This window comes from Prunus persica, chromosome G4 (genome assembly GCF_000346465.2).
Source record: "Prunus persica cultivar Lovell chromosome G4, Prunus_persica_NCBIv2, whole genome shotgun sequence".
Classification (NCBI taxonomy): Eukaryota; Viridiplantae; Streptophyta; class Magnoliopsida; order Rosales; family Rosaceae; genus Prunus; species Prunus persica.
In genome coordinates, this window is record NC_034012.1 from 11,133,371 (window position 1) to 11,196,713 (window position 63,343).

General features: G+C 35.7%; 8 protein-coding genes and 1 non-coding gene across 10 annotated transcripts; 4 read left to right on the forward strand and 5 right to left on the reverse strand.

The window, feature by feature from the left end:
* Positions 5,139 to 7,213, forward strand: LOC18779686 (NAC transcription factor 56). Its single transcript, XM_007211413.2, has 3 exons — positions 5,139 to 5,453; positions 5,586 to 5,893; positions 6,031 to 7,213. Exons 1-3 carry the CDS (start codon positions 5,237 to 5,239, stop codon positions 6,595 to 6,597), a joined length of 1,092 nt encoding a protein of 363 aa, XP_007211475.1. The 5' UTR covers positions 5,139 to 5,236; the 3' UTR covers positions 6,598 to 7,213.
* Positions 12,342 to 13,159, forward strand: LOC18778277. Its single transcript, XM_020562723.1, has one exon. The coding sequence runs from the start codon at positions 12,656 to 12,658 to the stop codon at positions 13,004 to 13,006; it is 351 nt and encodes a 116-aa protein (XP_020418312.1). The 5' UTR covers positions 12,342 to 12,655; the 3' UTR covers positions 13,007 to 13,159.
* LOC18780973 lies at positions 14,535 to 18,594 on the reverse strand. The gene is made up of 7 exons (XM_007211380.2): positions 17,995 to 18,594; positions 16,885 to 17,025; positions 16,677 to 16,790; positions 16,413 to 16,586; positions 15,624 to 15,739; positions 15,020 to 15,104; positions 14,535 to 14,921 (listed from the first exon to the last, which is right to left on the reverse strand). The coding sequence occupies exons 1-7, from the start codon at positions 18,493 to 18,495 to the stop codon at positions 14,916 to 14,918; spliced, it is 1,137 nt and encodes a 378-aa protein (XP_007211442.1). The 5' UTR covers positions 18,496 to 18,594; the 3' UTR covers positions 14,535 to 14,915.
* LOC18778244 (peptidyl-prolyl cis-trans isomerase CYP37, chloroplastic) lies at positions 19,948 to 24,975 on the reverse strand. 2 transcript variants are annotated; one of them, XM_007211529.2, is made up of 12 exons: positions 24,669 to 24,975; positions 24,278 to 24,538; positions 24,108 to 24,197; positions 23,580 to 23,675; positions 23,038 to 23,145; positions 22,740 to 22,789; positions 21,752 to 21,854; positions 21,337 to 21,390; positions 20,899 to 21,057; positions 20,649 to 20,771; positions 20,428 to 20,477; positions 19,948 to 20,309 (listed from the first exon to the last, which is right to left on the reverse strand). In XM_007211529.2, the coding sequence occupies exons 1-12, from the start codon at positions 24,849 to 24,851 to the stop codon at positions 20,198 to 20,200; spliced, it is 1,389 nt and encodes a 462-aa protein (XP_007211591.1). In that variant the 5' UTR covers positions 24,852 to 24,975; the 3' UTR covers positions 19,948 to 20,197. The 2 variants fall into 2 exon arrangements, with proteins under 2 accessions (XP_007211591.1, XP_020416780.1); XM_020561191.1 differs by having other exon boundaries at positions 24,278 to 24,546; positions 24,669 to 24,754.
* Positions 27,673 to 41,580, forward strand: LOC18778388 (trafficking protein particle complex II-specific subunit 130 homolog). The gene is made up of 21 exons (XM_007213665.2): positions 27,673 to 27,874; positions 28,599 to 28,828; positions 29,108 to 29,289; positions 30,416 to 30,599; positions 30,900 to 30,990; positions 31,722 to 31,882; positions 32,881 to 32,970; positions 33,116 to 33,277; positions 33,585 to 33,646; positions 33,801 to 33,891; positions 35,438 to 35,601; positions 35,736 to 35,949; positions 36,419 to 36,964; positions 37,069 to 37,281; positions 37,476 to 37,869; positions 37,976 to 38,066; positions 38,202 to 38,286; positions 39,015 to 39,204; positions 39,867 to 40,165; positions 40,763 to 40,853; positions 40,991 to 41,580. The coding sequence occupies exons 1-21, from the start codon at positions 27,811 to 27,813 to the stop codon at positions 41,164 to 41,166; spliced, it is 3,780 nt and encodes a 1,259-aa protein (XP_007213727.1). The 5' UTR covers positions 27,673 to 27,810; the 3' UTR covers positions 41,167 to 41,580.
* TRNAQ-CUG lies at positions 42,161 to 42,232 on the reverse strand. The gene has a single exon. It is a non-coding gene; the product is annotated as a tRNA-Gln (tRNA).
* LOC18780468 lies at positions 44,632 to 46,811 on the reverse strand. Its single transcript, XM_007211632.2, has one exon. The coding sequence runs from the start codon at positions 45,977 to 45,979 to the stop codon at positions 45,077 to 45,079; it is 903 nt and encodes a 300-aa protein (XP_007211694.1). The 5' UTR covers positions 45,980 to 46,811; the 3' UTR covers positions 44,632 to 45,076.
* On the reverse strand, positions 51,975 to 56,834 carry LOC18778480 (PAP-specific phosphatase HAL2-like). The gene is made up of 4 exons (XM_007211366.2): positions 56,181 to 56,834; positions 54,000 to 54,687; positions 52,904 to 53,265; positions 51,975 to 52,239 (listed from the first exon to the last, which is right to left on the reverse strand). Exons 1-3 carry the CDS (start codon positions 56,332 to 56,334, stop codon positions 52,962 to 52,964), a joined length of 1,146 nt encoding a protein of 381 aa, XP_007211428.1. The 5' UTR covers positions 56,335 to 56,834; the 3' UTR covers positions 51,975 to 52,239; positions 52,904 to 52,961.
* On the forward strand, positions 59,580 to 60,319 carry LOC18778231. The gene has a single exon (XM_020562616.1). The coding sequence runs from the start codon at positions 59,755 to 59,757 to the stop codon at positions 59,959 to 59,961; it is 207 nt and encodes a 68-aa protein (XP_020418205.1). The 5' UTR covers positions 59,580 to 59,754; the 3' UTR covers positions 59,962 to 60,319.

A 63,343-nucleotide genomic window follows, 5' to 3' on the forward strand; every position in this document is an offset into this window, starting at 1 on the left:
CATATATATGTCAAGGTGATTGATTTTAGATTTTATTATTATTAATATATTATTATTTGTTGTACGTGTGTGGCTAGAAAGGATTGATTTTGGTTGTTGGTAGTGATGGTTTACTATGTATTAATTTGTTAAACAAGTAATCATTTCTTGTCACTCATGGTATTAAGCAAGGGGAATCTTTTCTTGTCACTGATTTGTGACACCAAGCGAGCAGCAATATTTTCATATTTCACTCTCTTCTATAGTTATATATATAGAGCTTCTATTATTTGAGGAATACCCTTCGAGGGTCCACTCCGTATTGTATTTTATTAATCCAAACTATCTATTTTTTATATAATCATTCAAATATTATCTCTACAAAAAATTACTTGAATCCGATATCATTTGACCACTCAATTGAGTTATTGAAATTTTAGTACTTTTTAAAGTATCGTGTTCATTGATTTTGTAGGACACAGTTGGATATCAAAACTGTTTCCGATTTGTCTAATTTTTTACAAAGATGATTTATGAATTTAGACTTAAAAAATAGATGGTTTGGATCGTTGAAAAAAAATTCGTAAAAGACCCTAAGGGGTGTCCCTCAATGAAAAAGGACTATATATATATACACACATAGAAATCTAGGTGCGTTTAATTCGACATATAAAACAGAGGAGATCAACATCAATCAAGAAGAAATCTCGGTGCGTACATAGAAATCTAGCTTAAACTACGTACACCACATGAGTAAAACAAGGTTATTATAATGTTGAGTTTAAAGAGTGAATGATAAACATAAATCTAATTAACCAAAATGTGGGTTTATACATGACAAGCTTATAGCATGTTCAATTCAATTATGTGGGTTAGGAGTTCGGATATATATTGGATCGATTTTATCAAAAATCGCAACATAATCAATTATAATATTATAATTTGGTTTGGTTTGGTTCGATTTTAATAAAATTTATTAGAGAAATCAAATCAAATTAAATCAAACCAAACCAATGTTTGACGGGTCAGTTCATGCAGTTTGAGCCTAAGCTAAGCCTAATATGTTTATCTTTGCATTTTTTTTCAACTATATTAGCCTAATTGCAATATAATTTTTTATATATAACCACCTAGGTATTTTTCATTTTTCAACACATCAAAACATCATAAAGTTCAACATCATAACTAATATAGTTACAACCCAAAGATCATCAAATTAAACATTCTTATATAATTACTAGTTATAAATATCTCAAAGTAGCTGATCCGTTCGGTTTAAGTTAGTTCGTTCTCTCTTTCTCAATTTCTAAACACCCTCCCAAAAATAAAAAAACAAGAATACAAAAGCAAAACAAAAAAGAAGGAGCACATTGTATGTTCCTCAAGGACCCACTTAAATTTAGTTATTTCACATCAACAGAGAATCTAGTTGGTGTGTGATTAATTAAGACTGATTAAGATGATCAAAATGAAGAGGGTGTAGCTGAGGCACAGTACATGCCACTAGTGTGATTCACTAGTACTTCTCTTTCAAAGTGTGAGACTTTTTCGACCCAAAGAAAAAACAAAAAGGAAAAGAAAAAGTGGGGACCTTGTGTCTACATTTTATACGTTGTGTGAGTGTGAACGAGTGAGTGGAGGTGTGAGAATTAATTTTAAGATGCAAGATGTGATTGTGTGATGTTAAGATTTGCTCCACCTGACCTGAGATGATATAAGTAAATGGATGGCCCAAGAAGTGACATGCACTGGGACCCTTGGGTTGTTCATGGAACCAGCATTGCGACCCCACCCAGCACACTCACCCTTCATGATTTTGGCCCACACCACAACCAATGGAGTTCTTGAGCCAGATATCACTGCTTGTTTTGGTTGGCAGTCAAAGACTACTTTAAGCTCGAGCTATGGCTCACGCAGCAGGTCAAGAACCCAAAACATACTGGAAATTATATATATAAGTACTGCTCGAAGCATTTGTTGAGAGCGTGAATTCCACGAGAATTAACGTTTTGCATGACAGTTGAAATTATCTTCGATTTTTCTATTTATTGTCAATTGATTTTGAATTAGATGTTCATATTTTAATATAATATCGGCGTCACACATACTTTTATGTTACTTGATAAGTGTTGTACACGTGAGGGTTATTGAGAGTGTAAATCCAGCATCAAAGAATTACATGGAGAATCCCAAATTAATCACTGCTTTCAAATATTAATCTAACTCATCAAAAGGCTTATAACATACCACAAAGCCAAGGATGTGCAAAATAATTGGTAATAATTAAGGGCTTAATTGGTAGTACCAAATTCATAATATTCCAATTAATACTCTGAAAGGTTATAATTTACTGAACTTTTTCTTCCAGAAAACACATCAATTGCAAAAGAGACTCGTGGGGTGTGATTTATGATATCTTAACACGATCTGAGCCCATGATACATACTATTATTATTGCAGATTTTGGATTGACATGCCCTCATGTGCACATCACAAGACTACAATTGTTTACATGACACCAATTTGGTACAATTTTTCATTCCGCATTCATGTCATTAGCACGTGGGTCACATTCTTGGAATTTATTGATTAAAATTTGGAAAATACTTCCTTCTTTATCAGGTAAGTAGGAGCTCCTACATTCCTGTCAATAGCAGTATGATATGTGTGCATGAGTTTTTCTTTTTGTGTTTTTTAGGATTTATTTTTGTATATACGTCAAACTGTATTCTGGATATTATCGATATCGATAAAAATTGAATAAAAACCATGGAAATTGTAAGAAAAACTTGAAAATTTTTATTGAAACTTTGGAGGATGTTTATTTCGTCAATTATCTATTAATTTATTACAAAAAATTGGAAGGAAATGCATTGCATGATGGGTTTAATTGATTTAAGTTGATTATATAACAAGTTGACAAACACTGTGAGTGTAGAAAATATGTACTAATTAATGAAAGAAGATTAAACACACCATAATAATTTATATATAATGATTTACTACAATATTTTATACTTTATACATTGCATGGTAAGATATTACATGAGTGACTTAGTACCACATAGAGTTCCTCTTTGCGTATTATCTCAAAAACATAAGCAACATGGTGGTTAAGGCGTTGGATGAGTGAAATGGCAGGGGTTCGAATTCCCTTTGCGTCTGTGCTTTGTGTTTTTTTTTCTTTCATTTTTTCCATTACATCGATATGTTCAATATTTTTAATATTATAGCGATATTTTGACAAAATATTGCTGAAGTGTGAGCGAAATTATCAACATCGATATTTTCCGATATTATTGACATCGATATTTATACAATATGTGTATGGATACGTTTCAAAATATTTGTGACCCGAAAAAACGATAATATCCTCAATATTTCGTCAATATTATCGATATTTTAGACTATGCATTCAATGCATTCTTTTTTTATTTGATTTAATATGGGTATTATTGAAAAATTATACAAACTTTGTTTTCCATTCCTACTCAAAATAAACATGGGAAATGAAATAAAGTGATATTTCCTTGTTAGCATTACCAAACATGGGAAAGGAAATAAAGTGATATCTCCTGGTTAGCATTACCAAACATGGGAAAAGAACCTTCCATTTCCCAAATAATTTCCCCTCAAATCCGTTCCCTAAACCAAACAGAGCCTTATTGGTTATATACATTAACTCTCGTCATGCTATAAGCACATATCTTGGGTTATGGAAGAAATATTTTTATGTGGTGATGACATACTAATTCACATGAGTTATATATAATATGGGTGGACGACAAGATTGCTATTTCATAAACGTGTTATATAATATAAATCAATTGATAACACTACGTAATGATGTGATTGTTAGAGATGGGAACGGGTCGGGTAGGAGCTGGGTATGACAATACCATCCCCGTCCAGCTCTCCATCCCTGCCTCTGTCCCCGAACCCATCTCCGTTTAATAGGTTTCCCCGTCCCCATCCTCGTTGGGGGGACTATCCCCCATATCCGCCCCAAATCCTCGATTTTTTATGCATAAAAAAATATTTATCATACATTTTAACATTAAGTTTCATATTAAATTATCATCCAACATATCCAAATTAACTATAAAGTTTAACTCAACTATTCAAAATCACATCAATATGAAATTCCAGAGAAGATTAGAAAAGGAAGGTTAATTTAAGGTTAAACATAAATATTATAATTATATATTTATTTGTTTAAATATAAACATATATATATTCGGGTCGGTTTCGGGGATGGGGACATCAATACCATCCCCTACTCATACCCGCCAAGGATTTTTTAAGTTTGGGGATTCCCGTACCTTATACCCGTTCGGCCTCAAAATCTCCCTTCGTTAAAGTTAAGGACCCGCTCCCGCGGGGATTTTTGCCATCCATAGTGATCGTGACAATGAAAAATTATACGACTTATAAATCAAGAGAACAAGACTTGCTAAATAAAAATCAACCCTAAATGATGAAAAGATTGAATTGAAGAGCAGGGGCAGGATCCCCCTATTAAATATGGAAAATGCTAGGGAGACCAACTTTAGATACCAACTTGTGTACCAACTCTCTAATAGAGTGTGGGACCCATTGTATTGGTGGGCTCCACCTCTATTAGAGAGTTGGTACACAAGTTGGTATCTAAAGTTGGTCTCCCTAGCATGACCCTATTAATATTTAGTCTCCAATGGTTTCTTGGTGAAGTGGGGTCCTTCGCAAACCTGGTGGTTTCTGCGCAACAAAAGCATGACATCTGAAGCGTAAAGCTTATTCCCACCCCTAGACTTATCCGCCTATATATTTTTTGTTGCTTTGTGTGGTCTGTGGGCCCCACCACATTCTCGCAATACGTGTCGCCCTCTCCCACATTGGGAATTCCACATGTCAATCCATCAACGGCCCACAATCCAGTTAACGTCGTCATGAGGTACCCATCACCCCCATCCCTAACCACCACAAGGTCGCTCTCATCCCATGCACAAAATTAGGCCCTCTCGAAAAACCATGGTTAATCCAGTAATTAAACAGTATCAAAATGACTAATCTGCCCCTGAATACCATTTGGCCGCTCCCTGCCATTTGTCGTGTAGTTTAAACCTTCATGGAGGCACTTGTAGCCGAACGTTGCCCTTCACATACATAAAAGTAGGCCCCTGCCACCTCCATAACAATTTTGAGCTCTATATGTTTGTGGTGTGATTTGTAATATGTGCTTGGCTGCCAAAAACCCTCAACTCTCAATAACCAAAAAATGGAGAGCACCGACTCCTCCACAGCCTCACAGCAGCAGCAGCAGCAGCAACCCCAGCCCCCGCCACAGCCAAACCTACCACCGGGGTTTCGCTTCCACCCGACCGACGAGGAGCTAGTGGTCCACTATCTCAAGAAAAAGGTCACCTCTGCACCCCTTCCCGTTGCCATCATCGCAGAGATCGAACTTTATAAGTTCGACCCTTGGGAGCTCCCAGGTACTTGAAATCAAAATTCTTATATATAACAGGTGTATATTATATTATTACAGTTTGTGACAAAAGACTAATACTAATAATATTAAATTATGCTTGGTTTTTTTATTCTTTGTTCTTTTTTGTTGGGTGCAGCTAAGGCTACGTTTGGAGAGCAAGAATGGTATTTCTTCAGCCCGAGAGACCGGAAGTACCCGAACGGAGCGAGACCCAATAGAGCAGCGACGTCAGGGTATTGGAAGGCAACAGGGACTGATAAGCCGGTGTTGACTTCTGGAGGTACACAGAAAGTTGGTGTGAAAAAAGCACTTGTGTTCTACGGAGGGAAGCCCCCAAAAGGAATTAAAACCAATTGGATTATGCACGAGTATAGGCTGGCTGATAGCAAGACCAGCAACAAGCCACCGGGGTGTGACTTGGGCAACAAGAAGAACTCATTGAGGGTAAGTTAGTGTGTAATTAAGCAATTGAGTGAAATTAATAAATCTGGTTTTTGGGCTTTTGGTTTGGTTTATGGATGTTGGTTTAAATTATTCTGATCTGATTTGGAAATGAATTGATATGGTGGATCTGTGTGTAGCTTGATGATTGGGTGCTGTGTAGAATTTACAAGAAGAACAATTCGCATAGGCCAATGGATCTTGAAAGAGAAGACTCTATGGAGGACATGATGGGGCCATTAATGCCACCATCCATAAGTCATGTGGGCCATCACCAGAATATGAACCTGCACCTTCCAAAATCTAACACAAATTATGGACCGCCATTCATAGAAAATGACCAAATTATTTTTGATGGGATAATGAGCAGCACCGATGGATCGGCCTCTTTGTCCAACGGGACTAGTCAGCTGCCTCTAAAGCGGTCTATAGTGCCATCCTTGTACTGGAATGATCAGGAGGATGATCAAACGGCTGGGGCTTCATCAAGCAAGAGGGTGGTACAACTGCACCAATTGGACAGTGGTACTAATAATTCTGTTGCTGCTAATAACAATTCTACTTCTATTGCCAACTTGCTCTCTCAGCTTCCACAGACACCTCCATTGCATCAGCATGCAATGCTAGGATCCCTTGGTGATGGCCTATTTCGAACACCGTATCAGCTTCCTGGGATGAATTGGTTTTCTGAGTCCAATTTGGGATAGATGGTTTGGTTGGTGTATGGTGATGATTTATAGCACCTATTATTTATGGCTAAGTAAAGCTTTCTTGCTAGCTAGCACCGGAGATTTATCGACCGATCGACGGATGCGTTATGTGATCGGAATTTGAAGGTATCAATTGGCTCATGAGGCTAATGATGTTATATTTAAGGATATACTCTTGTTATTAATTAGTTTGTATAGATTTTGGAATATTGGGGGATTGAGATTTTGTTTGTTAGGAAATTGATTAAACAGTCTAGAATCTAGATGATGAAGATGAGAGTGGCCGCAAGTTTCCTTTGAGCATAAATGGGTAGCTGTGCTATAAGTTCAGGTGAGGCCATGATAGCAAATATATAACTCTATACATATATTTTGCTCTCTCTCTCTTTTTTTTTTCTTTTTTTTTTTAATATATGTAGGAGAAGAACAGGGAAAAAAGGTGATGAGGTGCTTTTGTTGTAGAAAAAATAAAAGAGTTTGATTATATTTATATTTTTCTGTAGGATTTATTCCGATCTTGTATATTATTAGAACATCTTGTAGAACAACATGAATTATTCACAATTATATTATATAAAGTAAAGAATACAAATAATTGTAATCTTCTTTTAAATTTTTGTTATCATGTATTTGAATTACTCCATGATCAATTTATTGTGATCAGATAAACTATATGCTAGCCAGGAACTAGTTTGCTATTACTTGGTTTTTGGCTTTCTCTCACATTGAACACCATGAACCCCTAGAAGGTAAGGATTTCTTTTCTTTTTCCTCCCAAATATACGTCATTATCTGCCTTTCCTCATCTCTCTGAGTAAATTGTCAAAAGAAAAACATGTAATCAGAAAGGCAACTCCAAATTATCTATATTTTATCATTTCAATTTTACATATTTTCAAATGTTTTTCTATACATATATTATATATATATATATACACTCACAGTTATTTTCTTATTCGGATGTCCTCGCGTTATTATTGTGCTGATGCTATTGTAAACGGGCAGGAAATTAGAGAGGGGTAGCACAAAATACATGGTGTCTGCGTGATAATAATGTTTGAATATCCATATAGGAGCATTTCTGTATATCAGTTATTCTCTTATTCAGATGTCCTCACATTATTATCATGTGGATGCTATTATAAATATGCAGGAAATCAAAGAGGGATAGTACAAAATACATGGTGTCCACACGATAATAACTTCGGATGTCCGTATAAGAGCATTTATATATATATGTGTGTGTAGAATCATTTCTATATATATGTATGTAATTAAATATATTTCTATATATTTAATTATTTTCCCATGTTTCAAGTAGGAAGCAATCCGAGATTTGTAGAACTTGAATATATATATATATATGCATATATTTTCAAATTTTCCGAGTTAAATTTTAAAGTGATATATACACAAAATAATCAAAAGGAAATTAGTATTACAAGAAATGATTCTTAGTTAATAATTAGTTGGAAGAGAATATAAACATGTCATTAATTTGAAGTACGAACAAACTGGGGTCCCGTCACTTTTTGATCACACATTATTGTTTTTATACTTATCTTTATCCATCAGATAAGTTTTATCAATCGTCACTGTTGATAATAAGACTAGGAAAATACTTCTCTCCTTACCATGTAACTAAGAGTTTATGTATACCTGTCAATAATAGTGTGATATGTGTGCATAATTTTTTTTATTTTTTATTTATATTTTTAATGAACTATTTTTGTAATTCGCATGAAGGAGAAGTATCTCCTTATCGTGAATGAGACAAGCAGTATCTATAAGATTATTAGTGTTAATTTCTTTGTGAGCCAGCGAGTCACTTCACGATTAATCTTCCATGTACTTTTTATTCCAAGAAAGTATTTTAGGAGTGATGATTAGACTAGGTGATCTGTCATTCCACTATTGGTCCTGAGAGAAAAATCAAATACTAATTAAGTATCACTATTAACCTTTGAATCATCGATTTCTCTCATTATCCAGGCTCCAAAGATGCTTCATCTCCAATCAAATTGAAGTTGTCATTTTTACTCAATCCCTTGTAACATATGAAACTTACCGACATGATATCACTCATTTGAAAATAATAATATATAAAATTAAAAAAGAACCCCATCAGAAAAAAAAGATAATATAATTAAAGAAGCAAAAGTTTGGTCGTAGAAAGTTGAAGTTCTTTTCGTGGGATGAGAAGTTGATGGAATTTTGCATGAACTTAGCTTTTGATAAAAGCATGACTTTCTCAGAAATTAACTGAACCTTTGAATTAATCTACAAGCATGACAAAACCTTGAATTAATCTACAAGTTGATTATTTTTATCCCCAAAAAGATTTTGCAGATATTTGAGATAGTGTGAGTGTCATTTTCTTTCATTAGACTGATAAGACGTTGCAAGTATATTCCATGACCTTGAGGTCACAGAAATTGACAAGAAGAGGCTACCTCATCTCACCCTCACAAATGGCTTTTCTTTTTTGCTGACTATACATACATGGGACCATTCTTGCAATCATCTAAAGGAATCATTATCTTAAAACCACACAAATTAAATACCCTTTAATTACATTCCTCACTGAGGAAAGAGTACAAAATGACTTTATTAAATTTCGCATCATTGCTGCTTAATTTTGGTATAGATATTGCGATCATGAAAATGCGCTATTATCTTCTTCTTTGATCCCTTTTGTGGAAGATGCTTTTCCAAAGCCTAGAAACCCACCATAAATAAATCTAGCCACATACATTACATTACATTTTTCTTTTTTATACAAATTGTTTACCTAAAAATAGGCCCAAACACAAATATAAGCGATAGTGAAAGGAAGGAGAATCGAACACAGGACATCAGTTGTAAGGATAAACTGTTTTTGACTACTTCATAAACTACAAGTCTATTGCTACGTTTTAGAATTGCAAATACTTATATCGTTGCTATAAAGATTAGGTGTATGATTAAAATTAATTATTGCCTTCATTTTCATGACTTTTTTCGTGATACAAGACAAAAAAACAAATTGAAGTTGAATAAATCAATCAGAGAGATAAAGAGAGAAAACCAGTTTTGGTTGAATTTAATGTGTGGGACAGTTCTTGATTGATCTCAAATTGCCCTAGGCCCTCTCTGTCTACCAAAAAGAAGATCCTGTTGATGCTAAAAGGTAGGTTTGCAATCTGAATTTATTTGGTTCGGTTTGTAGAGCTTGTTGATGTGGTAACCGAAATGACCTAATTCAGATTTTCATTTTCAGTTGCAACTTAGCATGCTACTGTAGTTTATCTGCATGAAACCAACTTAAACTTGGTTAAAAATATATACTATTCTCTTATGTTACAATATAATATGTTATATCATCTGTCTGTCAATTCAGATCACATATTTAATTATAAACATAATCAATCTGTTGTTTATAGAGAAAATGTATCATATCCTTATCTAATAACTTTATGAAAATAGCATAATGTTATAGTTTACTTAATCTCTGTTTTTCATATAAGATGTTTGTTATTTAACTGTTGGATTTCATCGACCTAATGACTTAGAATATGATATGTACCTTGTTTTGTTTACATGTTTTAGCATTCGGATTGGGTTTAGTGGAGTAACTCGAACCCTAAAACGCCAAAACCAAAATTTAAGAACGCCATAACCAAATTAAGACCTCAGAAACTCATACCAAACCAACCCAAAATGATCCTTTGGTCCGAATCTTGAGCATTCGATAAATGAAGCTACATCCCTACTAAAAAGGTCACTAGATTAGGGCCTTCCCTCTCCCAACCAACGAATGTCGCTTCAAATTAATGAAGTTGGTGCTCGATCGGCCAACTATAATTAATTCTATACCATATTTAGAGCATGATTGAATAGTAAAAGGTTATGTCATAATAAAAAGAGTGACGTTATTTTCACTCATGTTCTATTTTTCCACTCACCATATAAATTTGAATAAATACAAACTTTTCTTTTCACCTACCATTATTCCTAAAATATCCTTTAATTGTATTTCCATATTTGCTATTACAATAATAAAAAAAAATCTATAAGGAATTTATTCAATTAGCCTATCCCCACCCCAATCGCCCTCTCCCCTTCTCCCCGGAGTTTGTAAGTTTAGGTTTTCTTCTAAGTCCTAATTTATGAAGAACACATAGAGAGAAAGATGTTGATTTCATTTTGTTTGGTGGGTTGGGTATGAAGATGGGTGTGGATTTTGAACCAAAATATATATATATGGGTGTGCGTGCGTGTAGTCATTTTATAAAGGGGTAAATTTGTCTTTAAAATTTTAAAGATAAAATGAATGATAAAATAAGACAGATAGATAAAAATAACAGCACTTAAGCCACACAATAAAACCATTTTCTTTATGCATTATTCTCTTTATACATAAAGTGGCCTAAAAGTCTAACTTGGCAATCGCCCAAAATTTGACAACGATTCTGAAGTAATAATTCAATCCCATGTTACCCAATCCCCTATATTTAATGCATGGTACAGAAATTGTTGGCAAGTATGAAGTTATGTCATGCATACATTTTTTTATGAGATTTTTTTTAAAGAAATATCACTTGAATTTATACGTCAATTTTAATTTGTCATCTTAAAGCAAAATTTAAGAGAAATATTACCTTAATTTTTCAAAATCTATGATTTGTCATCTGACTTTAACACTAATCAATTTTCCATCTATTTTAAGGATATTTTAGTTTTTTCATTTTTAATGGTATTTTAAAAATGAAAAATTCATTATATAAAAATTGTATATCTTTTAAACATTTAAAATTGAAAAATAAAATTCTCACATTCTGTCATCCCTTGCGCACCACCGGCGGCTCCAACCAACCCCGTCCACCTTGAAATCCATTCCCCCTTCCCTCTCTCCATTCCTCTTTCTCTCTTTACCATGGAACACCTACCATCCATAGACAAATTCCCTCAGCCCACCAAACATGGGTGGAACCAGGAATTTATATAGGGCTGGGCTAAACCAAACAAGCTCATTCTTGGCTTTGTTGAATAAATATATATATATATATATATATATATAGAGAGAGAGAGAGAGAGAGAGAGAGAGAGAGAGAGAGAGGAGAGGGCGGGATCTTATGCGATGTGTTTTAGGGGTGGGTGGGTTTGGGGTAGGGGATAAAGGGAGAGAGGTCTTTTTTTTTTTCTCTCGCTTTTTTCCTTGATAATATGGAAAGACTAAAATATCCTTAAAATAGATGTAAAATTGAATGGTGTTAAAGTTAGAAGATAAATCATGGATTCTGAAAAATTAAGATGATATTTCTCTTAAATTTTTCTTTAAAGTGACAAATTGAAACTGATGTATAAGTTCACGTGACATTTATACAAAATTCTCTTTTTATAATAGCAGTAATTAATGTATTGTGAGACTCACTTGCATCAATAGCTAACAATCGCTCATGAGCGCGTGAACGTAATAGTACTGTTGATTATAATGGCAATGGAAAGAGTAATGATGCCCAAAAAGGGAAGAAAAAGATTGGAGCTCCATATTGTTTTCTTTTGTGGAAAGATTGGAGCTAATATTATTTTAGTGAAAAGAGTTTGGAGAAATAAGAACCACATAACCTTACAGTACTAAGCTGGCAGTATAGGTTGGTCATACCAGGCAGGCCCAACTTACAGGACCAAATATGTCATAAATCAAACATGTAAAGGTGTTTGACATGTCTCAGTGAACATTCATCAAGCTTGACAAGATTTCTTATTCAAATGTCACGGCTCCTATGCATACAAATATAAAATTTTAAAAAATAAATAAAAGTCTCAACTTCTAGACCAAGTCTTCAAATTGGTCACCAAGCCGAAGAGAAATATAATATCTCAATTGGTCAAAGACACGGAGAGCCCAACCATTTTGAACTGAGAAAAAAGTCTTCCTTTAACTATAGGCTCTCATTTGCAAGCATATAAACTTGCATCGAACACTCCAAAGCTAAGCATCTTGGTCATTTGGTATCATCACAATACATTCAATTCAAAGCACAATACTTGTTTCTCTTCCTGGCTTTACAAAATGCAAAGGAGCTCTCACCACTACAAACATAACATTGGAGAAAGGCTACAGACTCTCAGTGTACATTGCAAGACAGAGGGAACAAATCGTGGTCTTAGGCACAGTTGTATGGCCTCCTCATCATCCCCTAGGCCTCGAGTGCAGGCATGCACCTGCACGAATCGTCCCGGGTTGAATCGCTGTAGCCGGCACGGGTATGCAGTGCCGGGGGCTGAGAAGTGGAGGAGGAACTATGCAAACAAGGAGGTTTTAAGGAGGGCGTTGAGATCTACACCAAACCGAAGCTTAAGTCTTCGGTGGTGGAATTTCCAACCAACGCCTAGTCGGCTCTCTAACATGTCTATGGCTTAATTAAAGGAGCTAGCTGCAATTTTTTATATAATGTTTTTGTACGTACTCAAACAGATTGGGCTTGTAATTTCTTTCTGTTGTTATTCTTTAGAGGATATTACTCACCAATCAGTGTTCTTAATTTTGACCGTGAAAAATTCTTGTTTATCCATCTCTCTCTGCACATATCATAATTTGCTTTGTTTTGCCTAGTACGACTTGACAGTTTGACTATTTATACTATTTCAACTCATCATTTAGTGTACCGTCCCTAGATAAAGATGTTCTATAATCAACATCTTGATATATTGAGGATTAGTTGAGATTCCATTTCAACATTAACTTGCTTGTATCGCTCTTAATTGCTTGAGCTACAAATTTTTTATAAACGTGTAGAAATTCATGTTTCAACCGGGCCGCATTTACCTTGTTGACTACGGCCTTGAAAATGCTTGGGTCCTGGGCTTGGCTTGATTCTTCAACGCCTCATGCTACCAGTACCGTTCAATATGCTTTACGCTTTTATGGGTCGAGGTAAGAAAACCAACTTTTACCAAAGATGGAGTCCAGAGCCAGTCAAGAAATCGAACGGTCTTCATCAGGAGACTTTCTACTGTCTTGGTAGGTAACATCGTTGGGAAAATTTGCGGAACAGAGGCAAAGGACAAGACCAGTTTGCTCAATGTTGAATATGATTGAGCAAAAGTTTGACATGGTTGGTAGTTTCACTAGTGATTTCTCACTAAGGGCGTAAGCAGCACTTCTGTTCATAATCCCTTTTATTAGAACCGCAATTAATTTTTTATTAAAAATTGAACTGCTTGACTGAAAAAATACTTAGTGCCCGTTTGACATTGCTTATTTGGGGTGATAAGTGATTTTTTAAAAATTTTGGGAAGCCCAACCCGTTTGGTAAACTGTGAGAAAATCACTTATTGTTAAAAATTGCTGTGAGAGAAAGCTATAAAGGAAAGCAGCTAATGAGGTGCTTTCATTTTCTGATTATGCAGGAATCAGTTTCAAAAAGGAGCTGGGTTTAATGATTAATCGGCAATCATTTTTTGATTATGAGTAAAATCAATACCAATAACACTTTTAACAAAAATTTTACCAAACGCCAAACTACTTTCTCTCACAGCTGATTTTTCTCACAGCAAATTTGACAGCGATTATTTTCACAGCACAGCAATGCCAAACTGGCCCTTAGAATGTGCTTTTTAAGAAAGCTCTTTTATGACCTATAAGCGTTTATTCTAAAAACAGTCACAAATCTTGCCTATGAGGTGAGTTAATCTTGAATATGATTGATGACAAGATCAGATCACCATATGATTGAAAATGCCTTCTAAGGAGATAATTAACTTGGGAATGCATTGTTGCATTTCTTTTCCAACAGTTTCTTAATTTGTTAGAATTTGTTAATAGAACAGAGGAACTAAAATGATTTTGTTTAAACAATCCCCTGTTGTATTATTAAGTGCCAGTTGATACTCTAGTGACAGAAAACAAATGCCACTAAGCCAGAAGACGCCTCTAAAACGTGACAGCATATCCGAATCAGGAATATTTGTATCCAACTTTTGCCAAACTATACAAATCTTGTTACCTTTACATTAATTAGTTTTTCTTTTTTCTGTTTAAGGTCGTTGAATTACTTAGTTAAATGATCTAAAATTATATACCAGGGACTTAATGCATATATATGGGGCGAAACGGTGTCACTTTTAACGTGCACAAGCATGTTCCTGAGATTGGTGCAGTATGTATATATATATATACCATAATCAGACAGCCCAGGGATATATCCACATCGCCAGGCATTTCATCTTTTATGTCACGGTACGTCGCGAAGTGGATCTTTTAAACCTTAACTTGCCCATTTCTTTCATGTAAGAATTCCTCTTTGATCTTTTGGTTGTTCTTGATTTGTTTACTCCTGATGAAGGGGAAGAAGACAAATTGTAGCACATCAGAAATTGTAATCTGCAGCTCTTATATACTCAATAAAATCAGTGTACAAGGGTTTGTATATACCTCAAGAGGACTTGTGTTTGAAGAACTGGAATTTGCTTCAACTGGTGCCTCAGAAATCCTTGCTTCTGATTTTTCATTTGAATAGCTGGCAAACAGAAATTTTGAGCCATGTTAGACACGAAACCTACACAAGAAATGATAAAAAAAAATGCTACAGCCTGACAAATACCTAAGTTTAAGCTTTCCCAAAATATTTCATGGTGGAATCTTTTCCTATAGAAATTGAGAGCAAAACAAAATGTGGCCAAAAAGAGTGACCAGACCCTTCCAAACCAGATTCACTCTATAGAAAAAGCAGCAATATATATAGTAGACGCTTTTATCTGCCACATATTTGGACATCATATATACCTCACATTTGTTAGATTTTTTAAACTAAACTTCTTAAACCAACTTTTATATGAAGAAAACATCAACTACAGTGCACAATTTAGTTCTGCCAGACAAAACCCTTTTTTATACGCACCAAATAAGAAAGAAAAACATGAATAATTTTTGTGAGGGTAATTATTTAGCTCTGGCTTTTAGGAGGAAAGAAAGTCATGATCTTCAATCTTTTCTGCTCATTAGTGAAAAATACAAATAATCAATATTAAATACTTACGTTGACAGTATAGTCACCCAGATCAACTCTACACAGTCCACCCATAAGAGCCTTTGTTCGACAGGGATCACACCATAGGTAACAAGATGCGCAAATGGCCAAAGTTTCCACCCAGCCTGCATAAGAAATTACATTCCAGAAAGATGTCAATGGTCAAATAATTACATGTTCTTTTAACCCAAACTTTAAACAAGGAATATATAACCGCTAAAGCTAGCAGCACTTTTGACACATGACCTGGACCATAAAAAATAAGCACTTTTTATTTCTCTAAATAGCCCTGCTTTTCCTTACAGTGTCTTTTAGACTTTAGGAAGGTGATGTTCGGGAGTTCAGGAAGGAAAAGACATTTCAGAGTTAGTGTTGACAAAGTTTTTCTCAGCTGGACCATGTATGCACTAATTGCTGAGCCAAGACCAGTTGCAAAGCAAACATTATTGTCTAAAACTGGTTGCCAAGGTTAATACTACATTGCAGCAAGAAAAAACAAAGTTCAAAACTACATGGACAGGAAACAGCTGACACAAAATATAAATGCCAATACTTAGTCGAATGCGCAAACATTATTTGATTGAAAAGTGACAGAACCATGCTCCAAAAATCGAATAAAACTAGCAATTCAAGTTCTAATTGATAAAAGACACCGGACGATCCTGGCTTTTCAATTGCCCACAAGCTAGAGGGCATGAAATGAGAATGAATTAGATTGCCAGTAATTTTACTCTAAACAGTCAACAGAGCATGAAAAGGTGGTACTTTTTCTTATAAAAAGGCAGAGGGTTCTCTTACAGTTAGCATGGGCCAGAATGTCGCTTTCAGTTCACTAAAAATGTCGATGGGTGATTCGAAACGCAAAAATCCCAAAACGGTAAAGTAAATGCTGTTCCAAATTGCTGCCCATACTGTTTGGTCGAAGGCTACTTTGGCAGGAACCACCCACCAGTCTTGGAATGGAATAAGCTCCTGAAACCAGTTTAAGTTGGTTAAGGAACCCCAGGAATATTTTTTTTTAATGTTAAATTCTAAAAATAAACAACTGCACAAGAAATTTACCTCGCAAAACTGGTAATAGTAGTGAGAGAGGGAACCATGGAGAGTAAATCCAACAAGACCTGACCTGAGCATTCGTGTACGATCGAACTCAAATAGAGGTTTTCCTTCAAAGCACTACAAAAATTATAAGACAAGCATTATGCACTGTCAAGGACAAACTTCACCAACTGGAAGACTCAAATAGTTTTAATTCACAACACCAACACACCTGTGCAATCCAATCCCCTACAGAATACACCACACCACTAATCACCATTTTGGCTAAAACTGGGTTAGTCTTGAGAGCTTCCTCATAAGCACTCCAGTTGTGTTGAGGTGCATATCTTAGGATCTCATACAGAGTCCAACCCTGAAAAGAGTACCAACACATAAATCCCCGCAGACAAATTGATACAAGGGCAGTGCACATAGACATAGAAAATCATAAAATCAAGACATTCAAATCACAAATTGCAACCTATAATGAAATTTTCTAAATATAACTACGAACTAATTGGACCGGACGAAACATATTGCTTCATACCACTCTAACCATAAGTGACAAGTTCTATTCACTATCAACTTAAGAAAATGCAGCAATCTCCTAGTCCCCCACCAAATTCTCTTATTGTCTTTTTGTTTTTGTTTTTTTCTTTCAGCCTCACAAACAACTAACTAATCTCATCTTCCATCCCTTGTCATTATATGTTCTTGTTGCTCCCCGTGATTGTTATTCTACAGTGCAAAACCATCCCTGATTTGACATAACATTTCCAGATCATGTTTCCTATCGGATTTAACAAAGTTTGAATAATCACAATCCTTCAAAAGCAACATCCACTTCATTATTTCCATGTAAGTTATAAAATTTCTCTTCACTCTTGCTTCCTCATGAATGATCATATAAAGACAGCAACAGCATCACTTCAAAATTTGACTATACAGCATCAATCCATGACAAAGGATTCCCCTATAATTAGAACATTTTCACACATTTATCATAAGACAGGCGACCTGCCCAACTTCCACCAAATAAATTGAAAATGCTTGACCTTCGCACTCCAAGAGCACAAACTCAAAGAAAAAAGCAATGCAGGCAATTGATAAAAGCTCACTATCAAAGCGGCTAATGTTAATTAACCAGAGAATGATAAGCAACCTAAAAGAACCAGAATGAATAAGAAAAAAGAAGGAACAGAACTAATCTAAGAACCAACTTCACCTCAAATTCTCACACAGCAAGCCACAGAAGACAGAACACTAGAATCACACACTGAACAAAACCAAATCACATGGAAATAAATAAAAATTCAATTAAATACTAAAGAGCTTGACTCACATGCCAGTAATCCTGATCAATAGTGAGCAACTTAGTGATAGCAAAAGTACCAGCTGCGAGCACAATAGTGGCATTGATAGTCCTATCTACGAGCCTCTCAAATTCCTCACTCTCCCTCTCATTTCCAACCCCAGAAGATCCAAACCCACCAGCTCCTTCAAAGGAAAGCCTTCCCTCACTTGCTCCAAACCCACCTACCTGACTCGCCAACTCGCCCTCCACACCTTCACACTCCACCCTGCACACAGCCATCCCTTCCTGCTGGTCCGTACAGTCAGTGCTCTGAACTGGGATCACATCACACTCTTCTTGATCAACCAGAGACTTCAAAATCCACCTGTCTTTCCGTTTGTTTCTCAGGAAAGTTTGGTTCTTTGAGAGTTTGGAGTTACAAAGATTGGAGCTTAAGATGGGTTTTGGGTGAGCATTAGTGGGTTTTCTGGGTTTGGAGTTTGGGAGAGGGAGGAAGCTCTGGGGAGCTATGGAGTGGATGGAAGCCATGGCCGTTGCTGCGACTGAGTTGGGAGAGACCGAGTTGAGTCTAAAACTTTGTATCTGCCTATTTGTTTCTCCGCGTTGGAACGGTGAAGACGATTGGTTTTAACATGTTAGTTGCCTATTTGTGGTGGGGGTTATGATCATGTGTTTTGGAGTGTATGATTTTACTTTCATATCACCGTCCGATTTGAACCGTGCTTTGAGATGAACAGTTATTAGGGGTTTTGAGTCTGATCATTGGTAGAAGTAATGGGGTGTAGAATGTTATTGTGATGTGTGACGTTGACGATCTTTATTTTGTGGGTGAATCGTGATGAAATGCAGTCCACATAAGAAAGGTGATTGTTTGATAATAAAAAAATTCAATAAATTAATAAATTAACAAATACGAACACGCGGAAGTTGACCTTCGCATTTCCGGTTGACCAAAAAAAAAAAAAACCTTCGCATTTCCAAGGGAAACGGTGTCGTAGGATGTTATGCAAGCAAGTTATACAACGTCGGCCTGGTTGCCAAAATAAAAATAAAGTTATACAGTTGGTTGGTCCATAATGCAAGTAAAGTTATACAAAGTCGGCATTGCAATCTAGTGAAGGAATGGAAGAATTATACATTCAAATTTACGTAGATTAGTTTTTGCTAATATTGAAAAATGTCGTAAGTTCAAATTCATTATGAAGAAAAATGCGGTAGATATTTTATCATTTTCTACGAGATTCTTCAACAATAATACGTTACACGAGTCACCCAGATACCAAGCCCAAGAATCACTGTGTGGGTCCCCTCTGATCAAACAACCGTTTCAATCCATTAGTTATTAACATGGGCCCACGAAACACTCTGGAAATGAAAGCTACACATCTGAAAAAATCTCATGCCAATGATTCCAGATAAATCTTTGGTTCTAGATAAATTTGCAACACATTATTTTGGCTGCAATTTTGTATGCCAATCGAGTTTTCATGGTCATGCTTAAGACAAATACATGTTCTTGTTTGTTTCCTTTTGAATTATTTGCTATATAATTCATGGTACATGACTTTTCCACTTTTGTGTGGTTGATCTGAAAAAGAAGCTCACTTTCAATTAGTTCGAAATATTTGTCTTCTTTTTTTTTTTTGGTCGAATTCAGAATATTTCTCATTTGTTGTATGTAGATGTGGTCGACAGAAGAGCAAAAATTAGAACCTAAATTAGGTCGGCAAGTCAAGCCACACGCCATGTCGAGAAGGCAAGGGAAGCCACGCCATGCGGCAAGGCAAGGCAAAGCAGGCCACACAATGTCAAGGAAAATCTAAGATACAACGTTGAAATACCTAGTGTTGCGTCGCTAGCATGGACTTCCAAAACTCAGTTTTTCTGGAAGAATAGGATAAAAAGTTTGAGACGAAATTAGAGCATTGTCCAGCCAACAATGGTAAAAACAAAGAACCAAAAGTAATGCTCTGCCATATCTTTGAAGACGGATGAAAATGGAAACTTACTAGATAGAAGGACAACAATAACAGTTTTCAATTTTCACACGAGAAACTCGAACTTCAAATGGAAACAGCATAATTTAAGTGACACATGAAACCAGAAAGAAGAAGAAAAAAAGATGCACAAACTTGATAGCACAACCTGCACCAAGAAAATCAGGCTGCTACCTCCTAAAATACAACAAATACAAAGAATGAAAGGGAGTCCTGATTGACAAGAGAGCAAATCACTTCTCATCTGGCAATACAAGACGATCTTGACCGTCGATCAGCTTTGCAGATTGAATCACATCTCCTGTTTTTATCTGTGAGAGAATATCTCTCCCAGCAGTTGCATATCTGCATATTTATACATGTATAATCACTAATTAGCAAAAAGGAAAAACCCTGCATATTTTTATCCAAACCCTGAGTTTGGTTAACTACAAGAACAGTTTAGGAATAAAAAAGCACGTACCCAAAAACTGAGAATTCTCCTTCATCAAAAGATAACCCTCCCAAGCCAGCCTATAAGATAAAGGTACATGTACATCAGATGACACAAAAAGGAAGAAGAAAACAACAATGTCACTGTAAGATGGAAGAATCATGAAACATCTGATAGATTTGAACTTCTAAAACTTAATGGTTACTCTAAAGCTTTTCAGAATCCCAGTTCTTTGATTAACTTAAACTTACATTTCTTTTATCATAAAGATAGAAGAAAAACTGATACGGTGATGAGTACTCCTCATTGACTTCACTATGCGCCATAGCAACAGCTCCATAAACAGATAGTGGAAGAGTTGGCAATTCCCCATCCTTCCAGGAGGGGAAGAACAAAAAAAAAATGTAAATGTGAATCAACTATTCAAAATAATTACGTACGGGAAAATCATTTTGTTGATCACAATTGATGGAGTTGTAATAGTATGAAGCATAAAGTTACCTGCACATCTAATTTTGTTCTGTATAAGGGCTCAAATTGCCCAGATGGCTTTATCTCTAGAGGAACACTATAACCATTGTTCTTGTCAAGACCGTTGTCTGAAAGAACAGCTTGGTCGGTAGAGCGGAGCTTTGCCCCATTGTATGCCTCATCAATTATCTGAAGATATGCAAATTTAGATTGTTTAAGCACACTTCACCGAGGTAAATTCATATGAAATTCACAAGCACTATTAGAACCAAAGACTCAAATTTAGATAGCATCTTTATGAGAAAATTGGAAGATAAAGTCACATTGCTCAGCCTCTTTTTCTGGCCACTTCTAGTTGATGTTTGGATTAACCACAGCGGCGATGTAGCCAAAATACAAGAATAAGCAACATTCACGCACAGAATATATAAAATTTCATGAGGCCAATGTGAGGTTCAACTACCTTACCAGTTTTGCGAAATTCCCTGCTGTTAATGGTGCTGAATATCCATCTATAACAACCTGAGCAAAAGTTAACGATCAGTTTACATCAAATTAATAATACTGGCGATCAACATTCATTTTTTCCTATAATGATCATCATTAAGTATGTATTTTCACACAATTGAATGTTGCTTCCAATAGTCGCCTGTGGGTGCCCAGCCCAGGCATCCATTTTGGATACTAGATACTGGTCTATTCATTCCCATGCTCCGCACCCAGAAATCAAATACTGTAGCAGGTATCTTAGGTCTCTCGAGTCTTGATTGGGTGAAAATATTTTTCAAATAACACTATTAACAAAAATACTGATTCATTAAGAATCTGAACACGACGGAACTTAAGATCATCATTCTTCTATAAAATATGAGATATGTTATACCTGAATTTTGGCAGTCTTTCTTGGTTCACCACCGGCTTCAGGAGAAAATGTTGAACCATCACCTTTCTCTATGGTCAATTCAACAATTCCTCTCCCTGTAAGCCTACAAGTATTAAAAGAAAATATTGATATTCTACTTACAGCACAGATGATGTCATTGCAAAGCCTATTTATCGCACATGTAGAGGTCATTCAAACATAGGTTTGGTAAGTCAGTTGTATGTCAAAGAGAGAGCGGAACATGGAGGCCAAACTTCAATCTCAAACATATACCCAAGTCTAAACAAATTATAACAGACCAATACAGCTTCCCTTGGACATCCAGAAAACTCATATATATTTCAAGTTTGTCCCTTTGCATCATTATACTCCATAGTCTAGGGATCCATGCTGCATATAAAACAACCAGCTCCAAAGAACCCACTTCAAAAGTTTTAGACAACCACTGGGACCTTAGGGATGGATGGGCCAACAATATATATCAGGCTAACACCCTCCTTTACACACAACCCATCCCGGACGTGGAGAGAGAGAGAAATACAGACAGAAACATAGGTGCATCCCCATCCTGCACCTTGCAAATCAGCAAAGAAGTGGGGAATGGAGATTACAGGTTTCAAACCTAGGATCTTCTGCAATCAGAGATCTGATATCGTGCTAGTCTTAGACAACCACTGGACCCCAACTTAAACTATTAGGGATCGGACCGAGAATGTATATCTAGCTAACAAAAAGATCATAATCAGCTACATTAACAAAATTCAAAATGATTTTTATGATGGCTAATGTATCAAAAATTTGAATTATACATCTACATATGTTTGTTAGAGAACTGTTTGAATTGACCAGGACTAAAAAAGTTAATTTTTGTATTTCAGTGGAATGAAATATTTTTGTATTTCAATGGAATGAAATATCGTCCCCCAGAAAGAGAGAGAGATATCATTTAGTAAAAAAAAAAAAAAAAACCAATTGAGACAGAACTGACCTTGGGTATCTCTGGTATTGCTCGGGTAACAAAAATGACAAGCCTGGAGCCTGTTGAGAAGAATCAAATATCAAGTTGTGATTTTAGACATGTCACATTGTCCTAATAATATAATTAACTCCCACAGGAAAAAGATATTAAAAATGCAGGTTTCTATATAGTGACTGCAGCAGTAATTTTCTAGGAATTATATATAGAATCATGCTATGCTTTTGATGAGGCTTCCATATGTTGATTCCTTTATATAATAGTTATTTGTATAAAAGAGTAATCCAATGGTATAGATTGGTTGTATTACCTGTAACAACTCCAGCTCAGCAATGGTATCCAGTGAAGATGCGAGGCCTACTGATACTTTATCTGGGTCCTTATCCTTTATACATGCAAGAAGAGCTTGCAATCCATTCTGAAAACTAAGAGAAATTAAACAACATTCTTACAGTTGCTGCAGTGTACCATAATAACCTATTTGTCATAACTATGTCAAGTAACATGCAGAGCCATACATCTATTCTCCTGTTTCTTTTCTTCTCCATAGTTTCTTATGGGCATCTAGGATATAGAAAGTGTATAAATTTATAGTATATTTTGAGCAATGTAAACAAGGGTTTTTTCAGAAAACAGAACTTCTACTCCTATTATAGAATTTGACATCTAGCCAATTCCCAAAAAATGTCCCCAAAAAATTTGTCAACTGAAATTTTTCCTGAAAAAATAAACAGAAAATGTGTAAAATTTTAGTTGGATATCATACATGTGCCATGAGACATAAAAGAAGAGGATAGTATGATAATATCCTTGTCATGATCTTTGTCGTTCTTCTAGGGGAGCTTCACATACCTTTCCATCGATTAGAGATGCATATAATGTGGAGCCCTTCTCCCTCAAGTCTGTTGGTATGCTTGCCAGAATTGAATCCTTTTCATCTGTTGCTATCTAAGGTAAGGAAATAGAACTAAGAAAGTGTAAAATCTACTGCTAGCATCAATGTAATATATAAATGTAAGAATGTGATTGACGTATAAATGAAAAGAGAATATGGTTTCTAGATTTTAATGGTACCACAATTACAATCAATATAAAGCAAAAGTTGTGTAATTAGTACATAATTTTCTGCCAGGTACTACCATGTCTGAGGCCCTTGGGGGACCTGACATCTCAAGATATAAAAGAGAGAGAAATCCCATGACAGCTAAAAATCCAGGGAAACTCTCTTAAATTAATAACTTTAAATTGACGTCTCACAAAATCCTAATAGTGTCTATCTATGTAACCAACCTTTGATTCAAAGTTGCTTCCTTTCGAAAAGCGTTATATGAATGCCATACAAATTTCTTCTTAACCAACAAAAAAAAAAGCAACAGATACCTTTAAAGCTTTCTTCACATTTCCCTCCATGGTTCCATAAGGCTTTCTCTGTGGAATTCTTAGCAAATACAAAATCTCCTCCAGAGAATCCTAGAATGGAAGTAATATGGTTTCAAAACTGATTAATGTGAAAGTTAAGAGAGCATGTATTAAAATCAATAATCAATAACCTGTATGGTCTTCATGTTTGTGTTTGCAGGGATTGCCCTCCTTAAAGCTAGTTCTCCTGATCTGGGAACCTTGGTGTCTGGAGAATAAAGAACTGCATTTGCAGGTGATATAGGCAAAACGTCCCAACCAACCAAAGGAAGTGGAGAAGATATTTGGACAAACACAAGGATCACAGCAATTAGACTTTGAAGTTTGTTTGTATGTCCACGAGTTGATATGTAGGAATTGGTAAGAGTACCATGCTGCTGGTCTTTGAGTTCCTGAATGACTGAAAACCCATGTCAAAAGAAAAAAGGAAAGACCCAGCTAAGGGCAATAATTTCATACATTCCTACAACCCAAAAACCATAACTTCCAGAGATCAAGTATATGAATAAGATCAAAACCAACCTTTAGATGATTATTTTTGGGCAGGCAATGAACTCTGGAGCGGCCTGATCTTTCTGGGTCTTTCCCATTGAAGCAAAATATGAAATGGATTGGTTTGAGATTTGACCTTGGGGTAGAGGGAGCAATGGAGACATTGAAGGAGAGCCTGTGAGAGATGATGGCGGAGGATAAAGGGAATGCCATGACTGGTCACTAACTCACTGGAGATGGAAGTTGGTGGTAGTTGCAGAGAGGTTTTGGCGCGCCTCATCCGCTAAAGCCTATCTGGAATTTTTTTGACGGGTTTTGTATGGTTGTGGATGTGGAGTTTCTACAATGCCCCGAAGATAAGGTAAAGGCGTATGGGGTGTGGTGTGAAATATTGGGCAAATTTGTAAATTAAACAATAGTATAGATTACTACATAACTTAAAGAAAACAAAAATATAATAGTCAAACTCTTTTACTAAATCTAGATCAATAGCTAATATATTTAAAAAATACTACTCTTTTCGCACACGATTCCGCGTCACGAGAGGCTTTTATTTTTAAAATTTTAAATTTATTTTTGAATTAGAAAATATAATAGGTAGTTGTGTTCCATAAAAATAGGATCATTGTCTTATTTTTCTTTTAATTTTAATGTTTTAAATATGAAAAAGTGTGAATTTACCATATTATCCTAATTTAATTAATAATTTCAATTATTAATGTTTGCTATACCAATTGCATTTTTTGGTATTTTGAATGTTTCACTATTCTCTGCCTTTTGCATTATATATACTAGCCCCTTGGCACATGTGTGAGCATGTGCAAATTGGTTTTTTATTATTTATTTATTTATTTATAATTTTATTTTTAGAATTAAGAAAAGATAACATGGGTAGTTATGTTCCATAAAAGTAGGATCTATCATCTGATTTTATTTTTAATTTTAATTTTTTAATATAAAAATGTGAATTTACCGTATTATCCTCATTTAATTAATAATTTCAATTCTTAATGTTTGAATTAACCAATGACATTTTTTGGTATTTTGAATGTTTCACCATTCTCTGTCTTTTGCTTTATATATATAGATAATTTCAATTCTTAATATTTGCATTAACCAAGGGCATTTTTTGGTATTTTGAATGTTTCATCATTCTCTGCCTTTTGCATTATATATACTAGCCTCTCCGCACGCAAGAGGCTTTTTTAAATAAATAAATAAATTTATTTTAGAATTAAAAAAGATAATGAGTAGTTGTGTTCCATAAAAATAGGATCCATTATCTACTTTTTCTTTTTCTTTTAATTTTTTTAAATATGAAAAAGTGTGAATTTACAATATTATCCTCATTTAATTAATAATTTGAATTCTTAATGTTTGCATTAACCAAGGGCATTTTCTGGTATTTTGAATGTTTCACCATTCTCTGTCTTTTGCTTTATATATATAGATAGATATAGATTATACCTAAAAATGAATCTTATGAAAATATGTTATTTCTATCTCAAACTAGTATTGACATCATGAAAATTAAAGCAACGTGTGCCATTATAATTAATGAAAACAAAATAAGCTTTCAAATTCTTTATTGAAACATAAAATTTGAACTTGACAAAAAATGGGCACTAAAAGATATAGTGTATATATTGCTTGTTTGTTACAAAATTTTAGACAATATTAAAAAAATAAACTTAATTTATAACATGTGCAAACAAAATAAGAAGTTTATTATTTTATTATACATACAGTCCCGATCTCTTGGACCACAAGAGTCCAAGAAATTTGTGGTCACTCACCGTTGGATGTAAATTCAACGGTTCACTCAATCTTGAACTCCTTTTAAGAAACTTTTTTGAACCATTAGATTAATATCCAACGGTGAGTGACCACAAATTTCTTGGACTCCTGTGGTCCAAGAGATCAGGACTGATTATACATATTACATTATTTTGATTAAGTATTAAATGAGGTTACATAGTGCATCAATTAAATCTTAAAAAAGGAAGGGCATAGACAGGCAAGCCTAGTTGAGTTGAGGGTTTCAAATCCTAAGTCTAAGCCCTACCCAACCTTAGAGCGGACTTAACAATAGGGCCAGGTAAGACTTTGACCCATCAAGTCTTGTGTTACCAACTTTGACCCTCGGGCCACAGGTCAAATGATGATCCATAACCACCACCATCACCAACATCACCACCAGTAGCCTCATTTTTTGTCTCATTTGGCTAATCTCCTCGTCTCATATTCTTATCACCAATAAAAATGCATATCATCTAAAAAATTATTAATGCACAAATGTCACATAACAGTCCTGATCTTTTGGACCACAGGAGTCCAAGAGATTGTGGCCACTCACCGTTGGATATTAATCTAATGGTTCAAAAAAGTTTCTTAAAAGGAGTTCAAGATTGAGTGAACCGTTGAATTTACATCCAACGGTGAGTGACCACAAATCTCTTGGACTCCTGTAGTCCAAGAGATCGGGACTGTGTCACATAAATATAATTATTGATTATGTGTGAACACAAATGTCAAGTCCATTAGGTATTTATTTCTTTTAATTCAAAGTTGCTTCCTTTTAGAGTAAATTTAGGTTTTAGCCACAAAAAAACTTTCACTTTTGAAAAAAGCCAAAATTTTTCCATTGCACAATAATCACGGATGTCACACAAATATATACGATAAATAATTTTCCAATAATAAACCACAAAACAACTACTCAAATCTCACAAGAAGATTTGAACTTAGAACATACTCAATAAAGTGAAGACTAATGTTACTAATACAAGCTTGAAACACTTGTATAAAGACCATCAAGACATTGTTTGAGTAAACTTTAATAGATTTCAAATATAAATTTTACAATAATTAGACTCAGCCATCATCTTTTAGTCAATTATAAAGAGGATAAGGGTAGGATCATTTAACGGTTCAGATTCAATGTGCGAATCATGCAGTATGGTGCATCGCGAAGCACTAGATCTCTGGACCGCACCAAAACAAATCGTAACCTTCAAACTCCAAAATCAACGAAATTTACACGACATTACTCGATCCCATAAGACAGTGAGAGCAATCACACTTACAACCACCACCTCACTCAAGCTCTCTCTTTCTCTCTCTATATTGGTGATGAATAATTGCACATGTTTGGTATAGATCGAGGTCGAACATGGCGAACTATCTTGCTCAGTTCCAGACGATCAAGAATTCCCTTGATCATCTCGTGATTGCAGGTCAATTTCACAATTTTGCAATCTCATTCAATTTTCTGGGTTGTTTTTTTTCTTCTTCTTTTTGTAATTTCAAATTTGAGCTTAAATTTATTGTTGAGCTTTTTTTTTTGTTAAGCATTTTCCGCATTTGCAGCTACTGATCTTTGTGATCGTTAGTGACCTCCCTCACTTTTAGGTTTGAATTGAGATTTGGTGCTCTATGAGTGATAAAAGGTGTTAATTCTATCTGAGAGTAGAAGTAAAAATGCGTATTTGTCTGAGTATGGGGACAGCAATTAAAGTGGTGCAGCAAATGCACATTTGGTTGAGTGTTGTTAGAGTGATGCCTGTAATGGGTCAGATTTGGAGAGTTTTCAGGAACAATTTTTCTGTAATTTTGTTTCCGAAAGCAGTGAAAAAGGCATCCATTCCTACCCCAAATGGGAACATAAAAAGTGTTTTAAATTTTTGTATTTGTTTGAAGAGCTGCATTAGTCATTTGTTTAGTGACAAGCTATATAGTTATGGTTATAATGTTCGGAATGCATGACATGGAAACCTATAGACAACCTAAGGGATGTTGATCCCTTAACAATTTCTTCTAATATTGTGATCATGCCCTTAGTTCGTATTGAATTTGCAAGAAGTGAAACAGATAGCTACTCGCGTTTATGCAGTAATGGTATGTGTTATTAGCCTTGCTTCATTTTCTCACCTAACAGTTTGACAATGAGCACTTTTTCAGTTGAAGATGTGAGCGACTTGTGGCCTACTGTCAAGAATGGATTTGAGGAGCACTTGCCATTTAAAAGAGCTTGCTTAAATAACAAGACCCGTAATCCTGTGTTTGTGGAGAATTTTCCTGCTGAGTTCATATTAACCACAGATTCGAGACTTCGTAGCCGGTTCCCTCAAGAGCAATCATTATTTTGGTTTCGGGAGCCATATGCAACTGCAGTCCTTGTCACTTGTGAGGTAAGATTCGATCTCGTTCACCTCATTTATCTTAATGTAGTTATTTCATAACCAATAGATAATGTTTATATCTATAAACACTAGAGGTTAGTCCAGTGTTAGGATTTGGGGCTGAGATAAGCACCTTTGGAAGTGTAGGTCTCTTGTTCAATTCCTCATGGATCTATTTCATGGCGACAGTCTTCTGCAAATTTGATGTACTGGTATTTCATTTGTGGATGGAAATTTTCCAAAATATTCTCTTCAGTAACACTTATTTTTTTTCTTTTAATTCATTAGGATCTTGATGAGTTCAAGACCATCCTTAAACCGCGCCTGAAGTTAATTGTGCAAAATGATGAACGGGAATGGTTTATTGTTTTTGTATCCAAGGCTCACCCGAATAATGATCTGGCCACCAAAATGGCAAATAAAGTATATGCCAAGCTTGAAGTTGATTTCAGTTCCAAGAAGAGAGAAAGGTAAGCTTACTGCTTTTGTAATCAAATATGTTTCCTTGTTTAAATGGTTGGATTGAGTAGCATTGAGAAATAGGTGTTGTGATTGTTTCATATACATATGATCACTTTTATAAATGATTTTTTTTAATAGAAACTTTATAAATTCAAAAGAAAAAGAAACATTAGTGCGAAAATATTAGGACACATTAGGCTTTTCCTAGTATTCTTTACCCTCTATTCAAAGGTGTTCCAGAGTGCGTGTTTTCAAAATGGCTCTAAAATTTCCAACAAGAGGCTGGCTCAACTTATTTATTATAATGATATTGTGTGAGAAGCCTGCAGAAGTTAGCTTGATGCTGGGTTCATATTAAATGTAATGCCTCATTCTGTTCCAGAATTCCCATGCTACATTGTTAGCTAGCCTGTACAGGAGCTACTCAAAGTGTATCAATTGTTTTGTTGAATAAATTAGTACAATTTAAATCCCCTGTAGATCATTATTTTTTACAATACTCAACCGTTACACAACTTCTTTGTAGTTAACTAAGTCAACATGTGATCTGGAGGAATTTTGTTTGTAACTATAAATTTGACAAGAACATTGTTATTATACTGATAGGAACAGATCTTAAGATACTTTATCTTAGCCAAAAGGCGGAGAAAGGTATAGACTGTTGATATTAGTTTCATGTCTTGATTATTGTTGATATTAGTTTCATGTCTTGATTACTGTATGTGTGGAAATTTTCTTTTCAATTCATTTCTGTAACTTGCATATTGTATAATGTGAGTAGATTAGTCATGAAAGCCTTTCCTCCTAGTGATTTTCTAATTTTCCACTCAGATTTTTTAATTGTATTAGTTATAGTAATCTTTGATTTTTGTCTAAAAGTAGATATCTCTACACTATCTTCATTATATACCATAAAATATGATGCCGACTATCACAAAAGGATAAATATAATTTTAAAGAAGTTAGTCTCAGGTTCGAACCCCCATGGCACCTTGGTAGTGTGTGTATGTGAGAAATCCCCCTCCCCTAGTTTAGACTATCGCTTGTATTGAAAAAAAAAACAAGAAGTTAGTTTGAATTTGAATTTATTTTACCTAATATCATTTTATTTTTACAAACGTATGCTCTGCTCAGGTGTTGCAAGTTCGATCTATATTCCCCTGAAGCAAACTTTTGGGAAGACTTGGAATTGAAGATCATGGAGTGCATCAGAAATACGTTGGATAGGCGTGTACAGTTTTACGAGGATGAGATACGCAAACTCAGTGAACAACGCTTCATGCCAGTTTGGAACTTCTGCAATTTTTTCATTTTGAAGGTTTTCCATTTTTCTCAATTTTTGGACTAGAAGAATTTGATTAAGGCTGCTTTGGGAAAATAGGATTTAACTGATTGTTTGATCGGTTGTGGATTTCATGCATAAATCACTTGTATTGAAAATCTTATGGAAGAACTTTTCTTGCATTTGACTTATGTTATAAAAGTACATTTTGAATCCTACTTCAGGCAATTATTAGGCGCAAGTGCCACAAACCTTTGTGTCTTCAAATCCATATAACTTAAGTTATTAATCAGATTCTGCTTTGTGGATTCTTACTATAATTGCTTCTCTTCTCAGGAAAGCTTGGCTTTTATGTTTGAGATGGCTCATCTTCATGAAGATTCATTACGTGAATATGATGAACTAGAAATTTGTTATTTGGAAACAGGTGCGTAATGCATATATCTTATTTAGCACTTTTGGTGTTGTAATACATTGTAATACATGTCATGATTTCTATATATGTTTCCTAATGAAAATAGTATCTTCACATGGAACTGCAAATGCCACCTTCAAGTGCATGTATTTGGGATCTTTTCAGCTTTAATATATCTACATTTTATAAGTTCTTAATAATTGACCATGCAACTGTAGTCAGTGTTACATTACTTTACGAAGGTGTAGCGGTCTTCATGAGTTGGGTGCCCTTGTTTTGTAAAAATGAGCAACCATTGACTGCTGTAATTATCATTTTACTCGTGATATTGAGATTCATTCATAATTTTCATTCTATCAATTCATGATTTTCATAAAACACAATTTTGATCCCTATTTCTGGGGAGTCATGCTCATAATTGTGTTTTCTCAAAATCCATCAGCTAATGTTCAAATCTTAATAAAGTACTCTTTTGTATTTTATAAATGTGAAAAGTTTGATTTTGATCCAGTGATTGGTGAGCATGAATGTGTGTGCTCATCAGTGACTATGAGATCATGAGAGTGTGTGTGTGTGTGTACATGTGCACGCTACTCCAAAAGAAATTAAAACTTGGAAATTCATCATTCTAACATAAGATTAATTCTTTTAAATGGTGAGATTCTGGACAACAATGGATTCTTCTCTTTCTTTCTTTTTCCTCTGGATAAGAAACCAATAGTGATTCTGTTTCATCTGATCAGTTGAAATGACTGGAAAGAGGAAAGACTTTGGGGGAGTTGACCATGGCGATGATCAGGCAGCATTGATTAATTCTGGAAACAAACCATTGACACAAATCGTTCAAGATGACTCATTTAGGGAATTTGAATTTAGACAGTATCTGTTTGCCTGTCAATCAAAGGTATGTGAAATTGAGTTGGTGAACTAAGTGATGTCACTTAAAATGATTCTATCTGTTTGCTTTGTTTACAGCCTAATGTTATGTGGCATGGAATACTGTGGCTTACTTTTGAATGTTCTGCTTATTGGTTGCTGGAATCCATTAGTTTAAATTTCATTTAGCATGCTGTAGTAAACTGTTGCTCCATTCCGTCTAATTCCAACTGTATTTCTATAATTAACACTTTGTAAATGTGTTGATAGATGCTTAATAAGGTCATTCAACATGTTCATCATTCTCTCTCTCTCTCTCTCTCTCTCAAGTATGTTATGTAAACTAAATGGTGCAAGTGATGAATAAAAGTTTTACCAAGGGCATAAAAGAAACATCAGTGATTATTTGCTCAATATAAGAAAAATAATCTGACCATTCAGAAAAAAAACAATCTTTCAGGTGGCCAGCCTTCTGGCTGTGCTGCTTCATGGATGCATTTCAAAGACTTGACATAAATTGCACTGCATGGCTCAGGCTGTTGCCAAAGCAGGGTGGCTTGCCTTCTGGCTGTGCCACTTCCCAAATGCATTTCAAGGGTCTGGAATGACTTGCAATGAATGGCCTAGGAACAACTGAAGCAGTTCATGATAGCCCTGACCCTAGATTTAACTTTGCACTCTTGGGGAGCAGATATGAATTGATTGGATTGATGGTTCACATGTTACTATGACCAAAATTTTGGCAAATGTTCTGCACTATTGCTATAGGAGCATATTTAAATCAAAAGTTAGGTGGGGGAGAGAGAGAGAGGGTTGCTTTTCTAAAGAAAAAAAAAGTCTTGACGCTTTTGGGGATGTTTTGTACTGGGTTTCCTTTTTCAAATTTCAAATTTCAATTATGTCATTGCAGTCATTTTATTAGTTGAAAATTTGAGCTTTCAAAATCTAGTTTACGCATACAGTGGCTTTCTATTTTGCTGAAACAATAAATTTGAACTGCACCTTCTGATACATGGTTAAATGTAGCTTTTATTCAAGCTCAATCGCCCATTTGAAGTTGCAGCCCGGGGATACTCATTCATTATAAGCTTCTCAAAGTCTCTGGCAGTACATGAGGTATCTGGCATTCATTTTCTTGAAGCGTTTTTCACCATAATATCATACATATCTTGAGCTTTAGCATGATGATCACTTCTGACTTTTCTTTTTTCTTTTCTTTTTTCCCACCTTTCCTGTTTTCTCCTTTTGGAGTTGTTTTCAGAATATTCTACCTTTTTGCATGCGTGAAGTTTGGGTCATAACAGCTTGCATATCTGTAGTCAATGCAACTGCTTCACATTATAAGGAAGGACTTGCAGCACCTGATATAGAAAAGGAGTTCTACCGCCTTCAAGGCGACCTTTATTCACTATGCAGGGTTAAGGTAAAAGTTCTTTGTATTTTTTAAGCAGGATGACCTTAAAATATCGTTTGGTTTTATATATTTAATCCCTTGATACACCGTTTTGGAGTGTATTGATACAAGTGAAATGAAATCCATTGTTCAGCTGACAATCAAGATTAATTAGAGACTTTGTTTTGGAGATGCTCGCACTTTACTGAGTGCATTGGCACCAGTGTTCTATATCATTCTAAGTGGCTGCGCAGGACAGTCATAATATTTTATTTCTATTTATTTCTTAATTTCAAGTTATTTGTCATAAAATGCTCAATGATGTATGTTTATGCAGTTCATGAGGCTTGCATATTTAATTGGATATGGAACAAATATAGAAAGGAGTCCTGGCAACAGGTACAGATTGAATCTTTGAAGATGAAAACCACTTTTAGCATTCTAGAAACAAGCTTTGACATGTAATCATAACAATTAGCCTTAATGCACCAGAAAGTTGCAGATGTTTTTCTCAATTTATTTTTGTGCTTTACCTTTCAAATCAATTGGACAGTGCTTCACTCAGCATGCTGCCTTGGCCCAAGCCAGTGGTTTGGCCCTCAGTACCACCTGATGCTTCCTCTGAGGTGCTGGCAAAAGAAAAGGTAAATTCTTAGTATGGCACATGCACATTGGACTATCAAAGTTAGGTTAATATTTTCACTAAATCCCAGGGGATGCATGTAGATGTAATTTTTCTCTGATAGAGATTACATCAATTTATGTCCGTCTAGCATGCCATTAGTATGAAACCAGAAAATTCTAGTATTAGAAGGTTTATTGTTTATTGTTCTTGCATTTTCTCTGGCTTTTGGGACTGTCAATAATGTAGTATGAAGTTGTGGGCATGTTACAAGGCATTTACAAGCACTCCTTGTTACTCATATCCCTTAGCTTTTCCATTAGGTTGAGGTGCTAATTAACCAAAAACCATCCTTGCTTTTCAAATTATGATTATCTCACATTTTAAAAAGCAGAAGATTTGACCCATTCCTACGAAAATTTCAGAATAGATCTTCTAACCCTCAAATTTCTCAAATTTGGAATGATTTAGACAATGATGAGGACATCTTTGTCAAACCCATTAGGGTTTACTAACGAAAGAGATGGAAGAGGGAATTATTAATTAGTTTCCTAATTTATTTGTTAGTTCCTAGGTTCTCTAAGTTTTTCCAGATTTCAGTAGGATTTCTAAATTTCCTATTTTATTTGGATTAGGATTTCTTTCCTAGAATAAGTTTAATTTTCCTTTTCACTCTAGGGGTAGATTATTAGAAATACCCCTTCTTTGTAATTCATTATTGGAGTTAAGATTTGAGATATTGAGTAAAGTTTATTTTCCAGAGATTGGAGACTTCTTGATGCGAAGCCAAACCCCTGGAGTGATTCCACACCTATCCTTGTTCATTCTATTTTCTGTTTTCCATTGTTTTCGCTTCCGCTAAAGTACCTAAACACTCAATTCACCCATATCCTACATCAGACAAATTAATCATATGAGTTTATAATTGTGAATTTAATTCAATAGTTAAGCGGATTTCATGATTTAGCACCTTTATCAAATCACCACATGGTTATTAGTGTCCTCTAAAGTTGATTGAGGGAAGACTTGATAAAGGTGCTAAATCATGGGGAAGTCTGATGCAGGCAGTGATCTGGAACCTTTGGCTGGAACGCAACAGGAGAATATTCGAGGATTATAATGGAGTGGGAGTGGTAGAGTTGTGGGACAGAGTGAAGTTCTGGGCTGCCCTTTGGGCATCAACTTCACCTGCTTTTAAGGATATTCCCTATCCTATAATTATGCGCAATTTGCAGGCTGTAGTGTCTTTGGGGTTGTCTTGTTGTTTGGCTGTTTGTTTTCTGTTTGGGTGGGCGTGTGTTTTGCTTCACTGGCTTTTGTTTCTTTGTTTCTGTAGGTTTTATTTGTTCTCTCTTTTGCTTCCTTTCTTTTTTGAGTACAATTTGTTTCTATTATAAAAAAAAATTTATTTGAATAGTTAAACCTTTTGGTTTTTTTATAATGCCAAATTTACAACTTTTTATCTTCTAAAGTTGCTGTTATTGTTGTTAGTATTGTTCACTTGATTTTTTTAGAGTTTCTTGAAAAAGCATTTTTCTCCCCTTAAATTATTCTTCTATTTACCGCAGATTATTCTCCAGGCAACTCCATCAATCAAGCACTTCGGTATTCAGAGAAAACCATTGCCTCTTGAACCTTCTCTACTACTACGTGAGGCTAATCGGAGGAGGGCTTCCCTTTCTGCTGGAAATATGGTTGAAATGTTTGATGGTCGCCAAAATTTTAGTGATGGGTAATAGAAATTCAAGAATTGAAGTAAATGCAGTTCTCTTTCAGTTTTACTAAATATTTTCACCTCAAGTAGTATTTTTATGTTTCTGAACTTGCTTTTTTGAGTTGTAATGTAGTCACGATGTATGATGGCAGTTCAGGTTCGGATGCATCATTAAAGATGCCCTCATTTCAAAAAGTACAAGCAAGTGTTATGTCACGTACCAACTCTTCACCAGGAATTTCCGAGAGCTCAATTGATAAGCCCATGAGACTTGCTGAAATTTATGTTGCTGCGGAAAATGCTCTGCACAACACAGTTTCTAATCCTGATCTATGGAAGTCTTTGTCATCTACAGAGGAGTTTGAGGTACAAGCACAAATGAAGCATGCACTTGCTTATTTTTGGTTTACTGTTCATGCAGGATCTTCAAATGATTAATTCCTCTATACATGCTGTATAATTTTTAGTTAATCTGTTTTTCTTGTTGACATCTCTCTTGTCAATGATAAATCCATCCTGGTTAAAAATATTTTAGCTGTATTTAAACACTTCTAAGATGATATTCCTTCTACTTTCAGAAAACAAAAATATGACGTACCTTTTTATGAATGTTAGATTTTGTTTTTCTTACCAAATAAAAAGTTAGATTTCTTTCCTTTTTTAGCAGTATTACATAGAGAACCTGGATTTGTGATTAAGATTCAGTGTTTTAGTTGTGGAATTTATAGTTCTCTCTCTCTCTCTCTCTCTCTCTCTCTCTCTCTCTCTGCATATCAGTCAAATTGTCCACATGCATTCACTCAGTTTTCTAAATTACAAATTCTGGCGTTGACAGCAAAAATATCTGGAGCTAACTAAAGGTGCTGCTGACAATTATCATCGATCCTGGTGGAAAAGGCATGGAGTTGTTCTTGATGGGGAAATAGCATCCGTCTGTTTTAAGCATGGAAACTTTGATCTGGCTGCAAAGTCATATGAAAAGGTTTGCGCACTTTACGCAGGTGAAGGATGGCAGGATTTATTGGCAGAAGTTCTACCCAATTTAGCAGAGTGTCAGAAAATACTCAATGATCAAGCTGGCTATCTATCATCTTGTGTGAGACTGCTTTCTTTAGATAAAGGCTTGTTTTTTACCAAGGAACGCCAGGCTTTTCAGTCAGAGGTTGTTCGTCTTGCACATGGTGAAATGAAGCAACCTGTGCCACTAGATGTGTCATCATTAATTACATTTTCTGGTAATCCTGGGCCTCCATTAGAATTATGCGATGGGGATCCTGGTACTCTATCTGTAACATTCTGGAGTGGCTTTCCTGATGATATAACTCTTGATTCACTAAGTCTCACATTGAATGCATTATTTAATACTGATGAGGTTGCTAAGGTAAGCTTTCTTGGACTTGCAATGCTTTTTATCACACCATTTGAGGTTATAGGTTGTATGAGCATTATATATGATTCTACGAAATTATTCATCTGATATTTCAGGCATTAGTGAGCTCTACTGCAATTGTATTAAAGCCTGGTCGGAATACCATTACCCTGGATTTACCCCCCCAAAAACCAGGTTCATATGTTTTGGGGGTTCTTACTGGGCAAATTGGGCAGTTAAGATTCAGATCTCATAGCTTTTCCAAGGGTGGCCCTGAAGACAGTGAGGATTTTATGAGTTATGAAAAGCCTCCTAGACCTATCTTGAAGGTGCTGTTTCTGAACTGTAGCTGTGTTGCTACCCATTATATCCCGAAATACTGGTTTACCGTTGTTCTTTTATCTATACTTGTAAATAAAATTGTATCCAGAAGCAGTACATAACATTGGGATTAGGCTTGGTTTCATTTCATTTAAGATGTCCATGTGGTATTGTACCATCTAATTGACCTTCTCTTTCTTAGGTTTTCAAACCAAGACCTCTGGTTGATCTTGTTGCAGCTGTTTCATCTGCTTTGCTTATAAATGAACCTCAGTGGGTTGGGATTATTGCAAGGCCCATTAACTACTCCCTCAAAGGTGCTGTCTTGTATGTTGATACTGGACCTGGTCTTAAAATTGAAGACTTAAATTTCATTGAGATGGAAAGTTATGATGATACATCAAAGAGTTCAGTGGGCGTGGCAGACTGTAATGGTACTCCAAAAGATGGTTCTTTGGCTGTTGATAAAATATTTGAGAAGTTGACTTTCTGTGATGATAGAGTTTCGTTTCCACATTGGGCAAGCAACTTGACATCTATTTTATGGATTCCACTTCGTGCTATCAGCGAAAACCTTGCAAGAGGATCATCTTTAGGTTGTGAACATGATGCAAATCTTTTGTTTGTGTGTTTATATGTTGTAAATGCTCTTTGTTGCATCCGACTGCTTACCTGTATATGGTGCATCATGTCTTATTGCAGTGGCTCCCCAGAGACACAGCATTGTGGATGGAATGAGGACGATAGCACTCAAACTTGAATTTGGTGCATCTCACAATCAGATATTCGAGAGGCATTTCTCATTTTACATCATCCTCGCATATCTTTATTTGGATTATGTTCTATTTGTTGTTTTTAGCTTTTCAAAGTTGCCTTTTATTGATTATAAGTTGTCTGAATATGTGCATATATATGGCCTGATTTGCAGGACCCTTGCTGTGCATTTTACTGATCCTTTTCATGTGAGCACACGAGTTGCAGATAAATGCAATGATGGTACTTTGCTTCTGCAGGTATTTGTGATTTAGTGGTCAAAAGCAATATTCTATATGTAATATTAATAATGTAGAACCAATACCACATTTTAACGATTCAGTTTTCTGTACTGTAAAGATTGTGGGATATCCCTCAAAAATCACAACCAGATATGTAAGATTTATTTTCTTTTTCATATCATCATTGCAGATTTCACTCCATATTCTGTTATCTCATCTTTCTTTTATTGTTTTAATAGTTGTTTATTTGTCTGAATACTGGCATGATGTGCTGGACATCATATAATAGTTATTATTTTCATTGGTACTTTACCATTTTGAATATAGTTAACTACCAAAAGTTGAAACAGAACATATTTTTGTGTCCTAGCTTGGTGGTGAGATAATTAAAACGTGACATGTGTGGCGTCCTACGTATGTGTTGAAACATGGGAATTGTGTCCATCTCCATAAGATGTCATTGTAGCCAATTACCTTAGCATGAATGATGCTTTTGTACATAGCCTGGATATTATTGAAGGTTGCACTCTACCATGTTAGACTAAGACTTCTCTTGCAATTACCAAGATAAGTGCTTATAAATCCATGAAACAGGAGAGGTTATTTGAATACGGTATTTGTGGAGTCCTTGGAGATTGGCAGTTCATATGTTTTTTGTGCTCATGAGTCATGAGTCATGATAATTATCAATATCTTTAATAGTATCTAGTTCCTCTCTGATTTCCATATTGGTTGACTACTTCCAGGTAATACTACACTCTGAAGTGAAAGCCACACTGACCATCTATGATGCTTGGCTCGATCTTCAAGATGGATTTGTTAATACTGGACAAGGTGATGGGAGACCAACTTCAGGCTACTTTCCACTTGTCGTTTCTCCAAATTCTAGAGCAGGAATGTTATTCAGTATAAGCTTAGGGAAGACATATGTTGAAGGTACTGTTCACTTATGTTATAAATGTTTGCATGTTTCTAAGCTTCCATTTTTTAAACACAAACAAATTGATGCTTGTTCAAGAGTGTATTTACAATTAGTTTGCAGTGATATCATGTATATGATATCTGGGGTTAAGGAGAGCCAATAAGCTCAATCATTTTAGGTTGTAACACTTACTCTGAACTTGTGAGGACTAAGGGGGTGAAAGAAGTAATGGCTAATGGGTTAGTATGAAAAACTGCATATGAGATGCAGTATCCACAAGACCTTAGGATACTATGAAGTCTTAAACTTCATCATTCAGCCTCATCAACCTGTTATTGTAGATGAGCTGATTAGTTAATTGTTTTTTTTATCTTGTTTCCTTATAAATTTGTGGGAGCTTATTTTGATCTGATTATGGTGAAGGCTCGCTTCTTTGTGAATTTAGGATTACAGTCATCTAAGCAATTCACTTGTTTATCTCCAGTAATCTGTTAAGGTTGGGACTTTTGCTGATGGAATCCTTTAAATTGTTATGCCTATATCAAGCACCAAAAAAAAGCCACTGCCATGTCTTCATTGTCATTTCTGTCAATATGGATTTAGTTGTGAATCTTTTCTATATTTAACATTTTCGTGCAATTGAACCAATGCGTCTTTTGTTGTATTTTTCCTGCAGATGAAGCTAAGGCTCTGCAATCAGATAGTATACTGAATATTAGATATGGAATTTCTGGTGATAGAACCATTGGAGCGCATCCACCTGTGGCTGCAGAATCTTCTGGGTCTGAGGATGATATACAGGACTTAATTTTCAGGTGTGCTCTTGCTTTGCAAAGGCCTGTGCTTGATCCGGTCCTGGCTGTTGGTTTTCTTCCTCTCCCTTCTAGTGGGCTTAGGGTTGGCCAGTTAGTTACCATGAAATGGAGGGTTGAAAGATTAAAGGATTTTGAGGAGAATGAAGTATCCCCTAACAATGTAAGTCTCGGTCTGATTCCATTGAACAATTTCTTAGTGATGGTCAAATCTTAGGCTAATGATAATTTACCCTCTGATTTTCACTTTCATTTCTGAATGAGCATTAACATCGGTGTTTAACCATTTTTAAGTCAGCTGGAAATTCATGTACTTGCAATGTACTTCATTGAGTTGTTTCACCTAAAACATGAGGTGGTATGGTATAGTGTGTGTCTTTTTCTGTTTTCAATACCCCCTTGATGATGAAGCTTATTCTTATGCTTCGTATTTGTTGCTTTAAAGTAAAGGAAATAGTAAAAAGTTGTTCAGACCTTAAAATACGACCAAAATTCCATCCAACTGAGTCTGAACTATTTTGGCTAGGTTGAATTCTGCTTTTCAGTTTAGGAAGGTAAAATTGCATAATTAGAACGAGGCCTTGTACTTTGTCTTACTCATTTTTGACTGCGTGAACTGGAGTAGAATGAGGGTTGTGGTACAACTGTCTTTTGTTAAAATCTGAGTACTTTAGGTGATTATGGCTCAAGCATAATGGACTGAAATTCTCAAAAATAAAATCAAAAAACACAAATCATATTCTCTTTTGTGCTTGTATAGGATGAGGTGTTATATGAAGTCAGTGCAAATACTGAGAATTGGATGATTGCCGGGAGGAAAAGAGGGCATGTTTCTCTCTCTGCAAAGCAAGGTTTCTTGAACTACTTAACCTCACATATCTGTTTTCTTCAAGAAAAATATATTGTGGTTCATAGCTCTGAAAAATGGTTTTACTTGTCTCCTTGTTATGGCAGCTTCATTAAAATTTTCAAATTCTTACCATGGCAGGTTCAAGGATAGAAATTTCAATATTATGTGTGCCTCTAGTGGCGGGTTACGTTCGTCCCCCTCAACTTGGTCTGCCAGATGTTGATGAATCGAATATAAGTTGCAATCCGGCTGGGCCTCATCTGGTTTGTGTCTTGCCTCCGATTCTGAGCTCCTCTTTTTGCATTCCAGCATGATTGCTCTGAGCCCAGTTTCCTCGCCTGGATGCAAGTTGTCACAGGTCATTAGACTTTCCACTCTATATGCTTCTGATACAGTTATAGAGATAACATTTAGGTTTCCCTTTTTGATATCCTGGGAATTTGTAAATCTGTATTTTTCTTTTATCAGATAGTTAAAAAAATCAGCTTAGTTGAGATTAGTTTGCGTTGGTGGGTTTTCTGAGTATTCACCGTGTCGTATGTTATTTGACATCCTGCCTTGTGTACAGCGGAATTTGTATTTTTCTTGTACAATTCAGCCTAGAGATCCACAAAGGACATCCATTTTTTTGTTCCTTGTAAAATTCATTGTTTTTAACTTTTGATAGAATATTGAATTCAGAAGTGTACTGGTTATATTGGTAAAGTTATCTGGTTTCTTCGAGTGCATAAAGTTCGTATGGTTGAAGCCTGTGCTGTCATTTCACTTCATTTCTGGGTAAAACAGGATGGACATGTTTGCTTTTGCGAGTCTTGAATGTTAATAAAAATTATTACAATAGAGGGAATCAAACCCTTGACCAATCCGAGCAGCGAACTCATTTGGAACACTTCTTGATTGATTGTAAGTCAATTTTGGGGATGGACCTTGAGTTTTGAGAAATAATACATAACCAAAATGGTCTTGGGCGGTTTTCCTCTTGGAGGTATGCTTAAAAACATGTGTATAAGATATTGAAACGCTTGCACAGCCAAAACTATGAAATTTCTTCTTTTACCTCTTGCTTGTATGGGGTCAACATATTCAAATGCAAAAACAAAAACTCTATTTAAAGAAAAAAGAATTGTTGAGTGTAACCAATTTTCAAGCTACATGTAGGAGTTCCAATTTCCAAAATATTATTTATCAATTTATCCTCGAGTTGTCTCGACCAGAAAGAAGCAAATAAAAGGTTTCTGGTTCCGAAAGCAGCAAAGCAACAATATAAGTGGAATGACAAAAAATAAGGCAGTAAAAAGAAGTACAAAAAGGTCCCACCGAGATTTGAACTCGGGTTACTGGATTCAGAGTCCAATGTCCTAACCACTAGACCATGGGACCGATGCGTTCAATGTTTACATCATTCGATATTTGTTTAACTACTGCGATGAAGGTCCCACAGTTTGCAATAAGATACTCGTCTATAGTCTATAGACTCTATACCAACTTATTGCCCCAAAGGAAAATTCTTCGGCCAGTCCGTACAATAACCCCGACAAATAAGCAAAAAAATTTTTGGAACTGTGGAACTTAATAATTTACAGCTATGCAACTCAATAATTTACTTACTTGACTTGAGATGTGCAACAATTTACCTTTACTAAATGAAAAGGAAAAAATAAGGTAGACATGAACTATAAAATGATGTGTGAGAGAGAGCTATGCAAAATCACAGACCCCCAGAAAGTTACATTACATGTAATCTTATCCAAGAATGTTCCCAACTAACTCGTTTCCCATTTTGTTTCCCTGTCATTTGCTCTGCGATGGTGACCAGACAACGGATGTCAGTAATCTACTTTTAATCAACTTTGGCCAATCACAAATATTCTATATCATACTTATTAACTAAAAGGAATCTAGAAAATATAAAGAAGATGCCAATCGCAGATCTGTTTTAAAATTTTCTAATTTCTTTTGTTTGTAATTACGTCCATAGTTATCAAAACTTCTCCAAATAGGACGAATTTTTTTGTAATTTGTTCAGGGTCCAAGTGGTATGTCTAGCCACCCCACTTTCAACTAACATATTATTATCTTCAACTTATAATCATTGTTGAAAATTCATATACGGAGTGTTAATAACAGTTTTCTTACTTTAATACTCTTACTGTATGTCGACTTAATTTTTTTAAATTCAAAATTCATAATTTAATCAATTAAATCAAGATAGTTAATTGCACCGTCAACAATTCCTCATCAAGCATGCACTTCAGCAGAAAAATTTGTATGAAATTGGGATATCACTGTTTTGTTATCCCCAACTAATCACAAATGATCACGTGAAAAAATTATCACACGTAACATGTCGTAATTGGTTAAAAATAGCAAAATAGTGTTATCCCCGTTTCAGACAAGAGGAGCTCATGCACCAAATCTCTCACTTTTTTATTTTTTATTTGTTTATTTTTTCATTTTGCCATGAAACAAATAATTCCCCATGAAATGGAACAGTCCAAAAGGGTGAGCGTATGCAATTGCAAACGGAGGATGGATAGGGGAGCATTAAAGTTATGGTCCCAAAACCAACTACCAAAAAAAAAAGGCAAAAAGATGGTGGCGTTGGCATTGAAGTTTAATGAAGGAAAGAGGTTGCCTAAAAATAATTGGGCAACACACATGGCATTATTTATGCTTTGTAGAGAGGACAAGAACCCACGATGGACACATGCTGCAATTACGATGTTTGAGAAATTGACAATAAAATTCACAACCTGCTGAACTATATGGAGTCGGGTATATTAATTATGTACCTCATCTACATATCTAATGTAATGTGTACTTCTCAAATCAAATCAAATTAGCATATCATGTTAAAATGTGAGACATCGAACCCAAGAGTGAATGATAGTGCTTCCGTTCTCTGGTGTGAGATTCTCGACAAATTTAATTCATTCTGTGAAGTAAAATGTGATGTAAATTTGTATTGCATGGTATTAACACCAGAGTTGAAGGAGAAGGAGGTGTCCTTGCTATTTTTATGGACTTCACGAGATTGTTGAATGAAATTTGACATATTCGTGCACGGATGTGTAGTTTTGAGAAGAAGATGCTGGATGAAATTGGATTTAATTCCCATACCAAACTCATTCCCTCCCAACAACATTGCATTACATTGCATGCTTGAATGCTTCACCTTCACCATCAAAGAGATCCATGATTGAGACTTCACAACAGCCCCCCCAACCCTACATCACCATTCACAACCTCCACAACACATTTGCATTGCATCCCACCAAAAATATCACCATCTTTTTCATTTCCATCACCTCTCAAGAGCTGATTGGTCTTACTTAGGAAATGTAGGAAAGAAAAAAAAAAAAATATAGGTACAGTCCCGATCAAACTAATTTCCAAATTCAAGCTAAACACCACCACTCAAACTTTTTGAAACCCACAAAAGTCCACCTCTCATTATTAATTTATTATTAAATCTAATCTAAACAGATGTTTATTTGCCACAATAAAAGCAAAACCCTATCTTAAACTCATTGGCTATAACAAAACAAAACAAAGAAAACCCCTTTTTTCATCATGCTCGCATGGCGACTACAACATCATTAGCCTCACCTAAATTATGAAGAATCCACTTGTTGGCTTCGCTAGTCTCCAATTACTTTATATTTATTTATTTTTGCAAATAGTCATTCCAAATATATGTCAGAACTTTAGAATCCGGTTGAAATGAACTTGAATTTAAATAAAAAAAATTGGCATCAACAGAATCTAACCAGTAAAAAAGAACTTAACTTGCAAACCAAGTCTTATATTTGAATTCCAGCTGCATCATAATTGTGCATGTGTGAGAAATTTACTCATTTGATATTAAAATTTATACAAATCATCCACCAAACTCAGTACAATCTAATTCAAAAACACTTAAATCCCATTGTCACCCATAGATCAACAAAATATCATGATATAAAACTAGGTTATTACATGTATATTTGAAACTTCCACCAAACCATCTCTCCATCTGGGTCAGCTTTGCCTCTCCAGATACATATTTATACATCTATAGATTACTTCAAACACAATAAAACTACTTAGAAATAGAACCCATTAATATATTTTTTTGTTTAATTAATATAATTACTCATAAGTCTTAAAAGTTGTTATGTATTCATATCATGCTATTTGACTGACTATTTTTTATGTGTATATGGACCGGGTCCGGCCTCCACATCAGCATCTCCAGTCAAGCCGGACCTCGCCCGGTCCGACTAAGTGCTGACTGGGCTTACGAAACGACACGATGTGGCTGCTCACCATAAACGCCGTGACCCGCTCCGAGACCCGAATGTCCTCCATCTTCAGCTCCTGGAGCCTCCTCACGTACTCCGGCACGTGCAGTAGGTCCCACACCACCCCGACCCCACCGGGCTTCAAAACCCTCACCATCTCACCGACCACCCTCATCCGCTCCGCCGACGCCTCCACCGTCCGATGGCCGTACTCCTTCCCAACGGTGTGCACGAACACAGCCGATACCACCACGTCGAAGTACCCGTCCCCAAACGGCAATCTCCTGGGGTCGCCCTCACGGCAAGTCACGTACTCCCCGACCCCTTCGATCTTGGCCGTCCGTAAGGTCGACGAAAGACTCGTCATCTTGGACCGGTCCAGGCCCACGACACGACCCGAACTACCTTCTTTTTTCATCTGAGTCGCCACTGCGTTTAACAGTATGCCGCGGCCGCAGCCGAGGTCGAGGGCGTGCTTGACCGTTGACCAGTCATTGACCGAGTTGACCATGCGCTGGACGACGTCGTAGTGGAGGGGGAGGGAGGAGTGCAGGAAGTGAGCGGAGGCGAAGAAGAGGCAGAGGGCGGAGAGGGCCGTGACGGAGCCGGTGAAGCCGGCGGCGAACCGAGCCGAGCCGATGGGAAGGAGGCGGTGGAAGAAGAGAGTGATGAAGTCGAAGTAAGTGAGGTAGAGGAGGGACAAAATGGTAAATAGCACAGCGTGGAAGAGAAGGAAGAGAATGGTCTGCCACTGGTCCAGGCCATAGATGGCGTAGATCTGGGTCCAGTCTCTGCTGCCCGGAGCCGCACCTGATGATTTCCCCATTTTCCTCTCTCTGAACATGCTTTGAAAAGGCTTCAACTCTGTGAGAGAACTTCAACAGAACTTCAGAAATTGCAGTAGCTTTCGCGTTTGGTTGCTGAGAAAGTAGTAAATCAAAGAAGGAGAAAAACCCAGAACAAGGGATTCGATTGAAAGTTTTGCTTTCTCTTTAGTGGGTTGTTCTCAGCTTTCTCACAAACCAAATAATGGAGCTACCCAAAAGTAGCAGAGAGAGATTTGGGTGGTGGTGCAAACTTACAGTGACGAAGGTTATCGTCTTCTGCACACAAGCTTCTGCTCAAAATTGCTCAGATCGACTGGGCGCAAAGAGATTTTGCGACGATCCCAACACGGAAACTAAAAAGGCTGAGATGAGAGAGGAAGAAACAGTTAAGAAAATTAAAGAAGGAACACGTCATTCATAGCTGTAAATCTGGGGAGTGTGAGAGAGGTGTAGTTGGAGAAAGAACAAAGAGGATCATAATGAGGATGACGGTTGTAACGCGCTTTGATTCATCGGCTTCTGCTGTCTGTTTTTCAAATTTTAAAAGAAGGAAAAGTTAGAAATTGGGTTGGGAGAGCTGAGCTTAGCTTTACTGAAAATTCCTAGTCTCTCTCTCAGAGCTGAGTGGGTGTGGATGTGGAACTTGTACGGATATTTTAAAAGCGAGATAGCGAGAGAGGAAGAGGGGCAAGGTGACGAATTTGGGCTAATAATAAAAGTGGGAAGAAAGAAAGTAGATATAGGATAATTTGTTGCCGGGAAACCGGCTCACCAGGTTACTTGAGGGGCAATAACAAATCTAAACACTGCTTGTTTTTTTGTTTTCGTAAATAGGATCTTCTATTTTACTAATGTTTTTGTGTGTTGGTTTTGATATTGTGCTTATAAATCAAAACGACACCGGTCTCTACTTTTATGGTTGTGTTTTTGATTTTACGAATCGACATTTAAACGTTATTATAAACAAATGAATGACACTTTTTCTAGCGTAGCTCATAATTAGTTATCATCCAGCCAAAAAAAGACTCGTTTCCTAGTAATCAGTTATCTCGCAGGAAATTATTTCGCTTTATTTTGACGAATACCATTGTTTATAAATATGATTTATTATGGACCACAGAAAAGTTTATAAAATTACTACTTCGCATCATTTCATGCTTAGCTCGACTTATGTTAAAATTTACACGCCTATAATTACTAGCTCTATTTTTACAATGATGACTTTTATCTATCCACCACATACTCTACATTTATGAGCCTAGGAAATATGCTCTTTGGTAATTGAATCCGGCAAATTGTTTCTTTTAACTCCGGCAACCGAATTGAATTTGTCTTTCTTTTCTTTCTTTTTCTTTTTCTTTTTCTTTTTCTTTGGTGCAGAACAAACGGCAACCGATGGGAGCCGTTGATTAAAATTTACATTGTATTCCTTGGACCGTTGGAGCCAAATCCAATGATGCCTAATGGCTAATTTAAATTGGGGGCAAAGTGTGCGTCCCATTAGCATAAAAGAATTTCTCTGCCGTTAAAAGTTGGGCAAATTTGATAGTTACTTAATTAGGGATCCGCAAATCATGGGAATGGAATATCTTGACCGTACATCTGGAGGTCTTATTGAGATTGATGTAAATTGAAGGTGGCTTTATTTATTAGAAAATTGACCAAAAACTCACTTCACACCACCAATACCACCTTGCCGCTTTCTGTCCCTTCCCTAGCCTAGATAGCAGCAGGCCAGGCCATAGCGTAAAGTCTTATGCCTTGTTCATATTTGCCCAATTCGTCACTGCATGGTGGACGTTGTCACATTGGACCCCCCCCATCCTGTTTTTATCTTGTAAATAGGAGCTCGAAGCTCGGAGCTTTTGTATTCCTGTCAATAGTAATATGATATGTGTATAGAAGTATTTGTGTCTGTATTTTTGATGAATTATTTTTGCATATATATTAAACTGTGATTTGTATGAAGAATGAGTATATCTGTAATGGGGACAAATAGTAACGCTCTTTGCCTTCAAACCTGCTTTTCTTGTTTCTTTTTTAATATTCAGAAAAAGAAAACCTTGGTTTTCTATGGTGGAATCATTCTTCCTTAACTCACAATTCACACCTTAATGCATATTCATTTTCGTGTTGATATATATATCTATGTATCGGTGTGATTAGACAGCGCATCTTCTATAGCTGAGCATGCACTCTTCTTGTGTTTCAATTTTATGTTTGAATTCAAGAGGGTCCTCTGTGGCTCCCTAATGTGTTATTGTACACTCTTTTTTTAATAAACAATTTACCAATAACATTTCTACGTGAGTTATTTGCAGCACAATAAAGTGAAATAATGTGTACGAATATCGATACTCTTATAAAATGATGTACGAGTCTTTCGTTTATTCAAATTCGAACTTATTCTAAAGAGTATTTGTTTGTATCTGATACGAAATAGAGATACAAACGCATTTGGTTTGGTGTTCTAATTTGTTACACAAATTGGGGGTGAAGGACACAATTGTCAAAAGATGGCACACCACTTCCACTCCTACTGCTACTATCGTCATTTTCCATCAAGGACAGTCCTTAAGAAGCTTGAAGACAAATTGTTAAAAAGTCATTGCAATTAGTTGAAAAAAAAACAATAGAAAAGAAGAAAGTCATTGCAAATTAAATACAAGTAGGTCCCATTTGCATCTCCCTCTTTATCTTTGAGAAAAGTAGTCGGCCCCTCCAAACGCTGGGAACGCGGGAATGACAGAAAGCGACTGCGTCGTAGGCATTGTAATATGTAAGGAAGGCACGAACTGAGACTCAGACCGATAACGAATTGGACTAAATTCTAAATTTTATTGTTGCGATGGCATTTGACAAATTTTGGCACCGACTCTCAACACTAGCTCAACTGCACAATTCCATACTTTAACACAAAAAAGTCAGTAGGGAGTGGAGTAATTATACTACTAATAACATTACCAATGTAACATAACCAGGTGGCCAAAGCTCTGTAGGGAGTGAAGTAATAATAATACTAATCATAATTAATGGAAAATAACATGGGATATTTATTACAAATCATGTGCAATTCCTATCATAAACATGGTGGAGTTTCTTTGATGCCACGGATGTCTATATTATAAATTTAATTAATTATTCTATCGGTTAATCTGTAACATAATTATGTGTTATATTAAATATGTCTCTAATCTCTTTAAAGGAAAAACTATTATAATTTATTTTTACATGATCGTATTCAACGGTTGTGATTGCTTCATTATAAAACAAATGGTTAATGATCGAGTTTGAGATTAAAATTAATTAAAATTTCATATGGAGGAGTTGAGATTGGCCTTCTAATCCGCCAACCCACATGAGAGAGTTATGCCCTTTCCTAGATGGGGGACACATGACATCTCCCAAATCTATGAAGATTACATCAGAAAACCATAGTTGGTATTTTTTTTTCCTTGGTTTGAAAACAATAGTATATATTCTAAAGCGTGAAGCACCAGATGAAATAAAATTCTCTTGACGCGTTTTAGTACTTATAAATTATGTGTAATTAATTAATTACTCTCTCTCTCTCTCTCTCTGCCGTCTCTCCATCACTGTTCTTTTTTTCTTTTTTTTTTCACTGTTTGTTATCTGCTCATGGTAAAGTCGTAAACAGCTAGACATTTTGTAGTTATTGCTTAAAGAAACTAGACATGGTTTGGAGATTAGAGATTCCGTCTTCTTCTTTTTTCCGTGTTGGAAGGGGTTCTTTGGAACAAGTCCATAGTTTTATAAATCTGTTCCATCAATCAATGTTTTTGTAATAAAAATTATACATTATCTTACATTTTTCAATCAAATAATGGAATTAGGCCATCAAATTGTTCTAGTTTTCAAATATCTTTTCATTTCTAAAAAATAGTTGGATTAATCAATTTTTTTTCGTACTCCAGCCTCTCGTCATTTGTGAAGAGGAATGGAAAGTGACTTATCACGCGCTTAGCGATGAGATTATGATAAATGAAGTTTGTTATTTATGTCATGACTATGAAAAGGTTGTTTATATGTTTAGATCTCGTATATATAACTGTACGATGCACACGCTAATTAAGTTTGTTTTCAGTAATTAAATGATTCACAGTGAAACAATGCCAAATCGTACTTTGTTCGGTGCAACCAATAGTCAAACAAAATTTAAAGACAACGATTTATTTATTTTGTTATTATTATTAAGAGAGTCGCAATGGAAGAATACCATATTGTACTTTTGTTCAACTCTCTCCTTTAAGAGATGAAGATGATGACGAGGCTCTTACTGTGATTTTTGTCCACAGCCAAACCAATAGTCAAAAAACCCTAAACTAGTGAGAGGAAATGTAGACTGCGATTGACATGTTCTAGCTTTTTTGTTTTGTTTTGTTTTTAAGAGCTATGACTATGAGTAGCTACCTAACCCAATTAGACTCTTGAGATCAGACCTAACATTGACTTGTGTTAATTAATTTATTAATTTTATCCCAGTTTTCAAATTTCAAATTGAAGTTTTGTATTAATTTAATCTGTGAACGAATTTGTCAACAAACAATATGTATTATTTGAACATATGAAGGCAAAGAAAATACTAAAAATATATTAATGAAGATATGCTATATGCACCCCACTTTTGAACATGGTTTGAAGATTATATTAATCATTAAGGTATTTAATTGGGATCAACAAAATAGACGAACACGATACTTTAAGAAAAAACTATAATAACAACCATCTAATTAATTAGTTAAATAATTTCCGATTTAAGTAATTTTTTATAAAGATAATCTTTAAGTAAATATCTAAAGATTAAACGGTTCAGATTATTATAAAATATTGCAAAGTCAATTCGTGTATTTGGAATGGAAAGGTCAATTCCGGCGGAAAGGCATCCATGGAGTTTGAGTGTGCCTTCCAGCTGCACCTGAAGCCTGCAGCCCGCTGGTAATATAAAAAATTTTCATATTTGCCTAGGTCTCTTTCTTCCCTCTTTCTATGGTTAAAGTAGGAACTTTCCCCTTGTTTTTTTCTGCCAGGAAAAAAAATAACTGTTTTTTTTTCTTTCTTCAGTTTGAATTTTTTGATGACAGAGAATCACTCAGAAATTATACGTGTCATCTTAGTAAATTTTTTTTTTTTTCGGTTGTTGAAATCCATGAGATTTAGAGTTCAAACTTACGATATTTGAGTTATACTTCATTCTGTGCTCACCCTTTGATTAGTTACTCCATATGTATAGTCCTGTCCCATTTTACAGATTTTCGCACTTGAAAAAGATAAATTATTTGGTGAGTCATTTTATGGTGAGGGTCTTGTATATAGTTCTTAGGTGAGATTCTATCTCTCAATCGTTGAATCAGATTAACCAATTTGATCCAATTGTTAAAAGATAAGACTTCACCTAAAAGCCATATATAAGGCCTTCACTACATAATTTTCAATTCTTTAATTCGGTAGTGGACCACGTCACCCATCCGGCCATTCACACAATAAGGAGGATTCTCTATATTTAGATCCCACAACCTTGCATTTGTCCCACCCCAACGCAGAAGAGTCCTCTTTGTTTGTGTGTATGACTGAATAAGTCATGTGATCCACCAGTCGGACCAAAGAATTTCTCGGTTGAATGGGGACTTTAAATCTCTAATATATGGGACAATTGTCCAATTTAATCAATCAAGGGTCACCATTATTAAATTCATCAACATATAACAGGATAGTTAACCCATTTCAATTGGTTATGTCCAGTCTCTAGTCCCGCCAAATGGGGACTAACTCATCATCTTCGATCTACTTATATTCCCAATTCCTTTTTGTTCCCATAAGAGAAGGCAATTCGTGTCAAGTTAAAATTATTTCTATTTCTTTTTGGGTTCAACCAAGTGTTCATCACCTGATGCTGTAGACTGTGATTGGTAGACGGTTGAAAAAAAAAACGTAAACCTAAATGCTGCCATGCCACCCCTAGCAGCCATCAACTGAGCGCAACCATCCAGTGAATAGAGATCTGTAAGCAACAGCAATATCTTGAAATGCATTGCAATTGGCAAATTTTCATTTTGAAGATCTTACTCAAATATTGACTATTGGACAGCACTACAACAATGCCGATTTTCTCGAATTAGTTGAGCACTTCAACAAACAAAATACTTCCTTCTGTAAACTTAGTCTTGGCGTTAGCATGGATCCGCATCCCACCCGAGACTTTATGATTCAAACTAAATCAACACTGTCATCGGGAATCCTTCTCAGCAATTCGCTTGCCCTGAAATATTTCAAAGAGATGTAAATATTTCTTTGCACAAATCTCAATAATTGATAAACATGAGCAACCAGGTTCGTGAGTGTGTGCATTGCAACCAAGTTTACCATATCGAACGACATAATTTCATATTAAATTTGAATTTTCAGCATTTACAATTAACTATTTATTGAAGTCAGCCCTGTCAAACAACAGTCCCACTGGGTCCAAAATGATAGAGGAAATAGGAAGCAGGAGATTTTAGTCTAAAATTATTAAAAGATTGAAATGCTGGCAAAGCTGACAGAGGGTGCTCAAATACATGAGAGATAGTAAGGTGATGTACAATGAACCTAATTTCGCAAGATTTCACCAATATGATGCTAGTATAAACAAGGAGTATTCAATTCTCTTGAGGTTTCGAAAAACTCCTACATTTGTTACTGAAGGTCTAGGAAGACAGATTGTGACAAAAAGGGATCTGAAATGATTTACTTATCTTTCTGTTTCCATCCATGAAGCAAACAGGATAGAATAACTTCATTGGATAATAACTGAAAGAAGGCTTTGAATCAACTGAAAATATGGCTTGTACAACATCGAGTCATATGGGACAACTAGCTCACTCACACAAGCCAAAGACTTAGAAATTAAAAAAAATGGATGGGCATGGTACAGAAAGCCTTACCTCACCAAAAATGCAAAATTTACTGCCACAACAGTCTATTGGCATGGTACAGAAAGCCTCATAAATTAGAAGAATCCCAGCTGGCATACACTGCATCAATGATTTTCTCATGCAGTGTGGCCCCAGAACAAACAACTATGCCTCTATCAAGTCCTTCTAAGTACGGTCCCTTTGAAAAGTCCAGGGGGTGGCCTCCAGCATCAGTTACGACACCTCCAGCCTCTTCTACAATGACAACACCAGCAGCATGATCCCATATCTTCTCTTTGTACCCAGTCCTTGCAAACTTCATGAATAGCTCAGCATCTCCTCGAGCTATGGCAGCATATTTCACCATGCTATACACACGTAGGGGCTGATTTCTACCATGTCATATGAAAGGAAAATATTAAATTAGAACACAAGCAAAACTAAATAGTTGCCAATATCTTCCAACCACAGTTAAAAAGGAATGCAAAACAACAAGGTGCCTAGGCTTCATATCATATTGCCAATCAGAGAAAGAAAAAGAAACTCAATATTAATGAAGGTACAAACGATTGCAATGAAAAGGAAGTAAAACTAGGATACTTCCAGTAAACTCATTTTAACCTTACACGACTATCGATCGCATTGTGTAGCACTTCAACAAACATTTCATCAAGAAATTGCCTTGAAGAAAAGCAGTACTAACAATTCCAAGCCAAGGGAACATACTTGCTGTTATAATAATTTATATTCCTCTTTATAGATATTATTTCAAAGAACTGCAAAATAGGACCATGAAAAGGAAGAAACAAACAACGGTAAGACAACAACCTATGCCATACTTGTGATGAAAAACCACTCATATCAACAAGCAATACGCTACGTATTTATAAAGAAATGTCATCCAACTGGAAAAGCAAAAGTTTGATTATACAGATTTTATATATGCTAAAGAACAAACTAGTAAGGGAAGTGCTCCTCTACTTAATAACTCATTTTATTTATTTTATTTTAAGTTTTCTACTCCCATCACTGTTACAGCATTTTCATTAAGTCCTGGTTTCATTCTTTAGTCTGAAAACTATCCTAATGGATGGATTTATAGAAATAATTAAGTAAATAAATGTACCTAAGCCCTACGCTGTGAGCAAGTCCTGCTGTGAAGGAGTGGTCTGAGTTTGCTTTCTCCACAGGTTCACAACAAGTAGCCAGTTTGGGGTCATCAATGGAAGAAACCCGAACAAGTCTTGCAGAATTTGGCCACACAAACTTCTTATCTCCAGGGATTGGTGGCTGCATCCATGCCTCACCACTGCCTCTTTTTGCATACATGACACAACCTCTTTCCCACATATCATCAGAAGGTGGAGATAACCTTGACATGGTTTCATGGTACTGATAATGATAGCTGAGCAATTCCTTCTTCATTGGGTAGTTAGGGCACCCTAGTACACCAATAACAACTTTTCCATCCTCGACCAAGGCTAGAGCTACAGCATATTGATCCCCACGAACAAACCCTAATGTTCCATCAACAGGATCAAGTACCCAATGTCTTCCTTTGGGGCCTCCTACTGAGTTGCATCGGCTGATAGCCTCAAGAACTTGAGACGTGTTGAGGGCTTTTGGTGGACTTTTAAGACCATACTTGGATGCTCGAGCTAGGCATTCATTCACAGTGTTCACAACAGCTTCTAGCAAACTTGCTGAGTCAGCCTTAGAGAGAGTTTGTACATCCTCTTCAGCAATAATGGATACATTTTGACTCCCAAAGAATTCAGACAGTATCCAGCTAACAGTAGCTTGCACACTCCAATCTGTTGATGCACAATGCCAATATAATTAGCCAAACTCCATACAAAATACAAAAGGATATTGATTTGAGTTGGAAAGACTCTTATTTTTAAAACATGAACTCGTTATTAAAGCCAAAAAAAAAAGAAAAGAGGATTCTCCAGAGACTGGTTATGTTATTGAATATTTATAATTATACAAGAGAACAAGCAATTTGTGGCATATAAGAGCTCTTATAAAGATAATAAACCGACTTAAAGTAAAAGAAAAAAACCTAATATTGAAAAGGGTAAGATAAATCTAGATCAATTCACGTCTGCAGCTTACACATTCTTCTTTCAAGATCATATAACGAAGAGCATAAACTTCTGTGGCTAGCAAGTACATATATCTTTTAATCAAGCTTCAAAACAATAGAGCAACTTCTAGCCAACCAACAAAATCAGTTGTAGAATTTAACTTCCTAGATAGGGGTAGCAGCTAAAAGGTGGACGCACACTAGGACTATCATCTACTTGAAGAATGCAATCATTTTTTTAACAATAACACAACATATTTCAAAGTTATGCAAGACAAAAAAGCAACTAAATTTGGCTTTCACATAATGCTCTTTTAGATTCTATAAGTTCTACTTGGCAAGTGCTCCACTCCCACCCCCACAATCACTTCTAAAGACAAATCTCACCAAACCCTTGCATGGATGATTAGCAGACAAAACTCATGCTCCATGTATTAGATGTTCTTCATAAAGATCATTTTATAAGAATCACATACCATCAGACTCTTTCCCCAACAATGTTCATCTAATGTTCAATCCCTCTTATTTAAATAGCTCTTGAATAAGAAGATTCTGATCCCACACTAGAGAAAACTACTCCACAGTCACGTAGGAAAACCCACAAAGATAATGCACCTAATATCAAGTAACTAAATTCATAAAGGGCCTATATAATATTTGTTGTCTGTTTGAAAAATTAAACTTATATTGTCCATCATAACTTGTAACATAGCATCGTATATACAAATTACATATAAAAAAAAGTAGAGAGAGCATCACCTTAACTAATAGGTAATCAATTCAAGAATTACTATATGACCCTGTATGGCAGAACCGACCGACATGGACATTCTTACTATTATCTAGAAAAAGTACTACATTGTACAAGTTTGACAAAAATTAGGAAAGCCCAAACAGCAAAAAATTCAACATAAACCAACACAGCCAGATAGCTGCATTTGTAAGCATGTACACGTTGAGCTTTCTTTCACTAAAGTTCCGAATACACTCGCAACATAAAATTTGATATTTGTACCCTTCACTTTGTCACTACCCAAACAAGGAACAAAAGCATAGAAGACGGTTTTCAGTGATATTTCCCAAATCCATCTCTCTCAAAGCCAAATGTCATAACAAACCCACCACCAAAAACCTCACTCCAAAGCACACCCGCTAATATGCAAAACGAAAAACCCAGATTCAAACATAATCAAAGAGCAAAGTATTAATTCAAAGTACCGGCAACAGTCACAGGAGAATCGTCTTCCTTGGACTTAACCAGGTCACTGCCAGCTGAAACAATCCCCTGTTGCAGTCTCTGACACAGAGAACACGCCATGTGAACGACTCTGACGGCCACATCCAGCTCCTTAGCGTATTTCTCACCCTCCATACTTCAATTTTGGACCTACCCAGATGGAAGAAAAATGAAAAACAAGAAGAAAGCAGCAATCTTTGAGATACCCACCTGGGGATTTGTGAAAATTAAGGTTCCTACATTCTTGGGTTGCTGATTTTTGAGGTTTATTTTGTGATGCCTACACAATGGCATTCACTGGTGCATTAACTTTATGCGTGAATATTTTTGAGTGACTCGAATTGGGGGCTTGTTTGGGTTGGTGGCATTCGTGGGAGGTGTTTGGCTCGAAGGGAAGTGTATAAAAGCGCATGGGAACTGATGAGTGTCAAAAAGTTCGGTAGTGTAGTGTCCATTTTGGAGGCTTAATATGACCACAGGTGTCTCTGTCACAAGTTCACTTTCTTTCTCTCTCTGTGTGTTTGTGGAGAATTGTAGGGGCTGGGCCAAAATGGGGCTCGTTCCATGGCCACTCTGAATTTGCCACGTATTTGGGGTCTCAGATTTTTTTCTTTTTTGACCTTCTGGAACTTGACTGAGATTGTGATCCATCAAAGCTACTTTACGTTTGAGTGCTTCCTTTTTGGGAGGACCTATTGGGTTTCAGGGCCTTAAACTACATCGGAGAAGATCTTGGGCTGTCTGTCTGTGATAGTTGAGAACAAGCCCACCAACTTTTAAGGATTATTTGTTACTTGAAATGTTTCATCCGTAAAATTCAGGTCCAAATGTATGTGATCAAATTCTATGAAAATTCAACACAATGATTTATGACTTTGAAACAAATTTTTTTTTTTTTTGGTTGCCAAAGTTAGAAAGGGGAAGACGGGAAATGAAATTAGTACACTTTTGTTTTACTGCAGTGGATTATGAAATGAACAATAATGCTAGGGACATTAAATTTGTGCACTAAATTTGAGTCCTAAATTATGTGCATATGCCATGTCATAAACATTTAATTAACCAATTTCAACTTGGATTATGGTTTTTTTTGTTGTTAAGAAAATCTAGGATTGCATTCATAATTCAGCCAAAAAAACCACTAACCTCTATTTAATTGTCTTTCTAATATAAACACTAATAAGTACCAAAGCATAAACTTTACAATTAACCTTCAAATACTAAAACCATGTCGCACGTTTGATCACAAGTACAATTTCAACCCATAAAATTTAACTAGCAGATGATATTTTATCCTAATTAAACATTACACTTTGGTCTTTTCGACCGTGGAATCTATCCATTTTCATTTAGGTCCCTTGCAAGTTGCCCATCTACACAACACAAGACATGATATGTGTTCAAAACATTTGGGGAGGAGGGTAGCTAGTTGTACAACTAGGACCTCGAAATTTATGGCAAAAAGGACAATATACACTCATTCCCTTAACTTATTTTACCCGCAAAAAATGTAATTGCTGGTTTCAGCGGTGCATGTGCATGCATTTGTGCTGCCACCTAAGATTTCTAAATCGCACTCATGACATTCTATTCATAGCCAAAGACAGTTTGAAAGTTCTTTTGGTCCGAATACACTTTGCAAGTTTCAATTCATTTATTTCACATGTGCTGATTGTCACTTCTTACATATTCTATACACATCGACCAGTCCATTTTTATCATTAATTGTATGTCTAAAAAGTCCGCATATTTTTAGTAAAGGGTTATGAAATGTCCATTAGTGGACCTATTTACTAATGTGAATGAGAAATTAATGGATGACATTGGATACGGCTACGTGGTGTAATTTGTCTACATGTCATAATATAAATAAACGATAAAATTAAGATTTTTTTCCTTTTAAAATATAATATCATTGAATATTCATTTATGTTATAGCGCATATAGACTAATTATACAATGTTGCCATACTTCATCACCAAACTATAAGTACTCAAGATGAAGTAATATGATTCAAAGTACTTTTGAAAAAAAAAATTTTTAAATAAAAACACATATCAGCTTATACAAAATAATTTATAGCTCTAGTCGTTAAAAGTATCAAAACCGAAAGTCGGAGTTCTAATCTCCTCTGTTACCATACTTGTAACCCAAAAAAAACCCTTTAGCAAGAGAGATATATATATATTGAAATATCAACTTATTTCCATCCGAGGAAGAAGTGTTCAAGTAGAACTTGTAATGTAAGCATATGTAGTGTTGGGCACAATAAATTGAGCTTACACATTTCACCGACCGATTGGAGGACAATGAGATGGGATTAGCAGCACAAAGTAGTTACGCACATTGACAGCTTCCTTGTACCGATGCCGTATATGTGTGTCGGTCTCAACACCGACTATTTTTATGTGGGCAGAAGGGTTGGGCGCAGATGATTTGTTTTGTTTTTGGCTCAAATCACAAACCGAACTTATCAAATCGGTTTGGATTTTCTCAAACCAAAATCAATTGATCAAAATGGCCATTTATTAGCTGGTTTTTAAGAAGAAGATGGTGGAGAGATGAATATAAATCCAATTCAAAATTAGTTAACAATGAATTACGAGGGGCGATATTATATTAAACTCATACACACTACATGAATGCTAGGACTCGAACTCAGAACCTTGACTTAGAAAAAGGTTACTCATATATCTTACCATGTAATTTATAAAGTGTAAAATATTGTAGTAAAAATGATAAATAAATTACTAGAGGGTGTTTAATTTTCTTTTATTAATTACTCCAGATTTCTAAGTCACAAAGTTTGTCAGTTTGCAATATAATCAACTTAAATAACTCAAACCCACTATGCAATGCATTTCCTTCCAATCTTTTGTGTCAAAATAATAGATGATTGACTAAATAAATTTTTTATAAAATTTCATTAAAAATATCCATGTATTTATCATAATTTTCGTAGTTTTTATCCAATTTTTATTCATATCGATATTTTCCCGATATTTTCATTGATATTTCCGTATTTTTGAATCACAATATTTCCAAAACTTTCAATATTAAAGACTTGGTTGCGAAGAAATGAGTTAAAGTGTACCTTTCCCTTTGATAAACGCTCTCAACTGTGGGCCGCCATCAATATATGATCATTAATTTTGCAACCAGATGGACAAACAAAAAGTACAGTTTCACAGCTGAAACCCTATTTTTTTACTTCACCACCATAACTATCACAATTACACACCCCAACTGCCCCCTCCACGTGGCAGAAACCCAAACGATCATTACATGATTTGCTAGCTAGAAAACAAGCAGGTTTTCAACTACAATTACATGACCAATTTTATTCCTGTGTGTATGCATATACATGTATATACATGATTTGCTAGCTAGAAAACAATGGATATACATGTACAGCTAGCTCATCTCAATTCTCCACCCTCTTGACCTTTTACCTTAAATTTCACTAGTATAAATACCATGCCAACCAGGAATTAAATATTCCCCAAGGCAAAGACGTCTCTGAAATTTTTGAAAAGAGGTGTTTATATACTTGAAATGGTTTGCTTTTGTTTTCTGGTAGACCAGAGGAGGAAGGTGCGGCGGAGCAAGCCGGTGGCTGGGACATGTTCGAGATGTGGGCGTGGAGCAAGCGTGGCTGACCTAAGGACTTCGACTAGGTTTTGTTATGTTCCATTTTATTGGAAATCTTGGAAGGCAATCATGTGTACTTTTTGTGGAGCCATTCTCAAATCTTATAGATGAATTTTGCTGATATATATATTAATATTATAGTTTTGGTTCTCTCTCTCTCTCTCTCTCTCTAACTTTTCTGTATGTTAGGTTTGAGGTCGGGACTGTTTTGATGATGAGCTGAAAGTTAGGCTCAGTACTGTACTTCACGTTTGTTTGTTCGGGGCTGCATAGAGCTGTAAATATAGGCTGCTGATTGTTAATCTTGGAGAAGATGATAATGAAGGGAAATTTTCTATCTGTTTAGTGTTCGAACAAATATCAAGTTGTTCAATCATATCCACAGCTCCGGGATGTGCTGTTTTTCAGGTTTTTTTGTTGTTGTTGGTTTTGTTATAAAATCAAAGCAAGAAATGGGTTTTATCGTAAATTTCTCTTTTTTAAAATTTATATTATCGTATCCATAACCAAAACCATGAAATAGTTTTTTTTTTTCTTTCTCTTCTCTGATTCTTTGCCATGCTACTCCTTTAGCATTTCCTAAGGTACTAGTTCTATTCTGTCCTAGCTATTAATGATAGACAAAGACTGTCTACTTTATAGCTAACCCATCTCCTAATTTATGGCTCTTATTAGGGTTAACTTGGTGTCGCTATAACACCTAATAATTCATGCAAGGGAATTCCGCAATGAATTGGTCTTCTTAGTATTTTCAATTTTCTCAATCTAAACTCCCTTTCACACGAGGTTGGCTCCTTAAAACTAAGGAGTCTCTCCTCAAAATAAAAAGTTAAAAGAATTTCAGAAAAAGAAAAAAATCAAAGGAAATTGGCAAGTGTTAAAACTCCATTTGTTATAAGGACGAACTCCTCCTCAGTTTTAAGGAGCCAAGTTTTTTCCTTTTCACACCGGCAACATTTTTCTCTCCCAACACGAGTAACATATTTTCTACATAAACGGGCGTTGATAATTATATGTCGAGGACACTGGCGAAACTAGGTAGAGGGCTACCACGGGCTCTAGCCTAGGTAGCCCTTTTATAAAATTAAAATATATTACATGTATTTTAATGTTAGTCATCCCATAAAAACTTAGTAGCACACTCAAATGTAGCCCTATAACCTATTGTCCACTCAATTTTGTAGGCCTATAATCATCTTATATTTAATTTATTTGCTCAATTAAGAAACATAATCTCTTAATAAACACTCACGATTTTAACTCTCAACCTTTTACTATTTTATCTAGATCTGGCAATGTTGCACACGACCCGTTAGCATGACACGAATTCGCATTAAATTATCAGTATTTGGATTTAGATTAATGAGTCGGGTTAAAAACAGATGAACCCGTTAACCACCCGTTCAGTTAACGGGTCATGTCAGGTCTATTCACGAATATTTGCTATTCACTCGTTAAGAAGGGTAATTTTATAATTTTGTATCACAATTCATGTTAAAAAACAAAACACCCACCTACCTTCACTTTGTTTTTTTATTATTCTTCTTCTCTCTCACCGAATCTCTCTGTCTTCACTTTGTTTTTTTTTATTCCTCTTCTTGTTTTCTTCTTCTTTCCTTGGTATAGTTTTCTTCTTCTGTCCCTGGCACGGTTTCTTCTTCCTTTCTATTTTTTTTTATTCTTCTTGCTATTTCCCAAGTTTTCGTCTTCTTTATTTATATTTATTTCCTTGTCTCTTCTCTCTATGTTTCCTTCTCATGAGTACATTTTCTTCTCTCTCTTTTTAGAATCCAAAATTCTTTTCTTTAGATGTAAAAGTTGAGAGAATCAGTGAAGAAGTCTTTACTGTCCGTCCATGTGGGTTGGGATTTTGAGTGGTGGTTATGGTGTTTATGAGATGGATATTTTGGGGAGAGGACATTGATAAGGGGTTGATGGCTAAGCTCGGTGATAGTTGTTGGTTTTTTTCTTCTTTTCTTCTAGTTTATTCTTAACGGGTCGTGTGGATATTCTCGAATTGTAATGGGTCGTGTTTGGGTCTAGTATTTGTCACTCGTTAATTTAACATGTCGAGTCGTGTTAACTCGTTAAGTTAACGGGTTGACACGAATACAACCCAAAACCCATTAGCACGACCCGTTTGCTAGGTGTAATTTTATCCAAATGTATACTTTTATTTCTAGAAAAAATATAGAAACAGTAAGCACCAAACAAAACTTGATACTTAAATTTTAAGCTAATAACTTTAGTTAGTCCATCTATTAAAAAATTTTTAATTCCGCCCTTGATCGAGGAACTTAATTATTATTACCAAGCTATATATATATATATCTTCGAGAGCTAACCCAGCTGAGGGGATGTACAACAACTCAACATGACAACTGTATGTAGTGTTGTCAATTGACAAAACAAGTTGATATATAGCATTAGCCACCTAATTATTAAGGTTTTGCGAGCATATGATGTTGTCGCCCACATATTCATGAAAAAAAAACCCTACTTGTCTGGTTCCTACTATATATGGCTTGTTTTTTTTATTGGTGGATCAGGTTTGGGTGTTTTTTGTTTTTGTTTTTTGGGATAATGCTTCCCTTCCTTGCCCATAGCTCCTCCTTACAGACAACCACAAACTCATATACGTGTTTCTTTTTTTCATTCTTAAAAGTGCATTTATATTAAAGGCCATCCTTTTTGTTAGAGAGAATAACCTACCGCTACCGGCAATGGGACTATACGCTTTCATTCTATCTCTCTCATCGCATTCATTGGCGTCTTTGTTTCTGGTTTTGTCTTCCCTTTTGCTACCTTCGGCATGTTTGTACTGAGCTTAACCCTTTCCTAAAATCTCATCAAAGTTTTGACATAAGAACTTTCATGCACGTCATTTTCTAATTTAAACACATAATATGTTACAAATTTTTATTTAAAATTTAAAATTTATACACATATTATGCTTTAACTGGATTCTACCGCTGAATTTACCACTTGAAAACGAAAAAGAATGGGAATTTGAGAATTTGGGATGGGCCTTCAACATAGGCCAGCGATAATACATTTTATTTTGGGCTGGAGATATATAATTAAAGCCAGCCCAAACCCTAATTCAAATAGAAAAAGCCTTGTCGACGAGCCTACCACTAGCCATGGCAGTGATAGGTGCGTGACGTCACGTCTGCGGTAGAGATGAAATTGGGCCCACAGAAACCTAAATTGGGAATTTGACAGGAAGCAGCAACGTGTCTCTGATATTTGAATTAGAAAACATGAGAGTTGACGTCAACCATGTGGCTTTGCATGACAGTGTGGAGGAGACTGGAGAGAGTCATGCAGCCCACCTACACACGTTGCTTTCGCTTTCTTACTCTCTGCGCTGCCCCTCTTGCGTGCATAATGCACACCCCCCACTACCGCACAAAATTCTCTCAAAAATAAATTGACGAAACTGCCCTTGCGAAGACCAAGAAAAATAAGTTGTTGCAACTTGTAAGCTGTA

Bases quoted from the DNA above. Each gene is read 5' to 3' on its own strand.
- LOC18778277 (XM_020562723.1), top strand. From the start codon at position 12,656: ATGCAAAGGAGCTCTCACCACTACAAACATAACATTGGAGAAAGGCTA.
- LOC18780468 (XM_007211632.2), bottom strand. From the start codon at position 45,979: ATGTTCAGAGAGAGGAAAATGGGGAAATCATCAGGTGCGGCTCCGGGC.
- LOC18778480 (XM_007211366.2), bottom strand. From the start codon at position 56,334: ATGGAGGGTGAGAAATACGCTAAGGAGCTGGATGTGGCCGTCAGAGTC. The intron at 54,688-56,180 runs GTACTTTGAATT...GTGCATCAACAG, and splicing joins TTCTCCTGTGACTGTTGCCG to ATTGGAGTGTGCAAGCTACT. The intron at 53,266-53,999 runs GTACATTTATTT...ATGACATGGTAG, and splicing joins GCTCACAGCGTAGGGCTTAG to AAATCAGCCCCTACGTGTGT.
- LOC18778231 (XM_020562616.1), top strand. From the start codon at position 59,755: ATGGTTTGCTTTTGTTTTCTGGTAGACCAGAGGAGGAAGGTGCGGCGG.
- LOC18778388 (XM_007213665.2), top strand. From the start codon at position 27,811: ATGGCGAACTATCTTGCTCAGTTCCAGACGATCAAGAATTCCCTTGAT. The intron at 33,647-33,800 runs GTACAGATTGAA...TCAATTGGACAG, and splicing joins GAAAGGAGTCCTGGCAACAG to TGCTTCACTCAGCATGCTGC. The intron at 38,067-38,201 runs GCATTTCTCATT...CCTGATTTGCAG, and splicing joins CACAATCAGATATTCGAGAG to GACCCTTGCTGTGCATTTTA.
- LOC18780973 (XM_007211380.2), bottom strand. From the start codon at position 18,495: ATGGCTTCCATCCACTCCATAGCTCCCCAGAGCTTCCTCCCTCTCCCA. The intron at 17,026-17,994 runs GTGAGTCAAGCT...TACTCTTTTCAG, and splicing joins TTGATCAGGATTACTGGCAT to GGTTGGACTCTGTATGAGAT. The intron at 15,740-16,412 runs GTAAGAGAACCC...TTTCTTATGCAG, and splicing joins CATTCTGGCCCATGCTAACT to GCTGGGTGGAAACTTTGGCC.
- LOC18779686 (XM_007211413.2), top strand. From the start codon at position 5,237: ATGGAGAGCACCGACTCCTCCACAGCCTCACAGCAGCAGCAGCAGCAG. The intron at 5,454-5,585 runs GTACTTGAAATC...TGTTGGGTGCAG, and splicing joins CGACCCTTGGGAGCTCCCAG to CTAAGGCTACGTTTGGAGAG. The intron at 5,894-6,030 runs GTAAGTTAGTGT...ATCTGTGTGTAG, and splicing joins ACAAGAAGAACTCATTGAGG to CTTGATGATTGGGTGCTGTG.
- LOC18778244 (XM_007211529.2), bottom strand. From the start codon at position 24,851: ATGGCATTCCCTTTATCCTCCGCCATCATCTCTCACAGGCTCTCCTTC. The intron at 23,146-23,579 runs GTATGTGAAGCT...CTTAGTTTTCAG, and splicing joins CATCTCTAATCGATGGAAAG to AATGGATTGCAAGCTCTTCT. The intron at 22,790-23,037 runs GTAATACAACCA...TCTTCTCAACAG, and splicing joins CTGAGCTGGAGTTGTTACAG to GCTCCAGGCTTGTCATTTTT.